General features: G+C 43.2%; 1 protein-coding gene and 1 non-coding gene across 2 annotated transcripts; one reads left to right on the forward strand and one right to left on the reverse strand.

Annotated features, from left to right (window-relative positions):
* Positions 1–6,022: 6,022 nt before the first annotated feature.
* On the reverse strand, positions 6,023–31,680 carry LOC126154586 (uncharacterized). Its single transcript, XM_049916158.1, has 2 exons — positions 31,481–31,680; positions 6,023–6,259 (listed from the first exon to the last, which is right to left on the reverse strand). Exons 1-2 carry the CDS (start codon positions 31,592–31,594, stop codon positions 6,023–6,025), a joined length of 351 nt encoding a protein of 116 aa, XP_049772115.1. The 5' UTR covers positions 31,595–31,680.
* Trnap-cgg (transfer RNA proline (anticodon CGG)) lies at positions 25,314–25,388 on the forward strand. Its single transcript has one exon. It is a non-coding gene; the product is annotated as a tRNA-Pro (tRNA).
* Positions 31,681–53,959: the final 22,279 nt, after the last annotated feature.

The raw sequence follows: 53,959 nt of genomic DNA on the forward strand, positions 1-53,959 counted from the left end.
ATGGTGTGGCCAGGGAGGGTAACGATTTAGGATCATACTTCCCTGCATTGTAATGAGACTTGGAACACTTAGAGACTGCTGTCGTTTGATCACCAGCAAGTGATGATGCGGTACGTTTCATCATGCGTCATCTGCCCTGATGCCACCCACTCCGACCAGGGGCCCTCCCCATGGGTGCCACTCAGCCACAGCAAAGGACACCTGGCAGGATGGCCATTGCCCTAAGTCCCAACGCCCCAGTGTGAGGGGCACCTACTCCTTTGCATAAGTGGGGCATTAATGGTGCAGGCATCAGCAGAGCAATCCCTGTGTAGTCAAGGTGCTACAACCAACAGGGTACATGGCAGCCCCATCACAACATACTGGCTACCATGCTGGATATGACGTGCAAAAAATTACATGGCTATGATTGGTGCAGAAAATGACACTGCATAGTGGGTGGAGGAAAACGAACCCAGGAAGGTGTCCTCACCCAAGAGATGGAGGACGAGCGGGACTGCAATGCCACGATGAGAAAGTGGGCTAAAGATCTCAACGCACGATAGACACGATGCACCATGTAAGGCGCCCTTCCCTGATTGGCTCGCTGTACGGGAAAATTTTAAAAAATGTAGGTCAAACCCAACAGGGGACCATAAAATAAAAGGCTGAAAGGTGTGGACTCCTTTTAGTCGCCTCTTATGACGGGCAGGAATACCTCGGGCCTATTCTAACCCCCGGGCCCACAGGGGGTAACTGAGCTTTTACATATGCTGCCCCACATTGAGCAATACTTCTCAACAAATACATGTAACTATCAGACTCAGAAGTCGGGTGTCTTGAAGATCTCAAAACGCCCTGTCAGATGAAGAGGATTGGATCTGAACTTCAGCATTTACAAGAGAATTTCCACATCCAAATTGCAAATGCATTTCATATATCAGCATCTTGGCAGAAAGAAAAAGTACAGGTGGGAAAACCAAATGCAATGCCCCTATGCAGAGGCAATCTCTGCAAAAACCACGAAAATCCTTAATAAACATAAATGGCAAATGTATGACACACCTGCTGAAAAAGACAAGCATCCTAACAGGCAATGTAAAGGACAATTTAAGCTTGCAGAAGCCAGAAAACTACAACGTTCATTGTGAATGTGGTATCTCATATATTAGCCAAATAATCAGAAGAGTGGAAGTTTGACCTGTGGAACACTAACTGCACACTAGGCTTGGTCACTCTTGTGAATCTACAGTGGCTAAGCACTGTCTGGATACAGACATTCCACAAATTACGATGTAATGAGAACCTTGGTTCAGTGCTCGAAAGTTCCCAGAAAGTGGGGCCAACTGAACTCAAATTATGAGTAAATGTACTGGGGGCTCGTGATCATGTGAGAATGTGCTACAGCACACTGTACATATGGCAACAGAATTATGCCATTTCTCTTCAAATGGAAGCTCGAAATCACGCTATCATTGTGCCATTTCTCATTGAATACAAGCCAGAAATCACAAATTCTCTTCAAATGCATGCTAGCAGGCAAATAAAACAGATAAAAACATGCTTTGTAGCGGTCTCCTCATGATAACTAGAAGCTAGGGTTGAGTGCCGAAATGACAGTCAGCTGCACAACAACAAACTCAGAGAAGGGATGTGGTTGTCTGCTTTCGACCTTGCATGCCCTGATGTAATGTCATCCCAGATGGTGTTACCATGCTCAATGTACCAGGTCAATATTTTTCTTTGAGCAATACATGCAAAATATTATGCAACAATGTAAGGAAAGAGTGACTGATACTTACCAAAAAGGTTGCATGTTAAGTGGCAGGCAGGCACAATTAAAAGACACTTATGCATTAGCTTTCAGTCACAGACTTCTTCAGAAAAATAACACACATTTACTCACACAAGCAAACAAGGGGCAGGGGGGGGGGGGGGGGGGGGGGGGGGAGGGGGAGCACTGTGTTACAGAGTGTACAGGGACTAAATTACCAACAGTCAGAGTGCAAGCAGGCTGTGGGACAGAGAGTTGAAGAGGAGGAAGGGGAAAAGTGAAAAAGGAAAGGAGCGGGGAAAGATGGATGGGTGTGACAAGCAAAGTGTATGAGGGGTTTTAGAGGTGCAGTTTTTACAATATTGCCACAGCCAAAGTGGTCTAGACCATGGACTGGCGATTCATTGGCCTGGGCTTAAATCCCACTGCTACCAACATTTTTTTTCCGTTTTATTATACTCCTCACAATGTTAAAACCACAATTATAAAACTTTAATTTTTTGACTGCTACACACACACCCTCTACATTCCATTCTTGAGGTGGCTTTGTTGTTGCTATACTGTTTGCCTAACTAATGCTGCTGCTATGAAATACACATCTGAATTTAGGAAAACTATTAGGTGAAAAAAATTGATTTTTGCACATCTTACATTCAGATATCTTCGCTCAATAAATGACAATTTCTTCTCATTATTCATCATAGTTACTGTGCTGCATCAAATTAAGTAAAATACTGCAAAAAAAATTTAAAGAGTCTGCAGAGTTAAAAATGCATGGTGTGAACTTTGCTAATGGTTGATTTTAGTCCATACATTGTTGCGTATGAAATGTAGGTAAGATATTAAATTTTCTTGAAACCGAGTGCAGAATGATGTCTTATTTCATTTTCAAGTTATTAGTTTTTACATCCATCAGACAGTCTGGTGCGACATGCCCATTTTCATCCTGTGACAATAGTCATTGAAATTAGGCTTTTTTGTACGATAGCACACAAACAGGCACATTATATAATAAATGATCTAAACATTTTCTTCACTAAGATAATGAAGTAAGTCATCCGCAGCACTGAGAGGGTTGACTGTACGGAATGTTTGAACACGTGAATAGCATGTAAGTTCTCTGAAGGTTTCCAGAAAGAGTATGAGGGATTTTCGAGCAGTTGCCCATGTAAGAGTCCCACAGTCAAGTGGTCAAATACACAGACTGCAAATTTGATAGCAATGTTAAGTGACTGATTATAAAATTTGAACAGTATTAATACATTCCATGTACTTACAATTACTATTCTACTAAATCAAATGGCTATAGCAATCATTATCGCGCACTGGTAAAATTTTGCATGAGCCGCCACTGGGTAAATGTTATCGACAGATACTACCAGCTCAAGAAAACTCAGAACTGAGGGTTTTTTTTTTAACCCCCTGGGGAGGGGCATCAAATATTTTTTTCCACATTTTCTGAGGAGACAGATGAGTCAATAAATAATAATGGATGGTGTTCTGAGGTACCAAACTACACGGTCATCAGTAACTCTTTCACAAAAGAAGTCCTAAAAGGATAGTGTTGTCAGCTAGTGGTAAAAACCCATTTGGTTGTATTGTTGTGGCACGTAGTATTTAAGTATTTTGGTCAATAGCAATACCTCTGGTTCGACTGGTTTTGTGACATAGCAAGGTAATGTCAGATCAGGTTGTCTTGTAGGATGCTGTGAAGAAGAAATGGGGATGGCAATTAGTAGTGGTATGAGGTACCCTATTGCCATGCAGCATATGGTGGCTTGCTGAGTATGTACGTAGATGTACATCATCTGCGACAAGAAGCACGCCCCCACGCCTGACACCAGCCAAATTGGTACAAGCGTGAAACAGTGATGTAATAAACCCTCTGCTCTTGACTGGAGGAGGGGAAGCCAATACAAGTAAAAGAGGAAGGGGCTAAATGCATCAAAGATCAGAAAGACAGATGAAAATAAAGCAAAAGAAAAAAAATTTGGCTAACAAGCAGACAGACACGGCCAGCCGCCAACCCCCCCCCCCCCCCCCTCTCTGCAGGACTCAGCATGCAGCGGTACACAGTCCTCCCGTACCCGGACCACTACTGGTCCAGTACAGTGAAAATAATAAATAGGGGAATAAAACCCTGTTTTTGAGAAAGCATAAAATCTGATTGAGTCTTCTTGCATTGTCAACCCCAGTATCAAGGATAAGGATTCCTTAAGACCCTACATTTGCCAGAGTTTTATAAGGAGATGGCACTGAAACACAATAACATGACACCATCTTTGTATTTGACTTCCATGACTACTACCTGACAATATGATCTTTAGTTTTTTGTGCCCCTTTTCCTTTATAGTCTTATACTACACATTACACCCTATACTACTGGGTGCTTCTAAACTTGTTTCAAGATGGAGCACAAGCTCAGATTAGGGAAAGATGAAGAAGGAAAGCTGTTGTGCACTTTCAAAGGAAGCATCCTGGAATTTGTCTTATGTGAGGCAGGCAAATCACAGAAAACCTAAATCTGGACGGCCAGTCGTGAGTTTGAACCGTCATCTTACGGAATGCGAGTACAGTGAGCTAACCACTGTGCCACATCACTCGGTACGAAAGCTATGACACCTGTCACATCTTTTCATTGAGATGGCACACTAATACCTGTAAAGCTGCTGAATCAGTTTGCAGTTTCAAGATTAGGTACAATTTTCTAGTATTTGTAACCAGCATCAATTCCTCATGTAATGAAGTTGTAACACAACATTCCACATGAAAATAATGCTGACTCTACAGAAGTCTTCACGATATTCAGTTAAACACTTGTGTAACTTACACAACTGAGAATACTTTCAATTGTTTAAGAGAATGTTTCTCACCCTACACCTCTTTTTATCTGTTAGTAAGAAGTAATCCCTATTTCTTTCTTACATTCACACCTTTCTGATTTTTTTCCACCTCCTCTTATTTTTTCCCATCTAGACCTTAACTGTACCATCTTTCCGACATCTCACTCCTCTCCACCTTAGTCCATCTTTACTTCTCACCACCTCCCCTTATCTCTGACTGAAGCTGGCACAGTGCTTACCAATGTACTGTCTGTGACTATCTACTTTCTATATCTACTTTCCATATCCACTTGCTTCAAATTTTGCTACCTGGAGGTAAATAATGGCTAGCCAGTGCTGTCTCATAATTCTACAAATTAAGTCTTATTCTCACCAAAGACTAACTACATTCAATATAAAACAAATAAAAATTACAATCTGGTAGCATAAATAGATATAATTAACCATATTCTAAATGAAAGAATGTGTCACATTCCTTAGGGCCAATCTTGATGACAATGTAAAACGAAGTCCACACAAAACTAAATCACTTACAACATCTCACTATGCTTACTCTATGACAACAGTATTTCTTTCAAGCAGTTTCACACTCTGTTGTGTTTTGCAGTTCTCTTGGGACAATGCCACTTAATACATAAAATATTTATTCGGCACATGCAAGCAGCAACAATTCTAAGTGAAGTAACTTCACATTTTGCAGAAACCTTGGACTTCTTATACTCACTTCCTAATACATGTTCTCCTTAACAGTATATCTTGCCCCCCCCCCCCCCCCCCCCCCAAAGTGATGGATTTACACAGCCACAACAGAAGAAAGAAACATTTCTACATCAACTTCAATAAGCTCCTATTATAAAAGACAAAAACTTAGAATGTCAGAAATTAAAACATTTCTTTTTGGCCATTCATTCTACAAAATATCATTATCCAAATTCAAGACTAGAAGGAACCAGTTAGCGGCATAAATAGCAGCAATGTTAATTGTAAACAGGTAAGTTACTTTTTATACAAATCTACAGTCATATTAACACTAAGCTAGCAGTAGATGAGCAGCAGCTACTTGAAATAACTGAAGATGTAAAAGCTTTCTTTCAAAGTAACAACTTTGCTCTTAATTTTATTACGTTAAATCTAGCATGTTCTATCCCAAGTTATATAGAGCAGTGAGGGGATAATTAATTAAGGTCGCACTGCATATACCTCTCTTTTTACTACTACTCATTTCATCTTACAGCCGCCAATCACCAATACTGTGTGTTTTTTGGTGGTGGTAATTTTCTAGCTTACACTTCAATGTCATGAAAAACAACTAACCATATTTTACTATATAGTCCATACCCACAAAAAATTTAACATCTAAGATATGAAGGAGATCTTGAGTGGTCTCATCATTTCACTTTCAGAGGTGTCATCATTTCACATTCCATCATAATATTAAATAAAAGTAAATCGTTTTACCTTCTTTTTGGACAGTTTCTTCTTCTTTTTCTATTGTAAATTCCTCCTGAGAATCTCCATCCATACTTCCTGAAGGTGCCTCTACTATATCCATTACTTCATCACGTATTGTATCTGATAAAACATTTTGTAGTTCATCATTTGGCAAGTTTCGGAGGAGGTTCATAATCTTCCCACGGTCCTGTTTCACTCGCTTGTGGCAGCGCTTGAAATGAAATAGGTCATTCATTGATAACTGGTAGTGTTCCTATACTGTACTTCACAAATAAAGGGTGCAACAATAGAAAAACTACACTTTCATGCTGCAAACAACTGAGTCAAATCATTAGTGTAATATAGATAAGAAAATACAGGTCTATAAATAATAATGCTACATAAAATAATTGTGTATTACTGTGTGCTGTACATCATTTGATGTAGATTTGCAGTTACAGTTGGTGGCTGGAGACATGAAGGTCACCAGGTTCTTTTTCCGACATCACTGTGACTGGAAAAAGATCCTGCAAGAAAGGACCAATGACGACTGAAGAGAATCATTCAACGTGGCAGAAATGGAACCCCTCTGCAAATAGTTGCTGACTTCAAAAGGCCATCAATAAATGCAAACGTGTGAACCATTCAATGAACCATCAACAATATGGGCTTTCAGAGCTGAAAGCCCACTGGTGTACCCTTGATGACAGCACGACACGAAGCTTTATGCCGTGCTTGGACCCGTCAACACAGGCACTGGACTGTTGATGACTGGAAACTTGTTGTCTAGTCAGATGTGTCTCATTTCAAATTATATTGAGCGGATGAGCGTATATGGGTAAGGAGACAACCTCATGAATCCATGGACCCCGCATGTCAGCAGGGGACTGTTCAAGCCGGAGGAGGCTATGCAATGGTGTGGGGCATGTGCAGTTGGGTGATATGGGGCCTATGATACGCCTAGATATGACTGACAGGTGACACATATGTAAGCATCCTGTCTGATCACCTGCATCCATTCATGTCCATTATGCATTCTGATGGACCTGGGCAATTCCAGCAGGACAATGTGACACCCCACATGTCCAGAATTGCTACAGAGTAGCTCCAGGAACACTGAGTTTTAACACTTCTGCTGCCCACCAAACTCCACAGACAGGAACATTATTGAACACATCTGGGACGCCTTGCAACATGCTGTTCAGAAAAGAACTCCAGCCCCTTGTATGCTTACAGATTTATGGACAGCCCCCTGCAGCATTCATGGTGTCAATTCCCTTTAGCACTCCTTGAGACATTAGTACAGTCCATGCCACGTCGTACTGTGGCGCGTGGCTCTTCATTGTGTGTGTGTGTGTGTGTGTGTGTGTGTGTGTGTGTGTGTGTCTATATAATAGAGGGAAACATTCTACGTGGGAAAAATATATCTAAAAACAAAGATGATGTAACTTACCAAACGAAAGTGTTGGTATGTTGATAGAGACACTAACAAACACAAACACACACACAAAATTCAAGCTTTCGCAACCAACGGTTGCTTCGTCAAGAAAGAGGGAAGGAGAGGGAAAGACGAAAGGATGTGGGTTTTAAGGGAGAGGGTAAGGAGTCATTCCAATCACGGGAGCAAAAAGACTTACCTTAGGGGGAAAAAAGGGACAGGTATACACTCGCGCGCGTGGCCCCCCCCCCCCCCCCCCCCCACACACACACACACATCCATCCGCACATATACTGGGCTTGTGATTGGAATGACTCCTTACCCTCTCCCTTAAAACCCACATCCTTTCGTCTTTCCCTCTCCTTCCCTCTTTCCTGATGAAGCAACCGTTGGTTGCGAAAGCTTGAATTTTGTGTGTGTGTTTGTTAGTGTCTCTATCAACATACCAATGCTTTCGTTTGGTAAGTTACATCATCTTTGTTTTTAGAGTCTGCAGAGCAGTACGGCATGCTGTAGTTTTCCTCTCATGGCCAAGTTCCGTGATCATGGGACTTGGTAACTAGGGAAATCTATGTACACTAATCAGCCACAACATTGTGACCACTGACCTATTATTGATATAAACCCATCCACGTTATAGCATTGTCACTTGGTGAGGAATGACTGCCAATCAGACACACACTTGGAACATGTAGTTACAGATTGTGGTGGCCCGGAGGCTTGGACGAGTATTTCAGAATCTGCACGACTTGTCAGGTGTCCAAGGAGTGCAGTGGTGGTTGTCTTCAAGACATGGTGAAACCAAAGGAAAACCTTGCCCCACCCCCCCTCCCATTACAGATGTCTGATGTCGTAGGCTGGGCAGACAGGTAGGACAGGACAGTCTAAAGATGGGTCACCACAGCTAATGGCCTGTGTATGTGCCAATGTTAACACCACAGCATTGGTAGGTACGACTGAAATAGGATGTGACCACTGGTGCTGGATACTGGTGCAGTGGCAGAGCACTGACTGGTCTGATGAATCCCGATACCTTCTTCATCATGCCGAAGGGAGGGCAGGGTGCAAATCCATCTTCCATGGGAGCAGATCCTTGACACTTGTACTGCAGGAGAGAGACAAGCTGGCAAGAAAATTCACATGGGTACCAATGGGTCCAGTGGAGCTCGTGCAAGGCACTATGATGGCCAAGGAGTGTCACACACTGGTTCAGACTACATGCATCACTTCGTGACGATCATGTTTCCAGATGGCAGTGACATTTTTCACCAAGATGATGCACCATGTCACAAGGACAGGAGTGTGATGGAGTGGTTCGAGGAACACAGTCGCGGGTTCCATAGATCAGAAACCGGTTCAACACATCTGGGATGTGACTGATTGAAGGATCAAAGCTCATTGCCTCCATCCCCAGAATTTACAGGAATTAGGCGACTTGTGTGTGCAAATGTGGTGCCAGTTCTCTCCAGCAACCTACCAAGGCCTCATTGCTTCCATGCCACAATGCGTCGTCGCTGTTATTCATGCCAAAGGTGGACATACCGTCTATTACATTGGTGGTCATAATGTTCTGCCTGATCAGTGTATAACACAGAACCAAATTTGACTGTGAACCATAAGGACGGTCCATTTTTGTTATTAGTTGGTTGTATGAAGTTACTGTTGATCGGAAGTTAAACTGAATTGTAATTGGAATAATAAATCCAGTTTGTGAGCCTATCAGTGCCTGTTAGTATATAATAGCAGCCACTTCACAGTGTAAGTATGGTGGTAGGTGGGTTCCCTCCAAAACAACTAATATCACTCAAAGAGGAGGAATCCTCGCATTTGGCGACTGTGGATTTGTGAACCTAAGAACGTTAAAGAAGATGAAATGTGAGAGATAAAAGTACACACACATGTATGACGTTTCACAGAAGTAAGACGGCGAAATAACCATGCATGCAAACAATATCTGTTGACAAGTATGTGGGGAGAGGGGGAGGGGGGGGGGGAGGGAACTGGGTAAAAATACATGCTACTAATCTGCAAAGTTCAATTACAATTGCAATTGAAATGTTAAAAATGGACACTGATAGAGTGATACAGTTTGTGCCAAAGGAATATCAATATTTACCAGTGAAAACTATATTTTTCATCATTCAAGAACAATTTAATGGTAGTAACAAGAATCAATGTGTTGCCTCACGTAGAAATAACTGGGAACAAGTTCATTCGTACACAATACCATACGTTGTAGTTGGTTTACATCTCTGGATTGCTGAATACGAGTCAAGCAATACCTCCGTACATTTCCAGCATGCCAATTTAGAGCTATGAAGAGTCATTGGATACACATACATCAGTTATCCACTTCAGCATGCAGCATCACAGCCACACAGTAGCAGAAGTGGGCAAACATTCCAGCCCTCCAAATTGATACCTACGAGCAGCCCAACATGTTGTTTAAGGGTGTACATAAGCATCTACCTTTTCAGCTATAAATATCCAGTGCATCAGAAACAAGCTATGTTTATTTGTTTGCATACTGATACATATATCGCATAGAACGAATTTAGTGTAAACTAGCAATCAGTGCATACCACCTCAGTTCTCCGAAGGTCCTTTAAAGTCAAGACCATACCAAATTCATTCAATAGTATAGCAATAACTTTGTGTCGATGTACCAAATAGTTAAGACGTGAATTCAACAACCATGGCTCTCACAGGAGATCATCAACAGCCAAAGTGTTGTTACATACATTTGCACAACAGATCAATGTAAAATTTTCACAGAGGTAATGGCATGGCCATCAAATAACAGATCAGATGAATAACAATTTTACCCAATTACATTCAAGGTTGAACAAAATGGATACCAGATTGCAACATGTGGAATTAAATATCAATAATCTTATGACACAGGTCAATGGTAGAATGGAAATTAGAATCTACCTAGGGTTCAAACTCAAACAAGCAGAAGAAATAAGACGTACAGTAGGAGATATTACATGACAAGGAAAACAGTCCGTTACAACACAGAACCTCTTTTAATACAACCCCAAACATGATAATTAAACAGCTTCAAACAGTAGAAACCAGGTCACTATGGACTAAAACAAACATGCAAAAATTGACAAACATATTGAAACAATATCATTCTTAATTAATGAAACTGACATTTGTTACATTGGACTACTGTAATGAGCACAGAGAAAGTAAATTACATTCACAGGCAAATAATACCACACACACACGCAAGCGCATGCACACAACCAGAGTCTCTGGCTACTGGGACTAGAATGTGAGCAGCAGCACATCATAGGAGAGAGAATTGGATGGTGGTGGTAAGGAGGAGGCTGGGATGGGGATGGATAGCACGGTAGAGGTGAGGGACAGTAAAGTGCTGCTTGTGGGAGTGTACAGGGACGAGGTGGAGAGAGGGCAGGTGAGGTATACGCAGTTGGGAGGGTGAGGGGAGGGGTAGGGTGGAGCGGAGGTATGGGAAAATGTGAGAAATAAAAAGACAGGATGTGTTGGAACAGAGGTCTGTATAGTATTGGAATGGGAACAGTGAAGGGTCTAGATGGGTAAGGACACTGACTAACGAAGGTTGAGGCCAGGTGGGTAACAGGAGGTCCAGTTGTTTCTTGGCCACAGTTTGTCTGTGGCCATTCATGCAAACAGACAGGTTGTTGGTTGTCATGCCCACGAAGAATGCAGCACAGTGGCTGCAGCTTAGCTGGTAGTTCACGTGTCTGGTTTCACAGGTAGCCCTGCCTTTGATGGGATAGGTGATGCTTGTGACCAGATTGGAGTGGGTGGTGGTGGGAGGATGTATGTGACATGTCTTGCATCTAGGGATAAGAGCTGTGAGGCAAGGGGTTGGGAGCAGGGCTTGTGTAGGATTGACAAGAATATAGTGTAGATTCGGTGAGTGGTGGAATACCCTTGTGGGAGGGGTGGGAAGGATAATAGGTAAGACATTCCTCATTTCAGGACGTGATGAGAGATAGTTGAAACCCTGATGGAGAATGTGATTGAGTTCTCCAGTCCTGGGTGGTACTGAGTCACAAGGGGAATGCTCCTCTGTGGCCGCATGGTGGAAGTTTGGGAGGTGATGGATGACTGGAAAGGTAAGGCAAGGGAGATCTGTTTTGTACAGGGCTGGAAGGGTAATTACGGACTGTGAAGGCTACAGTTAAATCTTCAGGCCCATCCCAGAATCTCTCCCCGGAGTCCATCTCTCCCCTCACCACCACACTCTGCACTCCTATCTTCTACGTGCTTCCTAAGTTCCATAAACACAATCACCCAGGACACACCATTGTGGCCGCTTACTGTGCCCCTATTGAGAGAACCTCTGCTTTCACACACCAAAACATTCAGCATATTATCCACAACCTACCCTCCTACATAAAAGATAACTATTTCCTCCACCGACTCTCAACAGTTCCTGTTCCTTTACCACATGGTGCCCTGTTCGTCACTATTGATGGCACTTCCCTTTATATTAACATTGCTAAAGCCCAGTCCCTTAACAATGTTGAACACTACCATTCACCATGCCAAACAGATTCCAAACTGACAACCTCCTTCCTAGTCACCATGACCAACTATATTCTCACTCACAATTACATTTCCTTTGAAGGCATTACCTATAAACAAATTGGAAGTACAGCTATAGGCACCCACATGGCATCATTCTATGCCAACCAATTCTTGGGCCATCCAGAGGAATCCTCTCTAATCACCAGAATCCCAAACACCTCACCTGGTTCCGATTCAGTGATGACGTCCTTATGGTCTGGATTGAGTGTGAGGACACCCTGTCAACATTCCCCCAGAATCTCTAACACTTCCTGCCCCATCAGAATCTCGTAACACTTCCTGCCCCATCAGAATCTCGTAACACTTCCTGCCCCATCAGAATCTCGTAACACTTCCTGCCCCATCAGAATCTCGTAACACTTCCTGCCCCATCAGAATCTCGTAACACTTCCTGCCCCATCAGAATCTCGTAACACTTCCTGCCCCATCAGAATCTCGTAACACTTCCTGCCCCATCAGAATCTCGTAACACTTCCTGCCCCATCAGAATCTCGTAACACTTCCTGCCCCATCAGAATCTCGTAACACTTCCTGCCCCATCAGAATCTCGTAACACTTCCTGCCCCATCAGAATCTCGTAACACTTCCTGCCCCATCAGAATCTCGTAACACTTCCTGCCCCATCAGAATCTCGTAACACTTCCTGCCCCATCAGAATCTCGTAACACTTCCTGCCCCATCAGAATCTCGTAACACTTCCTGCCCCATCAGAATCTCGTAACACTTCCTGCCCCATCAGAATCTCGTAACACTTCCTGCCCCATCAGAATCTCGTAACACTTCCTGCCCCATCAGAATCTCGTAACACTTCCTGCCCCATCAGAATCTCGTAACACTTCCTGCCCCATCAGAATCTCGTAACACTTTCTGCCCCATTAACTTCACCAGGTCTTACTCAACCCAACAAGCCACCTTCCTCGACATTGACCTCCACTTCAAAGATGGCTACATCAATACTTCTGTCCACAGAAAACCTACCAAACACAGTCAATACCTCTACTTCGACAGCTGCCAGCTGTTTCATACCAAGGAGTGCCTACCATACAAACTAGCCACTCATGGCCATTGCATCTGTAGTGACGACTGGTCCCTCTTGAAATATACCAGGGGTCTCACTGAAGCCTTCACAGTCTGCAATTATCCTCCCAACCTTGTACAAAAACAGATCTCACTTGCCTCATCTCTTCCGTCACCCAACACCTCCCAAACTCCCACAATCCGGCCACAAAGGAGCATTTCCCTCATGATTCAGTACCACCCAGGACTAGAGCAACTGAATCACATTTTCCACCAGTGTTTCAATTATCTCTCATCATGCTTTGAAACGATGAATGTCCTACCTACTATCCTTCCCGCCCCTCCCACAGTGTTATTCTGCCACTCACCGAACCTATGCAATATTCTTGTCCATCCTTATACAACTGCTGCTCCCAACCCCTTGCCACACGGCTCATATCCCTGTGACAGACCTAGATGCAAGATCTGTGCCGTACATCCTACCACCTACTCCCAATCCAGTCATAGGCATCACCTATTTCATCAAAGGCAGGGCTAACTGTGAAACCAGTCATTTGAACTACAAGCTAAGCTGCAACCAATGTGCTGCATTTGACATGGGCATGACAACCAACAAGCTGTCTATCCACATGAATGCCCATTTACAAAGTGTGGCGAAGATACAGCTGGACCATATTGTTGCTGAGCCCACTGCCAAACATGACATCCTTTAGACCGCTACCAGCTTTTCTGAATTGTGTACTTGGGAACTCTCCCTGCAATGTATCCTCACGTTCCCCAAACTCTCCTGGCCTCAACCTTCGTTAGTCATTGTCCTTACCTATCTACCTCCTTCCCTGTTGCTATTCCAGCACTACATAGCCCTCTATTCCATCAACACACTCAGTCTTTTTATTTCTCTCCTTTTCCACAACCCCCCCCCCACCCTTGCCCATCACTTAACCTCCTGAAAGCACCTAACTACCCTACCCTCTCTCCACCTCGTCTTTATGCACTCCCACAAGTAGCACTTTACCATCCTTCTCCCCTACCCTGCTATCCCTCTCCTCCCTGGCCTCCTCCTTAGTTCCCTCAACCAGTTGCCTCTCCCATCATGTGCTGTGCACTGCTGCTCACAGTATGGCCTCAGCAGCCAGAGACTGTGGTCATGTGTACGATAGAGAGAGAGAGAGAGAGAGAGAGAGAGAGAGAGAGAAAGTGAGTGTGTGTGTGTGTGTGTGTGTGTGGGGGGGGGGGGGGGGGGGGTCCATTTTTGACAAAGGCCTTGTTGGCCGAAAGCTCATTTTGTGACAGTATTTTTGTTGTGCCTATCTGCGACTCAGCCAAAAAAAAAAAAAAAAAAAAACGGCTCTGAGCACTATGGGACTTAACATCTAAGGTCATCAGTTCCCTAGAACTTCGAACCACTTAAACCTAACTAACCTAAGGACACCAAACACATCCATGCCCTAGGCAGGATTCGAACCTGCGACCGTAGCAGTCATGCGGTTCCAGACTGAAGTGCCTAGAACCGCTCGGCCACACAGACTGGCTGCGACAGCATCTCTGCTATATGGTGAACAGCAACTATCCTTTTCATAATATTGATGCACATTCTTTGTTATTTCTCAAGGCACTTCAAGGCATGTTACCCAGAACATGGTAGGACCACAAGAAGATTAAATTCGTAGTCAAGCATTTATGAGGAATCACAGTATAATGGGGTATGCTGAGGGTAGATGATTTCAAGCCTTTTTTTGGTGTTAAAGCAAATTCAAACCTAAATACTGGATTGAAGAAGCACAAAACAAATTTTAAATGTAATTATTGAGGTCAAAATTGTATAATAGCAACATATGGAAGGGATACAGAGATTTTGTTGGATGTAAACTAAGTGAAGTCAAATACCTCAATGATCCTAATTGTGAGGAGCCCTTATTAGAAGTTAGCTACTGTGTAGAGTACAAGATAAGTTATTAGCAAAAGACTGGACAACAGTTAAGAGCCTTTTAGAAATTTGGAACAGCTGCATACAACAGAAACACAATCAGGAACAGTAGCCAAGTCCAAGCTAATAAGTCAATTAATGGGACAAAGAGAACAGAGAAACAAATCTAACAGCAAAATTAACAACAGACTGAGATGTATGTGGAGAGATGGTAATTAAAGTACTCCTGAAAGAGATCAGGACACTAGTATTTCATAACAACATGCAGAGGGAAAACTGAAAAATGTCAGAAGAGATGCTCAATGACCTGAAGCTTGGTTTTCAAGTTACATATGCTGTGTGTTCCATAGAGGTGGCGCTGGTCTCACTGGGGAGGGCTGTTTAAAAAATGGGCATATTAACAACAGCCTCATAATATATTTAGTCTCTTACGACACTTGTTACGAAGAATCTTGTCATTGAAACTTCCTGGCAGATTAAAACTGTGTGCCCGACCGAGACTCGAACTCGGGACCTTAGCCTTTCGCGGGCAAGTGCTCTACCATCTGAGCTACCGAAGCACGACTCACGCCCGGTACTCACAGCTTTACTTCTGCCAGTACCTCGCCTCCTACCTTCCAAACTTTACAGAAGCTCTCCTGCGAAACTTGCAGGACTAGCACTCCTGAAAGAAAGGATATTGCGGAGACATGGCTTAGCCACAGCCTGGGGGATGTTTCCAGAATGAGATTTTCACTCTGCAGCGGAGTGTGCGCTGATATGATTCTGGAAATCTTGTCATTATTTGACAACAATAGCAGCATTCATATACACAATACTAACAACAAAAATAGTCCCCACTATTTAGAGCTTAACCTTACGACAAAAAGAAGCTGGTAAACAATGAAGGTTTTACACAAACTAAAATCATTTCTATGTGACAACACTTTCTAACATTTTCTGCTTCACAGAGGAATTTCTGAGAAAATAGGCTGTCATGTGGTTGAGTCAAATTAATAATATTTTGTTGTACATTAAAATTAAATAGCATGTAGTTATGTTTTAGCAGAGAAAATATACTTTACTTGAGAAGGTACTGGCATGTTTCACATCATGGCAAGTTGCTGTGAATACGATCCAAAGAACATGCAACTACCATAGACGTAATTTGCCACAATTAACAGAGTTTCTGTGTACAGTTATTCCGGCTTTTTACACAAATGTACAAGATACAGAGCATGAAACTATGTTTTTAACTAAATGTGACATTAAAGCAATTGTTTTAGATCGACTTCCCAGAACAGGACTGCCTCAGGTTGTATATTCCAGCCTGAACATGGATACTAAATTAAATCTGATAAAGCCATGCAGTAACTGACAGGAAGTTCTGTCTTGATATAAAACACATTCAATTAAAATGTCAGAAATTAGAATGCCACGAACAGCACATACTGATGGGCTCTTAGAAGGTTGGTCAGCTGCATGTCTCAGACTGTTTTCATGATATACATTATGATGTGGAACATGTCTTGGCGACTTTTTGATGTGTATGGAAAAGTTACCTGCAGAAAGCACAGATAATTTGCAGATGAAAATCTGCACATGGATGTCAGAACAAGCACCCATACAGGAGATTTCCTGGCTCATGCTGACAATGTCTGGCAGATACTTACAAGGAATAGTATGTCAGATTTGCCAAGTAGTGCTGCCAGCCAAGCTGGGAGAAAGTATGGTGTTCCAAAAGTTACGCTAGGAATTTATACGTTTGTAATTAACTTCTCACTGAGAATTCCTGTATGGCACAGGAGTCATTAAGGGGAAAGAACTTTAATTTGCGTTTGAAAAACAATGTTGTTGTCTGAAGTGCAGACTTCCATTGCTGATGCCGACACTCAAGGTGGTAACTGTTTCTTTGAGGTTTTGTTCATGACCCAAGGCAAATTTTTTCCCCTACATTTTGTCTATTGGTGCTAGAGACATTCTCAAGGCTATAGGAATATCTAGTTGACCCACTGCTGTTCACACTTTAAAAAGACAAATGTAATCAAAAATTTTACTCACTCAGCTCGCCAAAACAGCTAAAGTGTTATTGGTAACAACATAACAGTCATCGAAATGTAATGTTATCAATCAAAAAATTACTGAAAATTACGTAGTTACTGCTGCCCCAACACTAGTTCGATATAAAAGTTCCTGCTATTTATTTCATACAATACCATGACTGATAATGTGCCTAATTTTAAGATGTTTCTCACCCTCTTCATCAATGTAATTAATGATACTGTGACTGTCATGGGACCCTAGGCCTCTACACTACTATATGTGCATGTAGTTTGCCTAATTACAATTCCACATTATTGCATAGTATGGAGATATTTGTTGTAACGAATCTTTCTCCTTTAGTGTTGACACTCAAGCATATTTAAGAATACTAATATCAAACAAACTTACATAATAAGCCACACAAAGAATCCTACAAACTCAAGCAGTTTATATTACAGTTTTTAAGGTCCTACACAATAATGGATACTGAATATATTGTTTGGGCTTTCTGAACACTTCTGTAGTTTCTAGTGGATGATGGGCCACTATCATGTCCTTATCAATGCTGCCTTTATTGTCCGCTTCTTGTGCTCTATGTCAAAATTTACTCCTTGCGATGGTATCTATTTTCCTCTTTTTAGAATATGGCCTTTCACACACTGTCATACACAGCTATAAAAGACTGCACATGGTGCTATTTATTTTTTATTCATTTATTCATTTGTTTCATGTTCTGTAGGTCCAGGTAGTGACCAAATTGCAAGGATAAGGAATGTGTCAAATTGTACCTGGGCAATTCCATGTCAAATCAACAAGTGCTACAACCTGACCCTCTCAGATTTTTTTGAAATTAAGTATGCATATATTACTCATAAATCATGACACAAACTAATTTTTTCACATTTTTCTGATGAAAAGTTACCGAGTAATGGACCTTCAAAAATTGAAAAGATGACAAATTTTTGACGCGTGGAACAATGTTGTTTTCTTTACAACTCTTGTTCTAATTAAGCTAGAACAATCAAATTTACTTCATTGGAAAGCTCTTTTAAAGAGCTTTTATATGATACCAAACATCATTAGTTTAATATATATACACAAATTGTTAAATTAAATAACATTGTTGAATTTATTGAATTTTGAAAAACTGTATTTTTAAAATTCTCAAAAAAATATATTTGAAAGATACACTTTACATCAACATATTCTGAAAGTTTCAACTTGGGATGAGCATGGGATCATTATAAAAAACAATTTTACGTTAAGGGTGGTGCTTTAAAAATTCGTAAAAACTAATTTATTTTAGATATTAGGCCTGCTTCTCACCAGCTGTATGTTGTTGTAAAATGTGGAAATTAAAAATAACTTATAATTGACAAAAGAACATATGTTTTATGCTTCTGTAATTAATAAATACAAAATGAAAACTTAAAATAAATAAATAAACACAGAAAGATGAATACCTGAGATCAGACCTAAATTCAGTTAGTAGTTACTATTATTTACAAATAGGCATCCTATTAGTGCACTTCTTCATGCTTCGAACTAATCAGTCTGTTGCACATCAACATTTCTGCACTGGATAACACATATGTTCGCCCTGTAGCAGTTTGAGGGTTCACAATTGCCACTAATTCACTACTGCTTATGGAAAGAATGTCTGGATGACTTGGAAATGTAAAAGATGGTGACGGTCCATGTGGATGTAAGAAACTAACTGTGATTTCATCCTTCTCCTGATTTTTTCAAGTACACAGGTTAACCACCAGTGTCCATTATAATCACAAGCAACATATCCTTTTATGTCTTTGAACGGTATTGAATCACTGTCAGAAACTGTCACCAGTTCAATTTCACTATCATAAGAGTTTGAATACACTTTTGTTATTATTTTGTCCTTGCTAAAAGGAATAAAAGTGTGAAGTTTTTGTGTCCCTACAATTTTGCACTATTTCTCAAATCTCTCCATAAGTTTCATTTCTTCATTTTTGTGATCTTCTTTAGTAGCATACTTGAAGTTCATTCCTTCTATGTTATCCTTGGCAAACATATAAAGTTGTTTTGGTGTCATTATTTGATCACTGTATGACCGTTGCAGACTTGCTCAAGCTGCAAGTCGTTTAACTGTTCCACCAACACCATCACTAGCTCCCTTCCCATGCGACGTGGCTGAAAAATGCCATTCAGCTTCAGTTTGGAAATCTTCTTCATGATGGCACAGGTTGATAAAGTTCTTCCTATTTTTATAATGAGATGCTGCTCCAGCAGAGAAATAATATATTTTTCTTGGTTTTCTACCGAATTTAACAGTCAGGAAGTCCATCAAGTACGATTGGAATAAATGCACAGCAAGAGTGTCATGTGTTAGGCATTCTGATATGATTACAAGACTTGTGTGCTCGAGTTTGTTCCCACACTTGTAATAAGCAACAATGGGATGAATCGTTGCTTGCATGTTTGTTCAGTGATAGCCTTGAACTTCATCCTGGATGACAAAGAAGTAATTCTCAGAAAAGTCACAGATCGCTAAGACCTCGCCTTCTTTAAGTTCATTTCTCAGTCTCTTTTGGAAGGTTGATTGTTGACTAGCAACAAATTAATGTCGTGTAAGCGATTTTAATTTATCAAAAAAACAATCAATAAAGTTGTCAGATGATTTTATGATTGCTTCTAGAGATGTGTGATCAACGGAAACCCATAGCTGATAAGTTATATTATCAATATCATTAGTATTCAACCAATCTTGTAAATGTGTCTTAAATGTTTCTGGGCCAGGGCAGAATTTACATTCACCAAAATGACAAGCAGGTAATGACGGATTACATACAACTCTTGCAATGCAGTGTTTGTAAATTTTTATTGGATTATCTTCATCCTTCCTCAGCTGAGGAATGTTACATCCAGTCAGCATGAGTTTGAAGTTTTGATGGGTAGTACACACACAGACACTATGTGTACCACTACTTTCAGCTAAAACACAATTTTTGGGATGTAGGTCTGCAAACTTTGAAAATCCAATGTGGAGCTCTGGATGGTTGTCTTTAAAGTTCGCGTAATTTCTTTCAAATTACTTAAAACTAGCCGTTTTTGTTCTTTGCAGTTTTTCTACGTTATCTCTCACAAGCACAAAATCTTTTTTCCCAGGCATTGCCCTGCTTATCTCAACAGAACAATAAAAGTTTCAAACAAAATCAGCAGTTGTTTGATCAAGAGTCTTGCCAGGTTTTGGGTTTGGTGAAGACAAAATTCCCTTGGCCTTCACCAAATCTTTTACTCTTTGAGCCACGTAATTTGTTACATTAAATTCATCTCGAAGCTTCTTAACACTCCAGCTTTTAGGTAAAATGGTAAGAATGTCCATCTGTTTACTTTGAGATGTACATGTACGAAATTTATCTTTTAGCTGACTGATCATCGCAGATTCTGCATGATCATGTACCTCTTCTCTTTCGGAAGGAAACAATAATACCTTCGTTTGAATTGTTGAAATTAATTTAATTAGTTTTTCCTTAGGATATTTTGCGTCACACAGTCGTTTCTTCTTAATTGGCGATTCACCAACGGACTGCAAAGAAGCATTCAGCCTTTCTAAGGCGTCACTTGCTGCAATGTCTTGTACGTCACTATAACATAAAACCTTTTCAGTTTCTTGTTTCACCACAGAATACAGTACGTAGCACAAATTTCTACTCGTGCAATTTTTTTGTCACACACTTTTTGATTTAAAGTTAAGAAAGGTTTTCTTGCTATCATCCAGGCCGTAAGTTTTTCTTGTGGTTATTGTGGCCCTCTTCATTAAATGGATTACAGCACAAAGCTGAAATTTTAGGCATTTTATATTTCTCAAGTGAACAAACTAATTTTAAAAAATGTTTTTGAAGTTGAATCCCCAGATTTCTATATTCAGTACTACACAATATTACTCCTCTATTCTTTCACTTCCTGTAAAACAATATTTCATTATGTTAATAGTATGCAAACATTAACTGGCTGTAGGCATACAAACTTACAGACTCTTGTGAGGTTTGTACAAAAGTACCTTTAAGCTAGATTCAAAACACATTTCAGAGTTAATCACATAATTTCACTACAGCTATCTCACAACAAAAGAATGTGTGGGTCACTTTCAACAATAGGTGAAAATTGCTGACAATATTAACCAGAGATAAAATACTGAATAGATTGCAGATAGCAACGCCAAAGAATCATTTTATATATAATCTTTAAAATGAGAGATAGCTTCATTTTTTCTTTTTTTTCCCCCCATGATTTGACAGCTATTAATAAATAGTTAGCACTAAAGTTTAATAAGCAGTTATTCGTTTCAAATGTACAATTTGTGGACCATGTAACAAAGTCTAACACTGTAATATTTTCATGTGTAGCAAACATAAAATTGCTTTTGATAGTGATCCCATGCTCATCCCAAGTTGAAACTTTCAGAATATGTAGATGTAAAGTGTATCTTTCACATATATTTTTTTGAGAATTTTAAAAATACAGTTTTTCAAAATTTGATAATTTCAACAATGTTGTTTTTATAAACAGTGTGTGTGTGTGTGTGTGTGTGTGTGTGTGTGTGTGTGTGTGATATCATATAAAAGCTCTTTAAAAGAGCTTCCCAATGAAGTACATTTTATTGTTCTAGCTTAATTAGAACACAAGTTATGAAGGAAACAACACTGTTCCGCGAGTCAAAAATTTGTCATTTTTTCAATTTTTGAAAGTCCATTACTCGGTAACTTTTTATCAGAAAAATGTGAAAAAATTAATTTGTGGTACTATTTATGAATACTATAGGCATACTTAATTTCATTTAAATCCAAGAGGGTAAGGTTGAAAACGTGGTTTCATTTGTTGATTTGACGTGGAATGACCCACCTAGTTTAGATGTAACTTAAGTAATTACAATACAAGATACAATGTAAATGAAATATCAAGTTAAGAACATATAATCAATTAATAGAAAGTTGTGTTATGCTGAGGAACAATCAGAAATACATGCAGTAAGCAAAGTTAAGCTAAGAATTACAACCAACAAATAAATACATGAATACAAAAAACAAAATTTTTGATTGTCTCTGATAGTGCTCAAAATAAGTATTCGTAAAACATGAATTTTAACATTGTGTAGCCCTGTCAGCAACTGTAATAACTGAACATGTCACACGTCAGCCTTGCAAATGGAAACCAAGCTTTACCCAGGTTTCAGCCAAAATAATTCGGCCTTCTTCAGAAGCAAATGACACAAAAATACTGCATGCCAAAGTTTCGCCATGTCATGTATAAAACTGTAGCATCATAGTAGCTAGTCATAAACTACATTACTTGGGCTGAAGAGAACAACAGGCCCCACTGTGCGGACGAGGTCGGTTGGTCGCGAGAGCTGTCACTCACTTCTGAAGAAGGCCAAATTATTTTGGCTGAAACCTAGGTAAAGCTTGGCTTCTATTTGCAACTGAGGCTAACATGTTACATGTTCTGTTATTTAGAACTTTTTGTACAAAAGTGTTGCATATTTGCATCTATTTCAAAATTAAATGTTTTGGTGTCATAAGTGAACTTGTGTAACTTGTCAGCTTGCGACATTTTATGTGAATTGGTGTAACTGGTCAGCATGTGACAACATTTAAGCACAAATTAAATAATTACACTCCTGGAAATGGAAAAAAGAACACATTGACACCGGTGTGTCAGACCCACCATACTTGCTCCGGACACTGCGAGAGGGCTGTACAAGCAATGATCACACGCACGGCACAGCGGACACACCAGGAACCGCGGTGTTGGCCGTCGAATGGCGCTAAATGCGCAGCATTTGTGCACCGCCGTCGTCAGTGTCAGCCAATTTGCCGTGGCATACGGAGCTCGATCGCAGTCTTTAACACTGGTAGCATGCCGCGACAGCGTGGACGTGAACCGTATGTGCAGTTGACGGACTCTGAGCGAGGGCGTATAGTGGGCATGCGGGAGGCCGGGTGGACGTACCGCCGAATTGCTCAACACGTGGGGCGTGAGGTCTCCACAGTACATCGATGTTGTCGCCAGTGGTCAGCGGAAGGTGCACGTGCCCATTGACCTGGGACCGGACCGCAGCGACGCACGAATGCACGCCAAGACCGTAGGATCCTACGCAGTGCCGTAGGGGACCGCACCGCCACTTCCCAGCAAATTAGGGACACTGTTGCTCCTGGGGTATCGGCGAGGACCATTCGCAACCGTCTCCATGAAGCTGGGCTACGGTCCCGCACACCGTTAGGCCGTCTTCCGCTCACGCCCCAACATCGTGCAGCCCGCCTCCAGTGGTGTCGCGACAGGCGTGAATGGAGGGACGAATGGAGACGTGTCGTCTTCAGCGATGAGAGTCGCTTCTGCCTTAGTGCCAATGATGGTCGTATGCGTGTTTGGCGCCGTGCAGGTGAGCGCCACAATCAGGACTGCATACGACCGAGGCACACAGGGCCAACACCCGGCATCATGGTGTGGGGAGCGATCTCCTACACTGGCCGTATACCACTGGTGATCGTCGAGGGGACACTGAATAGAGCACAGTACATCCAAACTGTCATCGAACCCATCGTTCTACCATTCCTAGACCGGCAAGGGAACTTGATGTTCCAACAGGACAATGCACATCCGCATGTATCCCGTGCCAACCAACGTGCTCTAGAAGGTTTAAGTCAACTATCCTGGCCAGCAAGATCTCCGGATCTGTCCCCCATTGAGCATGTTTGGGACTGGATGAAGCATCTTCTCACGCGGTCTGCATGTCCAGCACGAACGCTGGTCCAACTGAGGCGCCAGGTGGAAATGGCATGGCAAGCCGTTCCACAGGACTACATCCAGCATCTCTACGATCGTCTCCATGGGAGAATAGCAGCCTGCATTGCTGCGAAAGGTGGATATACACTGTACTAGTGCCGACATTGTGCATGCTCTGTTGCCTGTGTCTATGTGCCTGTGGTTCCGTCAGTGTGATCATGTGATGTATCTGACCCCAGGAATGTGTCAATAAAGTTTCCCCTTCCTGGGACAATGAATTCACGGTGTTCTTATTTCAATTTCCAGGAGTGTAATAATATTTAAATTGACTCTGCTCATGCCATTAAGGTACACCACACAAATGATTCATGCAACATGTCAATAATAACCAAAACCCATTGTGGAAGTACAGCTGGTCACCTACAAGTTGACAATTTTACTGGTGGTGCCAGAAGCAGAGAAATTCAGCACTAGCTGAAAGATATTCATTTGCTCTTAGTGCTGCCAACTTTAAACTAGTATTAGATGCAAAGTATTACTGTACTCAGCCTTCCCCTCACCAATCCTCTCCCATCAACAGTTCTAATGCACATGCAAGGCATGCCTCCTGCCTTTCCCAACAGCCATGGTATGAATCACCAACTTATCATGGACAAGATTTAGTGTTCTAGAAATAACTATACAATGTAACAGTGGCACATATGAATTCCTAAAGGATTCGAAGTGTGAAATTCTTCAACAAGCTGATCTTGTGTACAATAAACTGGATTATATTGTATCCAAAAACAAATTACTGCATAAGTGTAGTAAGCCGTCCCACAAAAGCTCCTGATGTCTAATCCGTCCTGCATTACTTGCATGTTATGCAAGTACTATTGGCCTCCAGAATGAGATTTTCACTCTGCAGCGGAGTGTGCGCTGATATGAAACTTCCTGGCAGATTAAAACTGTGTGCCCGACCGAGACTCGAACTCGGGACCGAGTTCGAGTCTCGGTCGGGCACACAGTTTTAATCTGCCAGGAAGTTTCATATCAGCGCACACTCCGCTGCAGAGTGAAAATCTCATTCTGGAAACATCCCCTAGGCTGTGGCTAAGCCATGTCTCCGCAATATCCTTTCTTTCAGGAGTGCTAGTTCTGCAAGTTTCGCAGGAGAGCTTCTGTAAAGTTTGGAAGGTAGGAGACGAGGTACTGGCAGAAGTAAAGCTGTGAGTACCGGGCGTGAGTCGTGCTTCGGTAGCTCAGTTGGTAGAGCACTTGCCCGCGAAAGGCAAAGGTCCCGAGTTCGAGTCTCGGTCGGGCACACAGTTTTAATCTGCCAGGAAGTTTCATATCAGCGCACACTCCGCTGCAGAGTGAAAATCTCATTCTGGAAACATCCCCTAGGCTGTGGCTAAGCCATGTCTCCGCAATATCCTTTCTTTCAGGAGTGCTAGTTCTGCAAGTTTCGCAGGAGAGCTTCTGTAAAGTTTGGAAGGTAGGAGACGAGGTACTGGCAGAAGTAAAGCTGTGAGTACCGGGCGTGAGTCGTGCTTCGGTAGCTCAGTTGGTAGAGCACTTGCCCGCGGAAGGCAAAGGTCCCGAGTTCGAGTCTCGGTCGGGCACACAGTTTTAATCTGCCAGGAAGTTTCACTATTGGCCTGTTTTACCTACAGGGGCTGATGAGCATGGCTGGAACAAGTCAAGATGAACAGAGGAGGGGATAGACAGAGTGAGGGGACAGGAGGAAATGGACAGAGAGGGGATAGGAGGAAATGGACAGAGAGGGGAGAGGAGGAAATGGACAGAGAGGGGAGAGGAGGGGGAGGTGCATGAGGCATATGTAAGTTGTAGAACAGTAGAGGGCAGATGGAAAAGGAAGAAGAGGAAATGGAGATAGAGGGTGTGGACAAGGATATGGTTAGAGGGAGGAATACAGTTAAGAGACAGAGTGTCGAAGAAATTGGCAGAGAGACGGTATGGAGGAGATGAAGAGACAGAGAGTGGAGTGGAGGGTATAAACATATAGAGGTGGGAGGACAAGGTGGACAGGGAAAGGGAGGAAGCTGTGGACACAGATAAGGAGGCGAGGAGGTGTGTTCAATGTATGTGTCAAATGCATAAGTGGACAAAACACCAGGAAAAATGATAGTTATATAACACATACAGTTGTACTGTGTTCAACCAGAAAATACAGAAGAGTATCAGTAACTGAAGTTAATAGTTAATACTGCCTTATGATGTAGTTCTTATAGCTAGTTCTCTTAATATTATGTGGTTATGAATTTAAAGGGGCTACACATCAATCTACATTCATAGCCCACAAGCCACCGTATGGTTCATGGCGGAAATACAATATATCACTGCTAGTAATTTCCTTTCCTGTTACATTCACAAATAAATCAAGGGAAAAACGTCAGTCTAGGCCCTAACTTTCTGCATCGTATCTTTGTGGCCCTTATGCAGAATGCACATTAGCAGTAGTAGAATAATTTTGCAGTTTGCCTCTCATGCTGGTGGCATAGTCCATATCAATTCAGGCAGGCTAGGAAAAAATCTTACCTTCATAGTCTCAGATGTTATTGAATTTGACATACATTAAAATGAAGGACTAAGTAAGGAACACGTATTTTTTTGTTTTCTCCAAAAATATTTCTGCTCCGAGATACAGCCCTCGAAAGATGACACTGTGCTTACCATTTTGAAGAATATAATTTTGGAAACATTTTTAAAATGCTGTATCGCTGGATCAGTTCTAGATTTTTGTTGGTTTTTTTATACTTGAAAAATAATTGCTTTATTATTACAAAGAACTCCTCCCTTTGGAATTATCTACCAAAGTTCTTTTATTATAGTGTACGAACTTTTTTATAATTTATGGAAATTATTTTTCAAAAATTCCAATCCCCAAAATTTTTATTCTTTTTCTGTTGATTAGTACCATAGTTCTACATTTCCTGAAAAGGAGAGCTTCCAATTTTAGGCTAAACATGTTTTATAAACAACTGAAATTTTTGCCATACATAAAACCTGTTTTGTTACAACATTATTACATAACAGGGTCATAAAAATCAAAACCTAGCCTTATTTACCACAACTTTAGTTTTTAAAGATGAGTAAGAAACTCATTTCTCAAGCATTTTACACTGCCCCAAAAGGGTCATTCCATGTCAAGTGGCCTAAGGGTCCCCACTTGACCATCTCCAATTCCTATGAAATTTTTATACGATGTACATATAGACCTTACATCAAGCACTGCCAAATTACAGCTTCATAAGTAGTATGGTGGGGCCATTAGCCACCTTTTTGTAAAGGCTCATTTTTTGACACTGCGGCTGAAATGAATAAATGATCAACTTTGTTTTACCATTGTTCAGGATCTAAGAGACCTGTTGTGCTGAAACTTTGTGATCCTGTTCAACTTTTTGGCTACAACAGCTTAGTTGTAGTAAAAAAGGTCAAACTATGGTAAATTCATCATAGTGTGCTATGAAAGCGGCTCATAAATCTTGTCATACCAAATTTTGACTATACTTTATGCCTTGTACCTACTGAAAGAATAACTTTCTGAAGTTGATACTTTAATTATCTGCAACCTGTCACCATGTCAAAAAGCTCTGCACGTGGCACCCAGATTGCTCAAATAATAACCGAGTTATCGAAGTTCAAAGTGTGCTAAAAATTTAATTAGTCACGTTTGGCTCACTTCCAAAAGGTCACATCACAAAAGGGATCACTCAAATTTGATTTTTCTCAGCACCATTGAAAAGAGCTCACCTTGTTTGATCAGAAAAAGTTTTTTATTTTGGAGACTTTGCATTTACGAACATATAAACTTACATTTTCATTACATTACATTTCTTGACATTGCAACTTAAATGTATAAATGATAAACTTTGATTTACCATTACTCAGGATCTAAGAGACCTGTCATGTGCTCCAGTAAGTTCTTCAAAGTTACGACGCAAAGTTCAAAATTCGCACAGTTCACACACAGACAGACATCTCTATGTGGGTGTGGAATTGCCCACTTAGGTCATAGTGCATAAAATTTTGATCTTCCAATATGTGAAGTTGTGTAGTTGCTCTTAAAAACTGCAAAAGTTTCTTTAATACTACGCATCCCGTACCTCTTCACTTTCACTTTCACATGGTGGGGCCATTAGCCACCTTTCAGTAAAGGCTCATTTTTTGACACTGCGACTGAAATGAATAAATGATCAACTTTGTTTTACCATTGTTCAGGATCTAAGAGACCTGTCGTGCTGAAACTTTGTGATCCTGTTCAACTTTTTGGCTACAACAGCTTAGTTGTAGTACAAAAGGTCAAACTATGGTGAATTTATCATAGTGTGCTATGAAAGTGGCTCATAAATCTTGTCATACCAAATTTTGACTATACTGTTAAAGTTATAGTGTCTTTTTTGTTGGCGAGAAAAGTCCCATTTACCTTCCAGATAAAATGACTCCACTACTTGAACTTTAGCTGCTTCTACAGGATGAGCACAACAGGGATCTGGTCTTCCAAAGACTCCTTTAACAGACTTCACATTTCTTGATTTGTCTACCATGTACTTTGATACTGATGGAACGTGGTTTGAAATTGTTTTCTTTGAAAATGTCTCTGGGTGTATTCATCCATAGCTTTGGTAATTTCTCTACGCTTTCTTGATGCACAGAGCTTATGACTCCGCTTAAAGGTCTAACACCTACCTCTGTAGCTGACTGATCCAGGGTATTTATTTCCTCTATTGATGCAAAATTGTATCATCTGTATCATGGGAGGCTTCACCTTGTTCAGATTCTATCACTGTTGTTATTCAGCCAAAACATTTAAAACACAAAAAGTCGTCACTGGAAACATCTTCACTTTGAAACAGAGTCTTCAAATGAGAACACTTATTCCCAACCTGAACAATGTCTGTTGTTTGTCTTATATATCACTCTTTTATGGATATGCAAATAGTCTGCACACTTCACTCTCGTGTGGCCCCAGTCAGAAGACATTTCAAACAGTCCTTTTTACAAAACACACTGCAACTGTGTCAACTGGTAAACTCATCATGAAAACACAGAACTCACTGGATGGTCTCAGATTTCTTATAAGTCGCCTCAGTAAACAAATTAACACTGAACAACTATAATACATAAATCTGCAATGAACAACAATGGCAAAGAAACTGACAAACTACAACAAAGTGTAAGAAATATCTGCAACAATGTTAGAGAAAAGAAACAACTGCAACAAAGAAAGTGATAAGAAACAACTGCAACAAAGAAAGTGATAAGAAACAACTGCAACAAAGAAAGTGATAAGAAACAACTGCAACAAAGAAAGTGATAAGAAACAACTGCAACAAAGAAAGTGATAAGAAACAACTGCAACAAAGAAAGTGATAAGAGGCAACTGCAACAAAGACAATAGATATAAACACTGAAACAAAGAAATTAGTAAGAAACAACTTCAGTGAAGAGAGACATTACTCTTGAAAGTTAAAAAATGATTTTTTAAAATACAGTCTGTCCAACTAAAGTGGAAGCTCTCCTTTGTAGAGAATATAGTACTACATGGCACTAATCAACAGAAAAAAAAATCTAAGTTTTCTGGACTGGCATTTTTGAAAAGAAAATTATCTGTAAATTATAAAAAAAAATTTTAAAGGTGACAGTAAAACAACTTTAACAGATATGGCCAAGCCAAGGGCACTATTGTAATCATAAAGCAATTACCTCTTTTTTTTAAAAAAAGACCCTCTCTTAACAAAATATCTAGAACTGGTACAGAGATACAGCATTTTAAAATTTTTTCCGAAATTCACTTCTTCAAAATGGCATTCACAGTGTCATCTTTGGAAGCCTGTATCTCGAGGCAGGGATTTCTTTTTGGGGGGGGGGGGGAAAGGATCATCGTCTCCTTTCCAGGGATTCCCATTTGACGTCATGAGGTGTCCCCGTAATACTTGTGCGCTGATCGAACTTACCGGTAACAGTTGAACAGGATTCAAGAATGGGTTGCACTAGCATCCTACACACCGCCTGCTTTATGGATGAGCTACACTTTCCCAAAATTCTCCCAATAAAATGAATTTGAGCATTTGCCTTCTTTCTAGCAACCTGATGTGCTCATTCCATCTTTGTTATCCATCCTTCACTGCTCTGGAATTCAATTAAAATGTTGTTTAACAAGAAAAGGAGAATGGTTAGCTACAGGATCTTCGACATTGTCAACAGTGTTGAAATCTGCAAGAGAGCAACTTTGGTCAGAAGTGAGATAAAACCCAGGCAGCTGGTCAGCTAGAGGAAATGGATGCCAGTGCACAAGTGGAAACATCTAGAGGCTTCCTGCAGGAGATATCTGTGGTGCAAGTGCACTGTCTGCCTCCACTCTCACTGAAGGATATACCAAGTGATACCATCAAATTCAGTATGACTAAAAAAAAAAAAAAAAACGATTTGGATGGACCAGAGGGCTTATTAACTTTAACGGTTAGGTAAATACTATACGTACACAAAAACATACAATTTTGTGGCAGTGTAGGGGGAGAAAGCAGTTGGAGACCTCTCAGGGCACATGTCACAATGAGATACACTCCCTCCAAGTACCTAACCCAACACTGAACGCCAAGGCGTACAAAATTTTGTAATATAATCTGCTTCCCCTCACAAAAAGTATGATTTCTTTACCTGCTATCCCATTATCTGCAAGTATCTGGGGTAAAGAGGTAGGCAGGTTCATGGCTTGTCTTAGATTAGCCACCAGGGCACACACTGTGAGAATAGTGTTATTTTGAAATGACTACCACAACTGCATTTGGGGGGTTTGTTGGTGCGAAAGGAACTTTTAGGTAAGGCTGTTAGGACTGATGCATATCCATCTGTTCCCTATTTGTGAACAGTCTCCTCTGAATTGGATCTGTAAATTTTTCCATGTTTTAGTTTAAAAAAAAGTCATGTTTTAAGTTTTTTAAGTATCTGAAGTTCTCTCTCAGACATGATACTTTTACTGCAGCACCTTCTGCTGATATAGTGTTCTTGTAGCATATTAATAGTGTTAATACACAAGAAAAATTGTCTCATTATGAAAGAAATGAGAATTGAAAGACCTAGTACAGTATGAATATACTGCTACTTCTTGTATATGTATAAAATTTTGCCCTAGAGAAAAAGAGGGAAGATGACCAGATACAAAACTGCTCGCTGTGCATATCTGTCAGTTTAAGAAGACAGGTTTAGTTCCCATTTTGCTAGTGTTCGTAGTGTCTTCTTGATTTGTCACTGGATTCATACGCAAATTATTATATCTGTGATTTTTCATCAAATATGGTTGTCAGCAAATTTCAATATATTTTTCGTGCATGTTGGGACACTACGCCTGTATTTTTCAGTGACAAACTAAAATTGCCTTTCTTCGTCTTGGTGGCACTTTTCATGCCGGGGTGCGATATATTGGCCACCACAAACACATATACCCACAACGAAAAGTTAAAGTGAAAAGGCAGTTTCAGATAAGCAGTACCCGAAAGTGAAAAGGCAGTTGTTACAGTTGGTTTATCTTGTTCAAATCGTAGGCTACAGTAAATGAATTTTCGTTTATAACGCAAAATCTAAGTACTGTAAATTATACGTTAATCAGGAGGATCCAAATTTTACTGTAGAACAGACCCATGTCAATTTAACCATGCATATGTGGAAGTTAATGTTTATCAAACAGTACTAACCATTCGAAGCACTTCTTTAAATTGAGGTGAACCATTCTTGAATCGGTAAGCTGCATCCCTGCCCCTGGCTTTGAATTCGCAGTAGCTACTAGGGCTCTTCAAGAAGCTTGTCATTTTCGATACGTTAGAAATCAGTGACACAACACAGATTTTGATTTACTAAAGTCTCACATACTTCGCGCCTCCAAAATCACAACATATCCAATGTTTGTATTCAAAAATATCACACTCGACGTCAATAAACATCTTTGGCTTCGTCCCCTCTTTCTATTCGAAACATATGTGGTTAAATCATAAATTAAATCAATATACATCTTCCGATAGAGAAAAAAAACACAATATTTTATACCTTTATATTTAAGACATGCAATTTTCATGGTATGTCCTGCTACATTTCTATACTTCCACAGTTTACCTCTCTTCCGTACGACGTATTTGGTCTTTTCACTGTTAATACCGAATTATATATATTGTAATGTAGATGTTACACCAAAATAAAAAAGCACACAGTGTGTTGGAAGTAATATTCATGTCGGCCAGAAAAAAACTGATAGATATGCCAAGTCAGGGTACGAAGTTTTCAATTTATCGATATTTGTAGTTCTAACACAGACATATGGTCCAAAGGAGTGCAGCCGCTTGTGTTCATCCTCAAGTCTCACGTTTTCAGGTGCACACAGTTTTTGGTATACAATTCACTTGCGACACTGTGTTGACGCTGGTTCTGTACCGTATACTGAAACATATTGAGTTTGATGCTTTCGCCGAATTGTCAAGAAGTATCAATGTAACTTTTAGAAACGATGGCTGGAGTGTTTGATATAGAGCTACATGAAGAAGATGTTGAACAAGACTCTGAAGATGATATAACGATAGAGGTAAACTTATTCTTGCGTATGATTCGCGTGCTGTAAAGGTGTTTCGTAGGGACAAATAGTATTTTATAGTCAGGTTTCGTACCAAGGTTAAACCTCTGCATTGTGTAAGTGACGGAATTTTTTTATTTTCAGGGCCCATATGATCCACATCTGAATATAAATGACATCACAGAGTAAGTACTATATCATCGTACCGGCAGAAATGTTTTGCACGTTAACTGTTTTTTAAAAGAAATGCAGAAACACTGTCAGCACCTACCTTCTTGGACAGCTGTGTCAAAGAGAATATTATGATTTATTTGTATACTGTATGTCATTGCATTGGTAGATTATTCCATGTGCTAGTTAATTACTGAGTGGTTAGTTCTTTGTTTCCTTGCGTGGAGATAACGTAGTGTTTGAGTGGACTTGATAGCTCTCCTCCTGACAGTTTGTTAGCTCGAAACAATAGAAGTTAATGGATTTGACTGTTGACAATGCCAAAGAACTAATACTGCCAAATGTAGCATATGAGCTGTAAATCTTTCGCTGACAGGAACACAATTTTCATGTGATGTGTGAGAAAATAATTTGTCTTTGGAAACAGATAAAACTAAGTATAGTTTTGGGAGCTGCAGGCAAGTGTGTTGTGAATGTTTGGTGTTTGTTATGTTGGCTGTCATGAAACCTATTTTGTGACACTGACTGGCAGCTTAAATGAATAGGCATCCTTAGTACAGCATTAAATATTGCAAGTATCCATAGATCGTCAGCGGGCACTTGTGTAAAGTAGTTACATTTTTTTTGCACTCCAATATCAAAGTCACAGTGGAGATCTTACCACCTCAGCAGTGACTATCCATGTCTTGCTCACTTGCATACTCACCATACAGCAATTTCTTAATGATCTGATTTATCAGATTCTGTTTTCATGCAAGAAAAGCAGTTATTAATCCAAATTCACTTTGACAATTCTGGGTGCAGATTTGTAAATGTAAATAAGGCACTTCCTCAGTTGGCGGCGAAACAAAATTTTGTGAGCTACCTCTACCTCCAATAAACTCTACATTTCCAAGGAGACTGGCTGCATGGTGCTCTTTCCATTTCACCAAAAGGAATCCATTGTCCTGTGTTGCTCTGCATTGGTCATACCAGCTTGAGACGTCCTGATTGTGCAAGCAAAATTGACACTCGGTGTACTGGCTGATGGGAGTGGCTGTAAATGGGAAATGCTGTTGCAGTTGCTCCCAACAGCCACTGCACCGGATGTCAACATTATTTGTGCGTAAAATAGTTTTACCTTGTTTATTGAACCACCCCCATATTTTGATTGCAGAACCTTACAGACAGTAGTTCACATCCTGGTGGAACACCCTAGTCTTCTGGCTCTCCATGGTTCTAGGGTCTTAGGTTTCAATATTGGCAGATGATGTATGGACAGGTAAACTGGTTCTTAGTCTCCTCCAAGAATGTTGTTTTCATTTCCAGATGTAATATATTTTAAACTCTCTTTGGGGTTGGATGGTTAGTGTTGAGTTGTCTCCCACTGCATGCTGGGCCCGGGCCCCCTTTGACCCTATCTCCTCTGCCAGCCACCTGCTCCAGTGAAGACCAGACCTTAAGGTTTCCTTAACCTTGGTACTATCTGTTTGCAAAAGAATAGATGAACAGATTTTTATACTTTCACTGAAGAGTTCAACCTTTAACAGTTCATGGTGGGGACAGCTGACAAAGGGACACGTCCACCATATGCTGAACCCTGGGAAACACTACTGCATCCGCCCACGTATTGCCTGATCGTTTCTCTCACCTTATTTTACTATTGTCACTCCTACGAATGTCAAGTGTTTTAAACATTCTCATTTTTACTCTTATCAATTTCACAGCTAGAAGGCATTATTTATTCCGTTATTGTCGTAACCTTTAATTAGGTTGGTGCAGATCATTTTTGGGTGAAGTGTTTATCATCACAGATGAGCCATGGAAGTAGTCATCTGCTCTCTGACCTGCGAACTGCCTTGACCCAGAACTGTTACTCTCTTTAAATTACTCGTTTTGCCTCCCTAGTTCCAGACTTAATCTGAAATCCTCCCTTTGCTGATTGTGTTGTCAGTTGTTCTGCAGTTGCATCTAGCGAATCAGAGAAAAAACTGCAAAGTCATCTGTAAAAGCCAGCTTCTTACCCTATTTTGAGAAGAGTTATTTAGTCAATTGAATCATAAGCCTGTTTGAAATTTATGGAGGTCACTACAAATATCTTACTAGGTATGAGGTGGAAGGGGAAATCACATGGATGGAAAAGTTTAAATATCTAGGAAAGTGGATAAATACCCCTGAGAAAGACCCCTTTGCATCACAGATAAAATGAATGGAAATTGCATATCAATTGACCAAAATTGCCTAAAAGGAGAAATAAAATCTGTTAATGCCAGATACATTACTGCCCAACAATAGAACAGGCGACCAGTATGTTGCAGAATGCTTTTTTCTATGGCCTTGCTGACTGTTAGAGGGCTATAGGATTGAGTAGTAGGATCTTCCATTACATTCTCAAAAAGAAAACCAAGAAAGCATGGTCCTCCAATGCAGAAAAAGCTCTACATGAAGTGAGGGTAATGCTGGGTGCATCCATAAATGCATTCTGCACAAGAAGAAACCATTAGTGACAGGATGATTGTCTCAGCAGATAGTGTAGGATAGATGGAGTGAATGTAACATTACCAAATCTGGATACTGGAGACAAAGCAGCTCTCCTTGGCCATTGTTTAAGTGTGGGTTCAGGACAACCTTCTCTTTTTATTGTTGGCTGTGCAACAAGCTCTCCTACAAAGCTACCATTGAACTTGCCTCTTTTTTTTTAAAAAAAAAAAATATGAATGTCGTACAATACTATTTGATGGCATGATATACTCAAACAGCTGCATCAGTGGAGATTCTATAGTCAGTGGCCTATAATTATGATCCGTCCCATCACGTCAGTTTTTATGTACTGAGATGGTGAAGTTCTGTTTGAAATATTTCATTGGAAATATGGTGTCCCTTGAATTATTTTAAGTGTAACTCTCTTTACCATTGCCATCAGTAGTACGATGTCCTTAGTAGAGTCCAGTCTAATTTTCTTTAATGTGTTAGTATGGCCGACTGATAAAGGTTTTTTTTTTTTACATATTAGCAGCCAGCCATACATCCCTGTGTCAACATTTCAGCCCTCTTCTTATGTTTTTTGAGGTTTAGTATTCTTACAACATGACCAGACTTACAGTAGGGCCTATTGATAGATAGTGTGTATGTTGGGATGGGTGAAAGAGATTTTAAGATTTTTCTTATACTTCTTAGTACATTTCTCTAACTGTTCAGGAAAGTGTTGTGGACCCCTGCGGGTTCGGGAATTAGAATAGGCCTGTGGTATTTCTGTCTGTCGTAAGAGGCAACTAAAAGGAGTCTCAAACGTTTCAGCCTATATGTGATGGGCCTATCTTGGGTTTGACCTCCATATTTCCAAATTCTTCCGAAGAGTGAGCAATTTGGGGAAGGGCACCTAACATGGTGCGTTATGTCCATCGTGCATTGAGATCTGTAGCCAGCTTTCTCGTCCTTGCATTACTGTCCCGGTCGTTCTCCATCTCTTGGGCGAGGATGCATTCCTGAGTGCGATTTCCACCATGCACTGTGCAGTGTTGCTTTTTGCGGAGACGACGGCCATGGAATTCCTTGCACCTAATATCCAGCACAGTAGCCAGTCCGTTGTGATGGGGCCGCCATGTACCCTGTTGGTTGTAGCCCCCTGACAACACAGGGATCGCACTGCTGATGCCTGCGGGGTGAACACCCCACGTATGCCGAGGAGTAGATGCCTATCTCCCTGGGGCATCGGGACTCCCAGCAATGGCCATCCTGCCAGGTGGCCTTTGCTGAGGCTGGGTGGCGCCCGAGGCTGGGTGGCGCCCGTGGGGAGGGCCCTTGGTCGAAGTGGGTGGCATCAGGGCAGATAACACGCAATGAAGCATGGTTCATCATCTCTTGCTGGTGGCCAGCCGCTAGCAGTCTCTAAGTGTTCTCGGGTTCAATTCAACAATCAGAAATACGATCCTAAATCGTTCCCCTCCCTGGCCACACCGTGGCTCAGAATGGCAGTGACACTTATTTGCCCCGGTTCCTAGTTTGTGTGAGAGCTGATGGGGAGTCTTTCATGTCAACAAAGCCTCAGTTCTTCGTAGAGCATTTAGAGGACAGGTTTGAGGAGGTGAAGGGCGTGTCCAAACTGCACTCTGGGTCAGTATTGATAAAAACAGCATCCTCTGCCCAGTCACAAAGGTTACTTGCTTGTGACAAGTTAGAGGATGTTTCAGTTACCATCACACCCCATAAGAGTTTAAATATGGTCAGGGGTATTATTTTCCATAGGGACCTACTTTTGCAGTCTGGTGAAGAGCTGCGCACCAATTTAGAGTGTCGAGGTGTTCATTTTGTCTGGTGTGTTCATCAGGGTCCAAAGGATAATCAGATTGTTACCGGTGCCTTCATCTTGGCCTTCAAGGGTGATATATTACTGGAGAAGGTCAGGGTGATGGTCTGCCGCTGCGATGTCAAGCCCTATATAGCTCCCCCAATGCGGTGCTTTAAGTGCTGGAAGTTCAGCCATATGTCTTCCCGCTGTACTTCCAGCCTCACATGTTGAGATTGCGGACGCCCATGACATCCCAATACTCCATGTGCCCCGCCTCCCATCTGTGTCAACTGCAGAAAGAAACATTCACCTTGCACGCCAGACTGCAGGATCTTGCAGAAAGAGTGGAAAATCATGGAATACAAGACCCTGGACCGAGTGACCTATACTGAGGCTAAGAGGAAATATGAATGACTCCTTCCTGTGCACATGACTTCCTCATATGCTGCCGCTACGACAACCGTGAAAGCTCCATCAGTTCAGCAAATTCCAGTCACCTCTCGGAACCAAGCCATACAACTCCACATGCCCCCTTGCCCATGGGGGTCACTAACCGTCCTGTTGCTCCTGCACCACCAGCCACAGGAGCAACCCCTCCCTCCCCCCCCCCACACCCATCGTGCACGTCCATCCCCACTTCTAAGCCGGAGAAGCGTCCAACTTCTTTGTCTCCTCTCACTCACAAGGGGTCCGTTGGGTCCCTCCCTTCCAAGGTTTCCACAAGTGGGAAGGATGACGCTCGGCAGTGGCATAAGTGCCCACAAGCAGCTGGTCGTAGGGCTTCGCGATCCTCCTCCATTCCGGAGACTGAATTGGTGAAGCCTTCCCAGCCAGTGAAACCCATGGAGCAACAAGAAAAGTCCAAGAAGACCTTTAAGACGAAGGAACTTGCGGTGGCACCCACCCCACCGCAACCTACAAGCTCTGTGTCTGAGGGCGACGTAGAGATTCTGGCGTCTGCTGAGGACCTAGATCTGGCCGGACTCTGACACAATGGATGTCACATGCACAGGTACTCAATCGGTGGCAGCAGGTGACCTAGCGGCATAATCTGCCTCCTCAGTCCTTTCACGCCTGTCTCAGCCATGGACATTGTCATCCTCCAGTGGAACTGCAGCGGTTTTTTCCACCATCTTGCTGAGCTCTGACAACTTCTCAGCCTTCACCCTTTCCTCTGCATTGCTCTTCAGGAAACTTGGTTTCTGGCGATGCAAACCTCTGCCCTCCGTGGCTACCGGGGTTATTATAAGAACCGGGCAGCTTATGAGAGATTATCTGTTGGCGTCTGCATCTACGTCCTTCACTCCCTTTACAGCGAGTCTGTCCCTCTACAAACACCTTTAGAGGCTGTTGCTGTTTTGGTGTGGATGCCTCAGGTTGTTACTTCCTGCAGTCTCTATCTTCCACTGGATGGTGATATCCTGGCTGCGCTGATAGCCCAATTGCCGCCACCTTTTCTGTTACTGGGAGACTTCAGTGCCCATAACCCTCTGTGAGGTGGATCAGTGGCAACAGGCCGAGGCAGCAGTGTTGAGCAAGTATTGGCACAGCTCGACCTTTGTCTTTTAAATAATGGTGCCTTCACACATTTCAGTGTGGCGCATGGCACGTATTCAGCCATTGACCTTTCGAGCTGCAGCCCTAGCCTATTACCAACTGTCCAATGGAGTGTGCATGACGACTTCTGCGGTAGTGACCACTTTTGGATATTTCTGTCACTGCCACAGCGTCACTCTTCTGGGTGCGCCTGCAGATGGGCTATGAATAAGGCAGCCTGGGACTTGTTCACCTCCATTGCCACTATTGAGCCTCGTTCCAATGACGCCATTGATGTGGTGGTTCACTTGGTCACCACCAGCATCGTTACTGCCGCAGAATCTGCCATTCCCTGTTCTTGTGGGTCCCCTCAGCAGAGGACTGTGCCTTGGTGATCGCCAGAGATCGCTGAGGCGATTAAAGATTGCAGGTGGGCACTCCAGGGTTACAAGTGGCATCCCTCATTGGAACATCTCATCGCCTTTAAACGGCTCAGTGTGCAAGCCCGCCGCCTCATTCGCCAACGCAAGCAGGAGTGCTGGGAAAAGAATGTCTCCACCATTGGCCTCTATACCTCTCCATCGCAGGTTTGGGCCAAGATTAGGCGACTGTATGGCTATCAGACCCCTGTCAGCGTACCTGCCCTTTCACTGAATGGGGCAATCTGTACTGACTCAGACACAATTGCAAACCGCTTAGCGGAGCACTTTACTCAGAATTCCGCTTCAGCGAATTACCAACTGGCCTTTCGCTCCCTGAAAGAGCGGTTGGAATGTCGGAGCCTTTCATATCACACGTGCCACCCTGAATCGTACAATGGGAATTCCAAAGTGCCCAAGCTTATTGCCCTGATACAGCTCCCAGCCAGATCACATCCACTGTCAGATGCTCAAACACCTCTCGGTGGACTGCCAGCGACGCCTCCTAGATCTTTTCAACCTTATCTGGTTTGAGGGTGAGTTCCCGTCGCAATGGTGGGAAAGTGTCGTAATCCCCATGTTGAGACCTGGCAAGAACCCATTCGAGGTGGACAGCTACTGCCCCATTAGCGTCACTAATGTTCTTTGCAAGTTGCTCGAACGCGTGGTGAGCCGGAGGTTGAGTTGGCTACTTGAGTCTCGGGGCCTTATGGCTCCGTCTCAGGGTGGGTTCCGTAAGGGCCGCTCTGCCGCCAATAATCTGGTGTGCCTGGAGTCTGCCATCCGTATGGCCTTTGTCCGCCGTCAGCATCTGGTCACTGCCTTTTTTGACATGCGGAAGGCGTACGATACGACATGGTGACATCACATCCTCTCTACGCTTCATGGTTGGGATCTTCGGGGTCTGCTCCCAATTTTCATACAAAATTTTCCCAATTTTCATACAAAATTTTCTGTCGCTTCATTCCTTCCATGTGCAAGTTGCGGCCTCCCATAGTTCCTCCCGAGTTCAGGAGAATGGGGTACCGCAAGGATCTGTCTTGAGTGTCTGCCTCTTTTTGATTGCAATTAATGGGCTTGCTGCGGCGGTGGGAACATCTGTCTCATCCTCCTTGTATGCTGACGACTTCTGCCTATACCAGGTGTACCGGTATGAAATGAGCATTTATTTGTGAAAACGAAACACTAATTTTGAATTGAAAAGTAAAAACATTTTATTAAAAGTACTGACCATTGCTTTCTATACATTTTGACCACCTTTCTGGCAATTTGTGGACACCACGTCGATAGAAATGTTCGTCTTTTGAAGCAAACCAGACAGACACCCAATTTTCGACTTCTTTGTAGTAATTGAAGTGTTCCTCAGCCAATGCGTGTCCCATTGATGAAAACAAGTGGTAATCGGAAGGGGCCAAGTCTGGTGAATACGGCGGGTGGGCTAGCAGCTCCCAGCCAAGTGTTTTAATTGTATCCTGAACCAGTTTTGCTTTGTGTGCAGGTGCATTGTCGTGTAAAAAAAATTACTTTGCCATGTCTTCTGGCAAATTCTGGTCTTTTTTCGATCAATGCATAGTTGAAATTGATCATTTGTTGTCCGTAGCGGTTAGTATTCAGTTTCATCGGGTTTTAGAAGCTCATGATACACTGTACCTTTCTGATCCCACGAAACACAGAGCATTTTCTTCTTGCCGAATCGATCTGGTTATGCAGTCGATGTTGATGGTTGTCCCGGATTAACAAATGATTTTTCCTGTTTAGGATTCTTAAAATAAATCCCTTTTTAATCGCCAGTAACAATTCAATGCAAAATTGATTTTATTTCATGTCTTTGAAGCAAAATTTGACAAATGGTTTTTCGGTTTTCCATCTGCCTTTCATTCAGTTCATGTGGCACCCATTTTCCACACTTTTGGATCTTTCCCATAGCTTTCAAACTGTCAGAAATTGTTTGTTGTGCAACATTTAGCATTGCTGCCATTTGTTTCTGACTCAAAGTATCATCTTCTTCCAATATTGCTTGCAATTTGGCGTCTTCGAACCTTTTTTCATTCCTTAGATCAAAATCATTATTTCTGAACTTTTGAAACCATCTTTTGCATGTTGCTTCCGATAGAGCATGATCACCATATGCCTCGACAAGCATTCGATCCGACTGCAGCACTTTTTTTCAAATGAAAACAAAAAATTAATGCTTTCCGCAAATCTTCACTTTCTGGTACAAAATTCGACATTGTTAACACGATGAAAACATATGATATTGTTTGTTCCATGACTTGATGTATATTAAATATCTTTGACAGATGTCATACCAACCAAACAAAAAAAAATTAAGGCTGGTTCACAACAAATATACCCTATCGACACATCTGTATCTTAACGCTCATTTCATACCAGGACACCTGGTACTATAGCTCCACTGGCATTGCAGCTGCTGAACGGCAGCTGCAGGGCGCTATCCAAAAGGCGCGGTCTTGGGCTGTAGCGCATGGCTTCCAGTTTTCGGCTGCCAAGACCTGCGTTACGCATTTCTGCCGGCGACGCACTGTTCACCCTTGGCCATGGCTTTATCTTGATGGCAAACCTCTTGCTGTGTTGGAGACACATCGGTTTTTGGAATTGGTTTTTGACATCCGGTTGACTTGGCTGCCTCATATTCGGCAGCTTAAACAAATGTGCTGGCATCATCTTAACGCTCTTCGCTGCTTGAATCACACCAGCTGGGGTGCCGATCGGTCTGCCCTTCTACGGCTGTACCAGGCGTTAATTCAGTCCCATCTAGATTATAGGAGCCTGGCTTATGATTCGGCATCCCCTTCTGCATTGTGGTTGCTGGACCCCATCCTTCACAGCGGGATCCGCTCGTCTCTGGCGCTTTCCAGACAAGCCCTGTCAACAGCACCTTTGTGGAGGCAAGTGTCCCTCCATTGCAGTTCCGGCACCAGTAATTTCTGGCCACTTTTGCTACACACGTTTGTAGCTTGCCTGGGCATCCCAATTACCGGCTCCTGTTCCCTCAGTCGGTCGTCCATCTTCCGGAACGGTGGCCCTGGTCAGGGTGTACATTCGCGGTTCACGTCAGAGCTCTTCTCGCTGGGCTTGAGGTTTTCCGTTTTCCGCCTCTTTTCCGGGCTCCTTCGCATATATCCTCGTGGTGTGTGCCCCGCTCGTGCCTTCGGCTCGATTTGGCACAGGGCCCAAAGGACTCAGTCCCTCCTGAGACCCTCCGCCGCCACTTTCTTTCAATCCTTGCCACGTTTCAAGGCTCTGACGTTGTCTATACTGACAGTTCAATGGTTGCTGGTCGTGTCGGTTATGCTCTTACTCTAGGGAATAATTATGAACAACACTCATTGCCAGTTGGCTGCAGTGTTTTCACTGCTTAGCTGGTCGCCATCTCTCGTCCCCTAGAATATATCTGCTCCTGCTCAGGTGAGTCCTTCATTATCTATAATAACTCCCTGAATGGTTTACAAGCTATCGACCAGTGTTTCCCTCGCTCTCGTCTGGTGATGGCTATCCAGGAATCCCTCCATACTCTTGGCCGTTGCGGCCGCTCTGTGGTCTTTGTGTGGACCCCGGGTCATGTTGGCATTCCAGGTAATGAACGTGTTGACATGCTGGCCAAACAGGCTGTCGGTGCACCAGCCTTGGAGATTGACCTTTTGGATAGTGACCTCAGGTCAGTTTTGTGGCAGAAGGTACTTCGCACCTGGGGTGTAGAATGGCATGCCTTGCCTTCACCCAACAAACTTTGGGGCCATCAAGGCGGCTACCGGTTGGTGGCACTCCTCCTTGTGGGTCTTTCGCAAGGACTCTGTTGTCCTCTGCCGGCTGCACATTGGCCACACCTGGATAACGCACAGCTATTTATTGTGCTGCGAGGAATCACCTTTGTCGCTGTGGGTCAGCTTTGACTGTGGTCCACATCTTGTTGGACTGCCCGCTTTTAACTCTGCTCAGGCAGACGTTTGCACTGCCTGATACGCTTCTTGCTCTTTTATGAGATGACGTTGCGATGGCAGATTTAGTTTTGAGATTTATTCGTGCAGGGGGATTTTATCGCTTGATCTAAGTGTTTGTCCTTTTTTTTATGTTGAGTCTGGCCTTTGACCTACGATTTTAGCCTGGGGTTTTTAGTGCGTTTCTTGTTGGTTGGCTTTTCCTTTCTTTTTGTTTCTATGGTTGGCCAACCACTGTCACACTCGGTGTGATTTTAATTCCTTTTGTCTGGGCTCGCTCTGTGTCTTTTTTGTCCTGTGTCGTCTCGTCATCTCCATTGTCTGTTTTTATTTCTTGTGGGGGTTTCAAGTTCATGGAAAAAGGAACTGATGGCCCTACTAGTCTGGTCCCTTCAATCCCACTAACCAACCAAAGTGTTGTGGGAATCATGTCTTTCAAAATTCCAACCGCCCCCCCCCCCCCCCCCCCCCCCCCCACACACACACACACAATATGTGTACACTTCATTAAAAACCCCCTGCGGGTCCGGGGATTAGAATAGGCCCGAGGTATTCCTGCCTGTCGTAAGAGGCGACTAAAAGGAGTCCATCCCCCTCACGGGGGTAGTTAGCGCCTGCGTCCGGAGACGGACGGTTCCACGACCTATAATTGTGGTCTTTTTGGTTTTTCACTTATTGTTTCTTCCTTCCTTTTGTTGGTTCCTTTCTTTGCTCTTCTCCACCTCACTGTCTTCCTTACTCTTTCCCTTGACTTCTCCTTGCCTTCTTCTCCTTGCCTTCTCATTGCCTTCTTCTCCTTGCCTTCTCATTGCCTTCTTCTCCTTGCCTTCTCTGGTCTCCGCCTCGGCGTTTGAGACAGTCTGTCCTCTTTCTCCCTCTCTCTCTTCTTTTTCCTCTTCTTCCTTCCTCCCTGTGCGTGCCTGAAGGCCGACCCACGCGTTCGCACGCGTAGCCGGTGACGGGGTAACGCGTAATTCCCCGCACTGGGTAGACATGTAAGGCACGCGCGTACCCCCTGGTAAAGGCCAGGCCCGGGGAGGGGTGATTGCCTGAGCTGATACCTTCTGACCATGCCGATTGGTCCCTCCGTCTGTTTCTCGGGAGGTGTGACCTGAGGTGTAAACATTCACCTAAGGCGGGAGTGCCCTCTGAGAGGGTCCCCACAAGGAACGAGCGCGCCATCGGAGACGCTGGCAATCATGGGGCATTCCTCCGCAATGGATTCCACTCCATCTCTCTCGACTTCTGCCCAAAAACGGAAACGTGACCAGCCACCAGTGACAAAAGTACTACCGCCTGCCCCACAGTTCCTCGTAGTTTCTCGATCTGAGGACGGAAAGGATTTTTCCTCTGTCAACCCTTTCGTTATCCAGAAGGGCGTAGATGCCATAGCCGGATCTGTCAAATCTTGTACCAGGTTGCGTAACGGTACCTTATTACTAGAAACTGAGAGTGCCTTTCAGGCACAAAAACTGCTTCGGGCCACACTCCTGTATACGTTCCCTGTCCGAGTGGAGGCCCACCGAACTTTGAATTCGTCTCGTGGTGTAGTCTATACTAGCTCCCTCGACGGATTGACTGACGAGGAGATTCAATCTTTCCTCACTGAGCAGGGCGTGACGGCTGTCCATAGGGTCATGAAAAAGTTCAACAATGACCTTGTACCGACCCGGACACTTTTCTTGACCTTCGATAGTGTTAAGCTGCCATCGCGCATCAAGGCGGGCTACGAGGTTATTTCTGTTCGCCCCTATGTCCCGACACCTACGCGCTGCTACCAGTGTCAGTGTTTCAATCACACTCGACAGTCTTGTTCCAATGCGGCTAAATGTGTCACTTGTGGCAGGGATGCCCATGAGCGTGACTGTCCACCTCCGTCTCCTCGTTGTGTGAACTGTCAGGGTGACCATGCCGCATCCTCCCGCGACTGTCCTGTCTATAAGGAAGAACGCTGTATCCAAGAAATTCGGGTCAAAGAGAAAGTGTCCACCTCGGCTGCTCGCAAGCTATTGGCTAGTAGGAAGCCCGCATTGCTCCCAGCGGGAAAATACAGTACTGTCCTCGCCTCTCCTCGGACTACCCGGGAGGTAGCAACCCAGACATGCGATCTGACCTTCAGCACCACGGTCGTCCGTTCGGCCAGTGCTAAGATCGCATGGTCGACGTCTCCTCTTCCTCCCATCACCCCACAGACACCAGCCCCTTCATCAGCTTCTGCTAAGATGAAGACCCCAAAGTCAGATGCACGGGCCTTCAAGAAGGAACTATCCCGTGCAGACTTCCTACGTACCTCGACCTCCCAGCCTTCGTCCGGTACTTCCACCAAACGTCCTTCCAAAAAGGCTCATAGGAAGCACAGTTCTCCTTCTCCGCCACGGCGCATTTCTTCTCCTGCGCCACCCAGCGGTTGCCGCCCCAGGCTGTCATCCGTTTCGCCTGGCCGCACCGCTGGTAGCCATACATCTGGCCGTTCACCGGCGGAGGAAGCTCCCCCTCCCGGCCATCCTCCCGAGATGGCCGATGAACCTATAGACCCAATGGACGATGACTGTCCGTCTACTGATAGCGGCGGCAGTGCTCGCTCGAAGCCAGGCCCTCAGCGGCCTTCGAGGTGACCCCTTCTTTCATCTTCCTTTTCTTACGATGGCACTTATTCACTGGAATATTCGCAGCATTCGCTCCAACCGAGAGGACTTGAAGTTGCTGCTCCGCTTGCACCGTCCGCTCGTCGTAGCCCTCCAGGGAACGAAGCTACGCCCATGCGATCAAATTGCCTTGGCACACTACACCTCTGTGCGTTTTGACCTACCCCCTGTGGTAGGTATCCCAGCTCATGGAGGGGTTATGTTGCTGGTCTGGGATGATATTTACTACGATCCCATCACGTTGCACACCGGCCTGCAGGCAGTTGCCATCCGCATTACTCTCCCCACTTTTACGTTTTCCTTTTGTACCGTTTACACTCCATCGTCATCTGCCGTTACCAGGGCAGACATGATGCAACTTATTGCTCAGCTACCTGCACCATTTTTGTTAACTGGAGACTTCAATGCCCACCATCCCCTTTGGGGCTCTCCAGCATCCTGTCCGAGGGGCTCCTTGTTAGCAGACCTTTTCAACCAGCTCAATCTTCTCTGCCTCAATACTGGCGCCCCTACTTTTCTTTCGGACACATCTCACACCTATTCCCATTTAGACCTCTCTATATGTACTCCCCAACTTACACGCCGGTTTGAGTGGTATGCACTTTCTGATACATATTCGAGCGACCACTTCCCGTGTGTTATCCATCTCCTGCAGCATACCCCCTCTCCGTGCTCCTCTAGTTGGACCATCTCCAAGGCAGACTGAGGGCTCTTCTCTTCCAGGGCGACCTTTCAGGATCAAACCTTCACGAGCTGCGATCGCCAGGTCGCACACCTCACGGAAGTCATTCTCGCTGCTGCTGAATATTCCATCCCTCACCCTACTTCTTCTCCACGTCGCGTACCGGTCCCTTGGTGGACCACAGCATGTAGAGACGCTTTACGTGCTCGTCGACGTGTTTTACGCACATTTAAACGCCACCCTACAGTGGCGAATTGTATCAATTATAAATGATTACGTGCTCAATGTCGTCGTATTATCCAAGAAAGCCAGCTGGGCTGCTTTCACAAGCACCTTCAGCAGTTTTACTCCTTCTGTTGTCTGGGGTAGCCTGCGCCGGCTATCTGGCGCTAAGGTCCACTCACCAGTTTCTGGCTTGAAGGTCGCGAATGACGTCCTTGTGGCCCCTGAGGATGTCTCCAATGCCTTCGGCCGCTTTTTTGCAGAGGTTTCGAGCTCCGCTCATTACCACCCTGCCTTCCTCCCCCGCAAACAGGCAGAGGAAGCTAGGCCACCTAACTTCCGCTCCTCGAATTGTGAAAGTTATAATGCCCCATTCACCATGCGGGAACTCAAAAACGCACTTGGCCGATCACGGTCCTCCGCTCCAGGGCCTGATTCTATTCATATTCAGATGCTGAAGAACCTTTCTCCTGCGGGTAAAGGTTTTCTTCTTCGTACATACAATCGCATCTGGATTGAGGGACATGTTCCCGCTTGCTGGCGCGAGTCTATTGTTGTCCCGATTCCTAAGCCGGGGAAGGACAAGCACTTGCCTTCCAGTTATCGACCTATCTCGCTTACCAGCTGTGTCTGTAAAGTGATGGAGCGAATGGTTAACTCTCGATTGGTTTGGCTGCTCGAGTCTCGACGCCTACTTACCAATGTACAATGTGGATTTCGTAGGCGCCGCTCTGCTGTTGACCATCTGGTTATCTTGTCGACCTTCATTATGAATAACTTCTTGCGGAAGCGCCCGACCGCGGCTGTGTTCTTTGATTTGGAGAAGGCTTATGACACCTGTTGGAGGGCGGGCATTCTCCGCACCATGCATACATGGGCCTTCGCGGTCACTTCCCTCTTTTTATTCGTTCCTTTTTAATGGATCGACAGTTCAGGGTACGTGTGGGTTCTGTCCTGTCGGACACCTTTCGCCAGGAGAATGGGGTGCCACAGGGCTCAGTTTTGAGCGTCGTTCTCTTCGCCATCGCGATCAATCCAATCATGGATTGCCTCCCAGCTGATGTATCAGGCTGCCTTTTCGTGGACGATTTTAGCATCTATTGCAGCGCGCAGTGTACACGTGTCCTGGAGCGCTGTCTTCAGTGTTCTCTTGACCGTCTTTACTCGTGGAGTGTCGCCAATGGCTTCTGTTTTTCTGCCGAGAAGACGGTCTGTATTAACTTCTGGCGCTACAAAGAGTTTCTCCCACCGTCCTTACGACTCGGTTCCGTTGCTCTCCCAATCGTGGAGACAACCAAATTTTTAGGCCTTACATTTGACAGGAAACTTAGTTGGTCTCCACATGTGTCATATTTGGCCGCCCGTTGTACCCGTTCTTTAAATGTCCTCCGTGTTCTCAGTGGTATGTCGTGGGGAGCGGATCGAACCGTCCTACTTCGTCTATATCGGTCGATCGTCCGCTCCAAGCTGGATTATGGGAGCTTCGTATACTCCTCTGCACGGCCATCCATCTTACGCCACCCCAACTCCATACAACATTGGGGTTTACGACTTGCGATCGGAGCATTTTATACTAGTCCCGTAGAGAGTCTTCATGCTGACGCTGGCGAATTGCCACTCACCTACCGGTGCGATATACTGCTTTGTCGGTATGCCTGTCGGCTACTGTCAATGCCCGACCATCCGTCTTATTGTTCATTTTTTGACGACTCTCTCGACCATCAATACGGGTTGTATGTCTCTGCCCTGCTACCCCTGGAGTTCGCTTTCGTCGCCTCCTTCAACGCCTTAATTTTTCACTCCCTGCAACCTTTCGAGTGGGCGAGAGCCACACGCCACCTTGGCTCCAGGCTCAGGTCCGCGTTCACCTTGACCTCAGCTCGCTCCCAAAAGAGGTTACCCCCGGTTCGGTCTACCACTCCCGTTTTTTGGAACTTCGTTCGAAGTTCATCAACATGACTTTCATTTATACCGATGGCTCTAAGACCACTGACGGGGTCGGGTGTTCCTTTATTGTCGGGGCACAAAGTTTCAAATACCGGCTCCATGGCCATTGTTCGGTCTTCACAGCTGAGCTCTTTGCCCTCTACCAGGCTGTTCTTTACATCTGCCGCCACCGACATTCTGCTTATGTCATCTGCTCCGACTCCCTGAGCGCCATCCAGAGCCTCAGTGATCCGTACCCGGTTCACCCTTTCGTACACCGGATCCAACGCTCTCTTCAGCAGCTGGTGGACGTCGGTTCTCCGGTTAGCTTTATGTGGGTTCCTGGCCATGTCGGTATCCCTGGGAACGAAGCTGCAGATGCCGCGGCCAAGGCTGCAGTCCTCCAGCCTCGGACAGCTTCTTGTTGTGTCCCTTCGTCCGATTTTAGCAGGGTCATTTGTCGGCGCATTTTATCGCTGTGGCATGCCGATTGGGCTGCACTTACAGACAACAAGCTTCGGGCCTTAAAACCTCTTCCCGTGGCTTGGACATCCTCCTCACGCCCTTCTCGGCGGGAGGAGGTAGTTTTGGCCCGGTTAAGAATTGGCCACTGCCGATTCAGCCATCGCCATCTGCTGACGGCTGCGCCGGCGCCGTTCTGCCCATGTGGGCACTTGCTGACGGTTCGACACATTTTAATGTCCTGTCCAGATTGTAACACACTGCGTCTAGATCTTAACCTGCCAAGTACTTTCGATGCCATTTTAGCGGATGACCCACGAGCAGCTGCTCGTGTTCTTCGTTTTATCAATTTGACAAACCTCTCTAAGGACATTTGATGATGCTGTTTTTTAATCCTATGCCTGTCAGTCTGTCTTTTATCGTGTTTTCCCTTTTAGTTGTTGTTGTCAACTTGTGCCTCGCGGTGCATTCTTAGAGTAGTCAGGGCGCTAATAACCATTGAAGTTGTGCGCCCTAAAACCACAAAAAAAAAAAAATCTTCATTAAAAAGAACAGAAAAATACAAAAATGCCGCTATATATCTGGCTGTAAAAGAACACTGTGGCCAATTTGAAAGAGCGTCACTAATTTAAGTGCGGAATGTCTTTTTTTTCTTCTTCTTCTCGTTGTTGTTGTTGGTCCCCCTCTTCCTCTCCCTCTCTCCTCCCCCCCTCTTTCCCTCCCCATCCCACACGTCCACTTTTTTTTAATATGTTGAGAATTAAGTTATTGTGAAACCTTGCGAATAAAAATCTTTTAGTTGAGATAACTGTCTGAATATGCTTGCACTCTTACAAAAGAAAAGGAGAAGAAGAGGGGAGAAACATGCTAGGGTAATATCCCATTGAAGCACAGTTGCACAATATTCAGTGTATGTGTAGTAACTCACCATAATTTTATTGACATTTCAACACAAGAACTGGAAGAGGAGTGGAAGTGAGTGTAACATGTGTAGTCTTACCAAATGGAGAAATAAATTTGGAAAAAACAGCTTTCATTCTTGTCTCTGACAGTCCATCTCTGCACAAGTACATTAAAGCTGGATTTTTCTCTGTGAAGCTATGACCCAACATTTTGAATCTCATATTTTGCCACAATTTTTAAAGTTTTGACACACAACAGTTGGTTTTGAAGGTACACACACCTGTGAAAGATGTTGGTCAGCTGTACATAGTCAGACTGGCATGCACCTTCCTTCAGTTTTTGCATCACTTGCTCTGGCAACTACTCACTATGGAACAAGGCTCCTCTATATTCACGAAGGGGAGAGAAATTCAGGAAGTTTAGATCACCAAACAGATAATGTACATAAAATCAAGGAAGGTATTTAAAACAGTGTTATAGGGTCATTCCTATTTTTAAAAAATAAATACATGGAAGAACTTAATTGACAACTTATGCAGCAGTATTTGAGTAATTTTTTCACACAATAATCACCAAAATTGACAGTTGCCACAAGATCAGTTCATTTGTATTCTCATGTCTGCTGGGAATGGAACTAACACATTCACCATTATTGTAAAAATGCTGATCATATGACACACAATTCATGAAGTGCTGGGGAAAAAAGGAAATCACAGGGAGCAACACCAGGATTGTACAGTGGATTATCAAACTGCTCCCAGTCCAACTCCTTCAGAATAGTAGTTGTGCATTGAGCTGTATGTGAGCAAACTTTGTTGTGGACCAGTACAACAGCTGTTCTAGGCATTGCGTGACTATTATTTGGAAATTCCTGCTGCAATCCTTGCAGTGTTTAAGTTCGTGGCCTGTGGATGGACATCACCCTTTGCAGCAACAGTCTGTTTGAACTTCATCTTGACCAGAGATTCATTGTGACACTAGCATATTGACTACTGCGTGGTGTATGGGATAAAGTGAGAAGTTGGTATCTCATCACCTGGTATGATCCTGTTAAGGTAGTCATTACTGCCACTGTGGCACCACTGCTGAAATATCAGTGCTACTTCTCTGAGATTCCTTTTGTGTTCAGGTGTCAAGTTTTTTAGCACCTACCTGTTACACAATTTCTTAAGCAGAAGGTGCTTCATGACAGTTTGATGCAACAAGGATCAAGGTCTCGGTGGAAAATCACTACTGAGATCCATAATCGTGGAGACATGGTTTTCTATGATGTGGCGCCACACTAGTTCCACAAACCATACCCCTCAGAGCACTTAAAACTCTTTCATGAGTGTTTTATGAGCAGGGAACACCAAGCTATTGCAGCACCTCCTTCCTTACCTGTGCTGCAATCTCTCATCTGACTATCCTTCCTTCCCTTACTCTCTTTTTGATCCTCTCCCCCCTATAGGGCTAACACCTCTTATTGTGAGTATGCACTTGGCTGAAACTCAATCTTGATCTTTGCAGCATTACTTACCTTTCCTTGCTGCAAGTCTGTTCTTAGGTGTTTTTTTTTCTCCCCCTCTGCCTTTCCATTGGATGGTGTTTTTGGTGCTGATCATCGCTGGCTTTGGTTTCTGATTTTTGACACTTAGTTTTTGCTTTTCTGAAACTCTATACAACCTTTCATCCTTAACTATATAGGCCCTGTTATTGGTTTTGACCTGCCATTCCTCTTTCAAATTTTGCAGAAGGACGGATCATCTGAGGACCATCACCTGAGGTGTACATACTACTTTTTGTGCCTCACTGTCATTGCACCATCCACTTATGCAAGTTCTGGATAACCCACCCACTCAACACGATAACAGCCCAACATGGTAGCCAACCATGGACCTTGCCGTTGGTGGGGAGGCTTGCATGCCTCAGCGATACAGATAGCCGTACCGTAGGTGCAACCACAACGGAGGGGTATCTATTGAGAGGCCAGACAAACATGTGGTTCCTGAAGAGGGGCAGCAGCCTTTTCAGTAGTTGCAGGGGTAACAGTCTGGATGATTGACTGATCTGGCCTTGTAACACTAATCAAAACGGCTTTGCTGTGCTGGTACTGCGAACGGCTGAAAGCAAGGGGAAACTACGGCCGTAATTTTTCCCGAGGCCATGCAGCTTTACTGTATGGTTAAATGATAATGGTGTCCTCTTGGATAAAACATTCCGGAGGTAAAATAATCCCCCATTTGGATCTCCGGGCGGGGACTACTCAAGAGGATGTCGTTATCAGGAGAAAGAAAACTGGGGTTCTACGGATCTAAGCGTGGAAGGTCAGATCCCTTAATCGGGCAGGTAGGTTAGAAAATTTAAAACTGGAAATGGATAGGCTAAAGTTAGATATAGTGGGAATTAGTGAAGTTCGGTGGCACGAGGAACAAAGCTTTTGGTCAGGTGAATACAGGGTTATAAATACAAAACCAAATAGGGGTAATGCAGGAGTAGGTTTAATAATGAATAAAAAAAATAGGAGTGCGGGTAAGCTACTACAAACATTATAGTGAACGCATTACTGTGGCCAAGATAGACATGAAGACCATGCCTACTACAGTAGTACAAGTTTATATGCCAAATAACTCTGCAGATGATGAAGAAATTGATGAAATGTATGATGAAATAAAAGAAATTATTCAGATAGTGAATGGAGACAAAAATTTAATAGTCATGGTTGACTGGAATTCGTTAGTAGGAAAAGGGAGAAAAGGAAACGTAGTAGGTGAATATGGATTGGGGGTAAGAAACTAAAGAGGAAGCTGCCTGGTAGAATTTTGCACAGAGCACAACTTAATCATAGCTAACACTTGGTTCAAGAATCATAAAAGAAGATTGTATACACGGAAGAAGCCTGGAGATACTAGAAGGTTTCAGATAGATTACATAATGATAAGACAGAGATTTAGAAACCGGGTTTTAAATTGTAAGACATTTCCAGGGGCAGATGTGGACTCTGACCACAATCTATTGGTTATGAACTGTAGATTAAAACTGAAGAAACTGCAAAAAGGTGGAAATTTGAGGAGATGGGACCTGGATAAACTGACTAAACCAGAGGTTGTACAGAGTTTCAGGGAGAGCATAAGAGAACAATTGACAAGAAATACAGTAGAAGAAGAATGGGTTGCTCAGAGGGATGAAATAGTGAAGGCAGCAGAGGATCAAGTAGATAAAAAGACGAGGGCTAGTAGAAATCCTTGGGTAACAGAAGAAATATTGAATTTAATTAATGAAAGGAGAAAATATAAAAATGCAGTAAATGAAGCAGGCAAAAAGGAATACAAACGTCTCAAAAATGAGATGGACAGGAAGTGCAAAATGGCTAAGCAGGGATGGCTAGAGGACAAATTTAAGGATGTAGAGGCTTATCTCATTAGGGGTAAGACAGATACTGCCTACAGGAAAATTAAAGAGACCTTTGGAGAAAAGAGATCCAATTGTATGAATACCAAGAGCTCAGATGGAAACCCAGTTCTAAGCAAAGAAGGGAAAGCAGAGAGGTGGAAGGAGTACATAGAGGGTCTATACAAGGGCGATATACTTGAGGAGAATATTATGGAAATGGAAGAGGATGTAGATGAAGATGAAATGGGCGATATGATTCTGCGTGAAGAGTTTGACAGAGCACTGAAAGACCTGACTTGAAAAAAAGCTCCGGGCGTAGACAACATTCCATTAGAACTACTGACAGCCTTGAGAGAGCCAGTCCTGACAAAACTCTAACATCCGGTGAGCAAGATGTATGAGACAGGCGAAATACCCTCAGACTTCAAGAAGAATATAATAATTCCAATCCCAAAGAAAGCAGGTGTTGACAGATGTGCAAATTACCGAACTACCATTTTAATGAGTCACAGCTGCAAAATACTAACGCGAATTCTTTACAGACAAATGGAAAAACTGGTAGCAGCCGACCTCGGGGAAGATCAGTTTGGATTCTGTAGAAATGTTGGAACACGTGAGACAATACTGACCCCATGACTTATCTTAGAAGTAAGATTAAGGAAAGGCAAACCTACTTTTCTAGCATTTGTAGACTTAGAGAAAGCTTTTGACAATGTTGACTGGAATACTCTTTTTCAAATTCTGAAGGTGGCAGGGGTAAAATACAGGGAGCAAAAAGCTATTTACAATTTGTACAAAAACCAGATGGCAGTTATAAGAGTCGAGGGGCATGGAAGGGAAGCAGCGGTTGGGAAGGGAGTAAGACAGGGTTGTAGCCTCTCCCTGATGGTATTCGATCTCTATATTGAGCAAGCAGTGAAGGAAACAAAAGAAAAATTCAGAGTAGATATTAAAATCCATGGAGAAGAAATAAAAACTTTGAGGTTCGCTGATGACATTGTAATTCTGTCAGAGACTGCAAAGGACTTGGAAGAGCAGTTGAACGGAAT

The sequence above is a fragment of the Schistocerca cancellata genome, unplaced genomic scaffold (assembly GCF_023864275.1).
Source record: "Schistocerca cancellata isolate TAMUIC-IGC-003103 unplaced genomic scaffold, iqSchCanc2.1 HiC_scaffold_1097, whole genome shotgun sequence".
In the NCBI taxonomy this organism is placed as follows: Eukaryota; Metazoa; Arthropoda; class Insecta; order Orthoptera; family Acrididae; genus Schistocerca; species Schistocerca cancellata.

Coding starts and splice junctions, on each gene's coding strand:
- LOC126154586 (XM_049916158.1), bottom strand. CDS start 31,594: ATGACAAGCTTCTTGAAGAGCCCTAGTAGCTACTGCGAATTCAAAGCC. Junction 6,260..31,480: donor TTAAAGAAGTGCTTCGAATG/GTTAGTACTGTT, acceptor TTTCATTTCAAG/CGCTGCCACAAGCGAGTGAA.